The following is a 72089-nucleotide window of genomic DNA, read 5'->3' on the forward strand; positions in this document are numbered from 1 at the left end:
GTACGAGAGACTTACCCAGAGTCTTTAGCTCACTATCTTTCCCAGAGAAGAAATATCCCAAACATATCAGTCTTTGTCCTGCCCTGGGCAGTCCAGCACCGAAATGCTAGGCAATTCTCCTCTGAACAAGAGTACCAATAGAAACCCCAGACAAGTGTTTCAGTCTTTTTGGACCTCATCAGTAAGGTGGATCTGTGCCTCTCTAAGAATAGTGAGCAAGGGGTTCACGTCTGGATTCCCCTAGTAACTTAGGGTGAGACCTAAAGTTACCTAAATATGCAAATTAACAAGGGGGTCCTGGGAGTGTGCCTCTCTAAGAATAGTGAGCAAGGGGTCCACGTCTGGATTCCCCTAGTAACTTAGGGTGAGACCTAAAGTTACCTAAATATGCAAATGAACAAGGGGGTCTGGATTCCCCTAAATTACTAGTGGAATCCAGACGTGGACCCCTTGCTCACTATTCCTAGAGAGGCACAGATCCACCCTACTGATGAGGTCAAACCAGACCGAAACATATGTCTGGGGTTTCTGTTGGTACTCTTGTTCAGAGGAGAATTGCCTAGCATTTCGGTGCTGGACTGCCCCAGGGCAGGACAAGGACTGACATGTTTGGGATATTTCTTCTCTGTGAAAGATAGTCGGCGAAAGATTCTGGGTAAGTCTCTCGTAACCAGGACTAATGTCTGGCAGAGGGACTCCCACGACCCCCCCTTGTTAATTTGCATATTTAAGTAACTTTGGGTGTAACCCTAAATTACTAGGGGAATCCAGACGTGGACCCCTTGCTCACTATTCTTAGAGAGGCACAGATCCACCCTACTGATGAAGTCCAACCAGACTGAAACACGTGTCTGGGGTTTCTGTTGGTACTCTTGTTCAGAGGAATTGCCTAGCATTTCGGTGCTGGACTGCCCCAGGGCAGGACAAGGACTGATATGTTTGTGATATTTCTTCTCTGTGAAAGATAGTCAGCGAAAGATTCTGGGTAAGTCTCTCGTAACCAGGACTAATGTCTGGCAGAGGGACTCCCACGACCCCCCCTTGTTAATTTGCATATTTAAGTAACTTTGGGCCTCACCCTAAGTTACTAGGGGAATCCAGACGTGGACCCCTTGCTCACTATTCTTAGAGAGGCACAGATCCACCCTACCGATGAGGTCCAACCAGACCGAAACACGTGTCTGGGGTTTCTGTTGGTACTCTTGTTCAGATGAGAATTGCCTAGCATTTTGGTGCTGGACTGCCCCAGGGCAGGACACAGACTGATATGTTTGGGATATTTCTTCTCTGTGAAAGATAGTGAGCTAAAGACTCTGGGTAGGTCTCTCGTAACCGGGACTAATGTCTGGCAGAGGGACTCCCAGGACCCCCCTTGTTAATTTGCATATTTAAGTAATTTTGGGTCACACCCTAAGTTACTAGGGGAATCCAGACGTGGACCCCTTGCTCACTATTCTTAGAGAGGCACAGATCCACCCTACTGATGAGGTCCAACCAGACCGAAACATGTGTCTGGAGTTTATGTTGGTACTCTTGTTCAGAGGAGAATTTCCTAGCATTTCGGTGCTGACTGCCCCAGGGCAGGACAAGGACTGATATGTTTGGGATATTTCTTCTCTGTGAAAGATAGTGAGCTAAAGACTCTGGGTAAGTCTCTCGTAACCAGGACTAATGTCTGGCAGAGGGACTCCCACGACCCCCTTGTTTATTTGCATATTTAAGTAACTTTGTGTCTCACCCTAACTTATTAGTGGAATCCAGACATGGACCCCTTGTTCACTATTCTTAGAGAGGCACAGATCCACCCTACTGATGAGGTCCAACCAGACCGAAACATGTGTCTGGGGTTTCTGTTGGTACTCTTCTTCAGAGGAGAATCGCCTAGCATTTCAGTGCTGGACTGCCCCAGGGCAGGACAAGGACTGATATGTTTGGAATGTTTCTTCTCTGTGAAATATAGTGAGCTAAAGACTCTGGGTAAGTCTCTCGCAACCAGGACTAATGTCTGGCAGAGAGACTCCCAGGACCCCCCTTGTTAATTTGCATATTTAAGTAACTTTGGGTCTCACCCTAAGTTACTAGGGGAATCCAGACGTGGACCCCTTGCTCACTGTTCTTAGAGAGGCACAGAGCCACCCTACTGATAAGGTCCAACCAGACCGAAACACGTGGCTGGGTTTTCTGTTGGTACGCTTGTTCAGAGGAGAATTGCCTAGCATTTCGGTGCTGGACTGCCCCAGGGCAGGACAAGGACTGATATGTTTGGGATATTTCTACTCTGTGAAAGATAGTGAGCTAAAGACTCTGGGTAAGTCTCTCATAACCAGGACGAATGTCTGGCAGCGGGACTCCCAGGACCCCCCTTGTTAATCCACATGAGAGTGCGACACATGGAGGAAACCCCCGACAATGAACCCTCCCAACTAGGCCACATTGACACACTTCTCTTTGTGAGATGTGCATGATCCCCCCCAGGAAGCACGCACGTCATCACAAATGTCACGTGTGCACAACGCAACACCAATCAGGACGGACTCAATCCTGTCACGGGTCTCCACGTCTGCAGGTAGAGGAGTGCCGGATGATGTGGACCTCCCCCCTACCTGCGGACGGGCCTAGGACGGGGCATCCCTGCTCATGCATGGTGATACAGTCACAGTGTCAGGGACAGTGACATGCACAGGCCCCTGCGCGGTGACCTGTGCTGCCTCCTGCCCCTGCCCCTGGACTGCACCACTTGCACCAGTGGTACAACCCCCACCAGGCCCCATGTGCGGCTCTGAAGCAGCCTCCTCCTCCTCGGTACACACCACCAGCCTAGATGGCTCTGCACCATCTTCCGCCGTCGCCAGCCCCTGTGGGGGCTCACCCGCCCCTTCCGCTGCAGCCGTAGTGGCAGACGCGGCACCAGTCCCCTCACTCCCGGATGATGGAATTTCCTGGGAGGGTGACTGGGCCTTGCGTCGCTGGCCGGTGGAGGCATCCCTGCCACTTTCCTCCACAGCGCCCTCTTCACCCTCTTCTTCACTCGCTGCTCTGTAAAGGGAGACATTGAACACAAGCATCAGGGTACTATACAATAGTCCCCTAGACAGAAAGCAATAGCACATGAGAGGCATGTCAAACGTCACTTCCATCATGTCCCTCCACAACACATGAGTCAGTGCAGGCAACACACATGCAGGAACAGGCATGGCACATGCAACAAACATTTGCATCCATGTCCAAGGCACATAGAAACATCCAATGGTGGGCTGAATCTCACATGCATCATGGGACATGCTGAACACACGCATACACATCACCGAAGGGTCATGCAACTGGCCCCGTATACACCCAGGCTCAGTGGATATAAGGATGACTAGGCTGTATCAGTGAATCAACACACCATCACAGACATGTGTCATGCATCCATGGCGTTGACCAGTCACTCACACACTACTCAGACACATGGACATGTACACCATGCATGTCCATGACAGCAGCACCCATCTCTCACACCCCAAACATGTCCAAGTACAGACACAGGCCTTGGGTATGCATACATGTGTGCATTCCACATGCTGCTGCGCATGATGCATTGTAACACATACACCATCCATGTGGGTCACGCCTGACTGGACTCACATGCAGCACCATCATGTCCCTGCACACACACATCCATACAAGACCCATGTCACACATACAGCCAAGTAGCTAACTACCAGCGCACTGCAACATGCACTGTTTGAAACGGGAATGCATGGGCACTTACCGCTCGACTCCAGATGGGCCTGCATCCTGAGGATCTGATGATGAAGCACTGGGAAAATGGGCTCCAGGACCCTCATCTGCTGGGTGGTAAGGTGGACCCGGGCCTTCTTGAGGGTCCTGGACTTGTAGTCATCCCAGCGCTTCTGGACATGTTTGATGTCGGAGGGTGCATGTCCTTACAGATCCTCTTCTGTCCTTCCTCATCGGCGCGCAATGGTGTGAAGAGGGCATCATAATGCCCCAGGACTTGCTCCACCAGGATGCCAACTTCATTAGCACTGAAGTTGGCAGCCCTGTGCCTCCCTGCTGGGGGGTTGTCATTGGTGCCGGATGGTGTTACGTCAGACATGGCAACCCCTGTGGCAGGTGTGGGTGGGCAACTGGGTCCTGGGGCTGGGCTGTGAAGCAATGGGATACCAGTCGGGAGTCTTCTGTTCCAGCAGGGGTGGTCACAGCAACTGGACCCCTGCAGATGGCTGATGTGCAGGCACCAAATGGCAGGGCACGGTTGGCAGCAGACAGGCAAGCAGGCAGCAGCAGATGGCTTGTAGGAGGCTCCCCAGGGTTCTGGGGGGCAGGAAAATGGCCTTCTGGGCAGGAGCGTGGTCTTCCATGTGTTGTTGCATGGCCAGCTTTATGCAGAGTGAATTGGCACGTGAAAAACCAGTACGTCAGTGTGTAATTCGAGGAACGGGCCTTAGCGCGTAAGCGCATAAGTGACGTAACGCACGCAGGTGTTTCCTTCTGCACGTGTTAATGGTCTGCACGGGTCTACAGCGTGCTGTACGTGCTTTCAGTGGAGACCGACGCGTGTGTTTTTCCTACTTTGGGGTTCACAAACGATTACTTCACAGCGGTTACAGTGCATATGCGTATTTCTTTTCCACGCAGATGGTGAGTCGCGCACGCTATTGCATGCTATTATTTCCACTGCGGGTGCCCGTTTGTCAAGTACCCCATTTTTTGAGGTCATAGAAGCCTGCGTGTTAATTGCGTATGCTTTTTTTGTGTTCATGGGTGCCACAGCGTACTGCGTGAGTTTTCTTTACACGCACATGGCCTACAGGGGTTGCGTATTTGTTTTTCTTGTATTTTTGGGGTGCCTGAGCGTTGCGTGAATGTCATTTATCCCCAGGGTCCACAGACAGCCTTGCAGTAGCACAGAGGTGCGTCTACCATCACATACCCTGCCCCTTCACCCCAATTGACCAGGACAACTGTTCAGTGAGGCTCCCTTTGGCATTGTTACATCCGTGCCATGGTTGCGAGGCCACCAAAGGTTATGGGGGGCTCAGCTGGGTGTCCTGCCAGTGTTGGGAGTGGTCAGGCATGTGGACAGGGTGACCAGGGAGTATGTGGAGTCCATGGTGGCCAGGGTGGCCGTAGAGCGGGAAGAGGCAGGGTTGCACACAGGGGAAGGATGTCCAGCCACATGCTGGTGCAGCCATGCCACCACCCCCTGAGGCTCCAGGTGATGCTGCTGTTGCATCCGACCCTGGCACCCTTGCAACCCGACAGAAAGTAACATGGGCTGACACGGCCCACCGGTAGTGGTAGCTGCAGGTGCAGCTGTGGCGACCACCACACAGCCCGCCTCCTGCCAGGGTTACTCATACTGGCACCGTCTATGGTGTACCGCCATACTCATAATGACCACCTTTGTATGTGTGGGAGATTTTTGCCAAGTGAGTTCATCACTTCCCATGTCAGGTGTGAATGTCTCATGCCTGTTTACATTTCTGACGTTGCACTTAATGACAATTGTGTCATGTGTTGTGCATTTGGTTGGCTGTTCAGCTGTTGCATGCCATGGCATGTCATGGAGGACAGGGGTCATGGGTGTTGGGAGCGTTTGGGTGACATTCCAGTGATTTACATGGCCTGTTTTGCAGGGGTGTGGTGGGATATGCACCTTGCATGTGTTCCTTTTGGTCACAAAGGATTGGTTATGTGTAAGTAGCTAGGGATGCACACAATGTAGCACTTCCGTGGAAACATACTCAGGGTGGTAAGGCTGTGACAGTTGATTGTCTCTTTGTCATCATCTATTGTCACCTGGTATGTGCCAGGCCTGTGTGCACTCTGCAGGGGTGGGAGTTTAAGTGAAAAATGTGGCCACAAGCTGGGTCCGGGCTCACCATGTCCACTGGTACGCCCCGCCATGTTGCAACATTGTGCAGGACACATGCTGCCATAATGATCCTGCACACTACTGGGTGTGCACATAGTAGCTGCCCACCAGAGCGGTCAAGGGAACGGAAGCGTGACTTGGGCACTCCGAATGTGCGCTCCACTATGCCCCTGGTTGCAATACGGGCTGCGTTGTATCTTACCTGGGGTGGTGTGGTGGGGTTCCGTATTGGCGTCATCATGTGGTTGCTCAGAGGGTAGGCACTGTCCCCTCGGGAGGTGATGATAGTTGTCATTGGTTGGGTTTGTGTATTTGTCTGTGTGTGACATGCATGCATGTGCACAGACATTTGTACTCAGCAATGAGCCATGTGTCGCCATGCTTCCCTGCTTCCAGGATCCCGCTCAGGGCGGACATTCTGTATATGAAACTGTCATGGGTAGACCCAGGATAGTTTGCATAGACAGAGGTGATGATTCCATGGGCATTGCATACAACCTGTACGTTGATGGAATGCCAGTGCTTGCGGTTGCAGTAGATTTTCTCAGTGGCCCTAGGTGGAAGTAGGGCCACATGGGTGAAATCTATGGCACCAACACTTTGGGGAAGTGTGCCACCCTTTAAAAGTCCTGGACCACGGCCTGCCTTTCTGCAGGAGTTCTGGGCATGTATATGTGCCAGCGGACTGAGGGGCGCGCAGTGATGATTGCCTACACCTAGTGTAGGCAGCGTGACTGCGTAGGCTGTGAGACACCCCCCAACTATGGCAGTTGTCAGCTGAAATGACCCAGTGGCCAAAAAATGCAGGACATTGAGCACCTTTTCCAAGGGGCTCAGTGCTTGGGAGCACAGGGTGGGTGATGTGAGGTCATCCTCCCACTCAGTGACCAGGTCTAGGATGATACGACGTGGAAACCTATATCTGCCATAGACCTGGTCATCAGACATCCCAAAAAGGGTGGTCCTGCGGTATTTACGCCTGTGCGTGTCTTTTGGTGTGCGCGGGTTTCCCCTATTTGATTTGATGAATACGTGTAGTTTGCGAGCATGTAGGCGTTCCGTGTATTTCCCAGCAGTACTTCCCCAGTTACGCCCTCATTTTCACGTGTTGTTCCCCATTCTGCGTGTTCCGCCCCCTTTTTGGTGTGTGCGCTACACGTTGTGCGCTTTATCTGTGCATGTCGCGCATGACATTCGGGATGTCGCAGTGACATGTGCGCCTTTGTGCGCCACGCGCGGTTTTGACACACATCCCAGGAAAAACACGCGCAGGGCCTTCCATGAATCGCAAGCGTGCGCGTGCGCTAGCTTTTTCACGCTTGCGCCGGCTTGGGCCAGAAATATTGGCGCACATTTATTCCATGAATTACCCCCAAAGTCTCTTGTGGCCCAATAGACATGTGTGCCAAAATACTGAGTGCATAAAGAAGTGACTACTAAAGAGTGTGATGGAACTAGTAAGATAACTGGGCCAGTGTGCTAGGGTCAGTGTTTATTGCCAAATTGCAAACTGAGCAAGCAGGAAACATGGGGAAACATGCCAGCTTCCCCATTTCGCCAAATTATATGATCCTAGGCAACTCGCTTTCTCTCAAAGTGTCTTATTTTTGCTAATTTCATTACGTGCAATCACCTCCTTGAAGTTCTGTCTGATGAGCTATGTTGAATTCGCCTGATAACTTGCAACCTAGGAAAGCCATAGATATTAAGAAGTGTGTGGGTAGCTTAAAGGAGATACATTACCTTCTACTTACTCTTGACATTGCACAGTGTAACCCAGTTGCGAAGTGAAGTGTGAGACATATTCATCCTTGTATTAGAAAATCACAAAACTATTTTCCTAGGTTTGATGGTTGAACCAATAGTCTGTGTGATCTAAATTAATAATACTGCTTCCTTAACCCAAACCTGCAAAAACTCACATGCAATGCATAATAACCTACAATCAATCACATACACAAGCTCGAAACCCGCAACCCCACACTTACACTAGAGGGAACGAATAGAGGCAAATATGTGTGCCTCAATCTCATTTTTAGATTGGGGTATTGGGTATTGGGTGTCACTTGCAACACCTTTACTAGCCCAAACTATTGTACTCAAATACTGATTCAGGTATACATAAGGAGAAGGGTTTCAGACAAGGGGTACACACTTGATTGGCATTTGAGGAAGGACGCACAGTGTTGTTTGGTTATAGTCCCTCCCATTGCCTGCCCCTAGCCATGCTATTCCTTGTGGCTAATTCCACCCATTCGTGCCTATCAACTCCCTAAAGGAACTCTTAAAAGTTCCTTTGGTGTTGGTCATGTTGTGTGCAATGTGCTGACGTAAGGCACAGGGTGCCTTTAAGTTCACTGTTCTATGGACGCTCCTCGGATGGGATTTTTTCTGCGAAGGTGATGTGCAAACTCCAGCATGCACATCTAATCTGATAGCCAGTGTCAGATCTTTTAAGCAAGCTGCAGTGTCTCCGGCAACTGCATTTTTTATACGAGAAATCACTGTTCGTATTCTCCACCGAAATCCTTTCCCATCAGGAATTTAGAATCGCAGAGCTGCAGAGAAAAGCGTTTCTTGTACTATTCTTTGAAGCACAGCGTAGTTTTCGTCAAGCATGGAGGTAGCCATGGCTACCCCCCTACTGGGAATCGGGTCTGGGTTTCTGGGTTTCTTGAATGGGGAAATAACGGGCCATTCCGACCTTGGAGGGCCCAATATTTCCCCATTCAAGGAACCCGGACCCGGTACATCCCCATTCCCATTTGAGCCCCCATAGGTCTCAATGGGAGTGGGGAGGATGCTAACAACGGGCCCGTTAATGACGGGCCCGTTGTTAGCATCCTGGTCTGCTTGCAGGTGCCGCTAAGGACGCCTGGTTTACCAGACGTCCTTAGCGGGTCCCGCGAGCAGACCTCGTAATGAGGTGGTAGAGGGTTAATGGGGCTGGCAGCTCTACCGGCGCTGTTAACCCTCTACCGCCTTCCTTGTAATGAGGCCCACTGTCTGTATTGAAATCAAGGTGTATGGGGGTTGCAGGGAGTGTGGTGGAGAGGACGAGACAGTGCATTCCCTTGATGCAAAACTGGGCTCTCTTGCAAAAGTTTGTCTAAACGTTCACTTCCAGAGGTGTGATGTGGGGTCTGCCGGCTTCTTGGAGTGTGGCAGAGCCACAGCCAGCAGCACCACTGATGCGGCCGTGCAACCGGGCCAGCAGCTCGTGGTTGCTCTTCCAGGCCACCTTCCCGCCGCTTCAGCCATGTAATCCCACACTGATTGACACAGGTAACGAGGAGGGCTTGCATGGCCTGTTTCCAGCTTTGCTCTGTGGGACAGCATTTCTGTGAGGTGTCCTACGAGTCTATATTTTGTTAATGCCTGGCGAAGACACCCAAGAAAATCGCGCAAGTCTGGCACAGCTGCCATCAGTTGTGGAAAATGTCTGCTCACTGCCATGTGTTGCAGGAGGTGATGCGAGGTCCCAGCCCTTTTCATCAAGTGCCATGTGGGCTACAGTCCTCGTAGGCGAGTAATGGCGTGCCACCTTCAATAGTGTACTAAACGATGGCACGTGTCGGCCTAGTAACATAGCCCTGTAACAAATTATCCTCACTTCGGTGATCCTTCCGCTTCACTTTTCTATTTTCTACATCGATTATTGTCATCCGTTTTGTTATTTTTTTAATGGCTTGGGTAGATTACATTGTTTGGGACCTGAGCGCCCAACTCTGGCCCTTCATTGGTTAATTACCTTTCTCTACCAACGTTCCTGTCAAATCTAATAATGGGACATCACAGAGGACGGTGCACCATTTAACTCTGAGAAAAGACTGATTGGAAGCCAATTAATCTCTTATTTTCTCGACAATGCTGCCCTCCTAAAAGATAATTTCCACAGGAATGAATTGAAGTGATGGTTAATGAATTCCGCGATGTGTGCACGCTTTTCCTTTAGGAGAGCAGAGGCCGTGCCAGCTTCAGGGGCCAAGAACAGGGAAAGATAAGGCTTGTGACTGAACCTTGCTTTCTTTTGAAAGTCTATATTGAATTCTGGTCGTTTGGATTACATTTGTTGTGTTTCTGTCTGACACTCTTTTCATTCTCTTTTCTCGCCTCTTTATTTTTTATTTCCTCGCCCCAGCACTTTTGCCAACTGCTTTCTCCCATACTTCTCTTCTGCTATTTATTATTTTTTTATTTTACTTCTCTCACCTTTTATTTGCTCCCCTCTTCCACGTTTTCTAGAAGATTTGGTTTACATTGCATGTACCCCAGTTCTTTTTATAGCAGTTGTCTGTCACTTGTGTACATAGAAAGATCCAGAGGAGCCATTCCAAAACACGGAGAAAAAAACATCATTACAAGGTCTCAACTATTTGTTGTTATTATTAATAATAATGAAGGCTTTCTTCTCTGCTCTCAATAACCGTTGAGACGTTGGCACCTAAACTGCAGTATTTATCCTGGTGCTTGTATTGAGCCAAAATAGTAGTGGTAAAAAGACGGCACTGGACATTTGAATAAACATGCCATTTTCAGACGGATAAATAGGTGGAGAGCTCACGATATATGTTCTGACCTTGAAACGAAGGAAAGTGTTTATTATCGAAGTGAAGGAGTTTGATGCTTTCACCCACGCCTTAGCCAGGCAATGAGAAGCTTTATAATAAGCCCAAACCATTGCCATTGTCAATGCTTGTTATATGTGACTTTTCTCTGTTACCAAAACTTGTTTTTGATACTGAAGAATTTGAATGGGTTTGGATTATTGATGATAGCAATTCTTTGCTATGGTGAAGTCTCGTGAACATAACCTCTCTTCAATGTTTGTGAGGAAAACTGCTACACCAATCACCAGACACTTCATGATCCTAGTAAACCCTGGGGCTACCTTAGTGAGTTACAGCCTGGGGGACCCTGTGTTGGTCCTGTTTCTGGAGGAGAGGTGACGGTACCCTAAATCCCAGGGAATGTAGTTTGCAGGCTTGAAGTTTTGTTTTCACGAGACTTCACCATAGCAAAGAATTGCTTCCGAAACCCACAGGACACGGTTACCTCATCCACTTTACGTCCTGATGAAGGCCAACCACATGCAAAGTCCACCAAGCAGCTTTACATTTTTGGCCAAAACACAATAGCGTTGACGACTCCTCCACCAGTCCAGTGTTCACTCTCTACACTGGGTTCTTTACAATGAAAAATGTTTTGTTCTGTGTCCACATGTTATTTGCATAAGTTAAAGATGTCGATCAGCAAAAGAAAAACATGTTGCATGTTCACCAAAATCCAGCCCAATTTACTGGATTGTACACACTTGTATTGTGTACAAAATTGTAAATATTTAAGTGTCCTTAGGTGTTTTTCTTTCATATTGAAAAATATATGTATATTAAAAATCTCAGCGTCAGAAACCTTACTGACTTTGACAAAATTAAAAAATATTGTCTCATTGTGTAGGAATACACTGAAGAATGTGTGTGTGATCTCCCACCATGATTCCTGTGATAATTTAACAGTATATGCCCACCTGGGTTTATCAGGTCCTAGCCAAGTGCCCTTTTGTTATTTTAGTCTAAAGGAGGAGATCCAGTGTTGTTCTGAACAATATTTTGACATAAATAAGAGACAACAATGGTGGAAGTGTCCACCTTTACAGTGTTTTCTATTCCTCGGGTTATCAGATTCAAAGGGAGAGGTGAAATGCCTAGCACCCAAAATTCAGAAAGGCTAACCCATCCAGAGGTCAAAACTGTATTCCCTTGAAACCCAGTCCAAGAAGAACTATCCACATAAGAGTGCTGAAGAATTAGGAATAACACACACAAGTCGCAAAGGTATCCAGACTATTAAAAATGTATTAGATTGCATTGAGCCACCACCTCATCAAGGCCTCACTGGTACCACAATAAGGCTAGCTCCCCAGATTATGTCACATGTTAAAGATTCTGGACTATCTAGTGAATCCAGTTGCAAGGTATCCACACTATAAAGCCACATGAAAGCCACTAGACTAAGCTGCCATGTGAATATTACAATGCTGCTAATCCTTGCAGCGGTTTATGGGCTACTACAAAACAAAATGGCAGTCTCCACACAAGGCAACACCATCCTGCTCTGCAAGGAACACCAACCCGGTGGCCCCAAGCTCCCCCATCACTGCAACATGAAGTATAGGTTTCATGGCCAATTCCAAACCACTACACTACACAACATCTAAGAGACACAGAGTCCATAACACTGCACCAAATTATGCTTGCAGCTAGACTGCCACCGATAATTCACCAGGATTGGTCAGGTATTATGTACTTGCAGTTTGCACCACCAGATCAACTTAATTGTGATGTGATAAATCAAAGTCCTCTCAAATTCAATACAGGATCAACCCTTAACCCACGCATGGGTATCACACCAGGATCAGCAGCATATGCACAATGCTGTGCATTTCATCAGTGTTTTAAGAAGCAGCATGGAATACCATTTTGGAATATTGATCAGAACTGAACTGATAGAAAATGTTAATAAGTAACAAGAAGAAAATGATAACAGTGGGATGGAAAGATTAGCAAGTATGTGCTTTGGATATTTGCATTGCTGAATTTGTAATTAGTATTAGAATGTGCGATGTTTAACTGTATATGTTTTTTCATTCTAAAATAAGGAAACAAAATTCATTCCTACCAGCAAGTAGTAGGAGGGCAAACATTGGAATAGCCTCTTCAGTGGTTAAAGAAGAGAACTGGAACCACTCAAAAGGATTGATCCAACCACAATCCTGATCATGCAGCTGTTTCAAAAGTAAGCCTCTGTGAGTAAACTAAATGTTGCTTTGTGCCCTCATTTAATGGAGTAAATGCTAATATTTTCTGAATGAATATGTAAATGTTAGAGGACATCCATAGCCCATCTCCTGCCTCTTCTCTATCCTATTCCCACACCTACCGAATTGCAGTGAAGGCCTCCCATGAATTGAATGACCTCAGAATTTGAAAATATCTGTACTGGAGGGTGAGCACATGCTGGGAGTCAGGTTGGGGTGGACAGGAACATGGATGAGTGGGTGAATACGTGTTGGGATACTCTTCTGTTAATACCACTTTTAATCACCTTAGTTCATGACAACACTCGTTATGGTTCCTCAAACGTTTTATGTACCGACACATGGAGTGCTGTGCCATATGTCAGGTAGGCCCAATACGTCGTTTTCTGCTCATTTCTATTGCCTTGAAATGTCTTCTTGAAGTTGTCTACTAAAGTTACTCTGCATCGCATAAAATGCTCTGCGATCCTGTGGAGAGTGTGCACATCAAATCCTGTGTTTCATCAACATCTGACTGCTTCATTGATATTCATGCAGTGAGTCAAAAACGTATTTGACATTATGAGATCAAAGTTAATACATGCACGTTTCGTATTGCAATTTGCGACATTTAAACTCAGTAACTATATTTTAACCTAAAATATACATAGCAGAAAAGCCCACGTTCTAGCTCATTTAATAATACATTTAAACATTCCTCTTCTCAAACACGCATTGTTAATGAAATCACTAACTGCAGACAAATCATCTGCAAACTATATAAAAATTGCAGCATCGAACAAGGACCATTACCATACATTACGATATCTCAAATTAAGTACATTTTTACAGAGCCAACATTTTGTGGAGAAGTGTTGATACAAATGAAGCATGCATTGAGAAGTGATATGTGTAGTGTATCCACAACCACTGCATGGGGTAATACTCCTAAATGGATCTTGAAATACAGGATATGTTTTCGTTGGGGATATAATTCATCTAGGTAAGTTTCAAAGTCTAGATATCATTTTGATATCAGATACTGTCCAAAACATGGACTATCAGACTCATTCAAAAGATAATTGTCTAGCATTTTTGCAATTGGGACAGTATTCAAACCTATAGCAGCAGGGATAGTACAAAAAGGTCATGTATTCCATTATATAAGGCATGTTTCTTCACATGCACACCTCAAGGGAATAAACCACACCCAAGATCATCTAACATAACCCTAAACTCTTCCTTAAAGGGACACAAACTAGTAGATTACCAAAGCTGGATCCAATACAGTATGGTTCACTGGTTTATTGTTTGCTTTAGTGTTTGCTCTAAACAGACTTCAAGTTAATTTTGTACTGAGTGATTCAACAGCATCTTTCAATATTCCCAACACCATTATTTTCTATATGTCCTAATTTAGGGAACTCTCAGACACCCCAAATGTTAACCCCCATATATAGCTCACAAATGTGCTTTCCCCTTTTAGACATCCCTAGCAGAACACACTCCTCTATTTCCAATTGTCTAAGAAAAGGTGTACACTCAGTACACTTGTACACTTACCACAAAAAACCCTCTTGGGTGTGGGAACCTTTTGCGACCACATCAACATCCCCCCTTCGTTAATACTTTAACTAACAAATCATAATCATCTTCTTAGGTAACAATGCTACAATCATTCTCATCTTGGTCCCAAAATGGGCACACGCCACCACTGAGCAAACCCAACTCGTCCCTCACCATTTCTGTAATCTACCACTTGCCCCACACAATCATCACAACTTGGTGGAGGACACAAACCAGCTTCAGTCTAAGTACACATGTGCGATGAAATGGTAGTTATGCTAGCCTTGGACAGGAGCACGGTCATCATGGCAGCTGCTTTTGTTAACTGGGCAGAACAACATCGTAAGAGCAATTGACAGGAACAGAAAATAATACGAAAATAGACAAAAAAGGGTAACACAATCTTCAAAGCGAGGCTCACTGAAGAGGGCACAAAGAAAAAATAGACTCAAAACATGAATACTTCGTAACTCCTGCCTCATTTTCCATGGTTACTCTGAGTTTATGCAAGGCAGCAAGGTTTGATGTTAGGATACATTATGCAGCAAGTAATCCCAATCTTCTGACACACTCCTCCCTCCATTGCTGTCAGGAGGTTGGGAATGTAACAGTTCTGCAAACTCATAAGCCTCAGTGCCTGTAACTCTTCCTTGATGGCGCTAAACGCTGACTTGCATGTGTTGACAAATAATAAAATTTCATATCTGGTCAGCTGGAGCCACTTGGCATTCGCTGTGGCTTGGACGCTAGATGCCAGAAGAGAAGTGAAGAAGGTTGCAGTATGGATAAACAACCGATAATGATCAGGAATGTCCATTAAATCTGTTGATGAGGCTACTGATAAGTAATTTGAGCATCTGGTGCATTGCAATAGTTCCTGATTCTTGTTGTTGAACAAAGACACTTGTTTGTCCAAGTAAGATGAAGGAGACGCAAGGGGCACAGGGGACAAACGGGGCACAGATATAGCCTTGGTAATTGGATGGGGCAGGACAAGGTGCTCCTCAGGGATTAGGAGGACTGGCATGAGGAATGTAGAGAAACTGCACACACCTTGTCAGGCTGGAGACAAATGACTTGGTGCATTTGATCCACAAGTCAAAATATTGTCTAGAAAGGCAGCCATAACTCCAGTCAGATAAGCGATACGGAGCGTGTGACTGCAGTTCCCATTTGTGCCAACAGGCACTGTGCCATTGTCCTTAAAACAAAGAGAAAATGGGTAAGTGTCTGTATCTTAACAGGTCTTTCTGGCTAGGGAGAATTCTATGTTTAGGCTGAATTTCCTAACCTAGCGAGTCCCGCAGCAGCTTTGCTGGAGTTTTTTTCATCCTGCCAAGAGTGAGACTCTTTTCCTCCCACTCTTGGACATGAATGTGGTTAATTCCTTTGAATGTCAATGTGTTCGATGGGCTATGGGGTCTTTTACTCCATAGATCCTCATGTGTTTTGCTATGTGTGTTACACAGCACCCTCCGTGCCGTAACACTGGGGTGTTCTAGGTGACCCCCACCATAGAATCCATAACCTGGGCCTGACTACTGTCTCCCAGGGCATGTAAAGTCACCATTGGCTTTACTAGATCTAAATTTACTAACAGAACCCGTACAAACCATCCTATTGTGGACGTACTGGTAGGGGTAATTCGATTACCCCTGGTCTGTTGTTCGAGGGGGCACTGTCCCGTCCCCCCTCGTCGAGTTTTGGCTGGTGGCAGTGGAAACTACTTTTTATATTCGACCGCGAATATATTCCTATGGGATTCTTCCCATTGTCGGAGGCTAATACTTTTTCACATTAGTCTCTAACATACCACCGGTTTATTTATCTTAAATAAATCCACCAGTTGGTATTTTCTGCCAGAACTCGATTTTTAAAATCGCGTATGTGTTCGCCTCTGTAACTCCGAACCAAAGGTTGAGCCCTTTGTTCCACTTTTGGCGGGCTTCTACACAGAAGCCCCCCAAAGTGGTGCCATTCTGTCTGGGTACCACAGGGGGTGTGGGAGGGGGTTTAGGCACCCTGGACTGAGTTGCCTTGCCAACTCAAGTCGCACTCTGGTGTGATTGGCCCAAGTAGTGAGCCGCCCCGCTCACCACTTAGCGTGGTTTGATTGACAGCTAGGCTGAATGAATGGGGGTTTTCTGCATAAAAGCAGGGCTTTTGGGACTGGATCTTCAGAAGTCGCCACAGGACCTAAGAATCCGACGAGGGTAAAGCTGAGCAAACCTGCAACGACGACACCTCCGGTGGAGCCCTGCTGAACCGACTCACCACTTCCCAACGACAGAGGAGATCTCCCTGCTGGAGAGTCTTCTTCCCCTAACTGGTGGGAACAACCAGTCCCTTTGCTTTTCTTCGCTTCCAGGGCGTAGTGGTCGAATTGCCCGTGCTGAGCACCCCGGCAACCGGATAGCCAATAGCCCATACCACGACCAAAAGGTGGTGCCTTGTGACGGAGCACTCCACAGCTGGTCTCTTCCCTGGTGGTGCAACGATATTCAAGTTTCCTTTGACGACGAGACCATCTCATCTCTCGGCAAAGCCCCGACTTGCATCCACCACCAGGAACAACTGCCCCCGCCGGAGCTGTCTCTTCACTTACAAGGTACTGTGTCCGCCTGGCTTCCCTTGTGACGGTAAGAGTGAGGTGTCTTAATCCTTACCTTTCCATTGGGTCGCCTCCAGACCTTCTTAACTTTTTGTTCTAAACTGGTCCAACCTTTCTGTGACAATTTGCTATAAAGACTCGAAGTGCATTTCCACTGTGATACTTTTTGGGACATATCGCCTTGCCTCTCTCCGAGTGGGCCTGGCCTCTGAATTTTGTGATCTAAAGTAGACCCTGCCTTACTTGTCTCGCATTTGCTTCTTAAAAGTGTTGGTACCGAGTTGGTTTCATACCCTGCCTTTTCTCTCCCGTTCTAAAGAATATTAGAGTGCCATCTAGGTTAAAGCATTCACCTATGTCTGTAAATAAGTGGTGCCGTTGAACCTAGACTTGTCGAAATATTGTTAGGGGATTGATATACTTATAGTAATTGTGATTGAAGTTGTTTGCCATAATAGTGCTAGTGTGTTTTTCATAGATGTGTTTTTACAATAAATAATTATATATCTTTACACCGAAGCTCTGTTCCGTGTCTGCTTGTTCTACTGTGTAAATTGCCCTATCTTGTATACTCCACATACTGCCTAACTTTTCTTGGGAGAAGTCTGACTGCTCAGCCACAGCTACCAAGTGAATCTGTGTGGTACAGACTGCTGCCAAGTGGGTTTACTGCCAAACACCTGTAGTCCAAAATCTTTTGCAGTGGTCCCAGAGGGAACTGCACAGGTTTCCGCCTAACACTCCTTCAGCCAAAACTGATGCTGCAAGTAATTTTGCCACACAGTCCAACATTCTTGGTTTATTCGTGCAACCCCTTATTCTGAGAATCCCCTCATTCCTCCAGTTCTGCAACTCTTCATCCTTTGCTCCCATCGATTTTTAGAAAAAATAGCCACTTGTAGACTGAATTAGGCATTTTGGATACACTGTACGTTTTTCTGCTCTTTACGATCCGTAACTGAACAATCTTCATCAATAGGTATGATTGATGCCGTAACCGGTTGCCCTTTTATCTGCCCTCGGACCCTGCACAATGCTAGGTGCACTAGGCATAGTGCATCTGCTACCTCTACTTTGTTCAGGATGAACACCCTAGGGAAATGATGTATCCTGCTTCCTGCAGGTGGTACCCTGGGCCAGTGATGCACAAGGAGCAGGAACCAGGCTGACCCAGGTAAGTGGAAAAGGAAACATGCTTTATTACTTCTTATGTTGCATAGTACAGGTGGCAAGTGAGAGAGAAGATCACATACCTCCACCCTGGTTCCTTGCCCAGCTCCAAGTCTCCAATTGTAAGATGTGGAACTCTCAAGTGCCCCAACACTCTAAGATCCACACAACATTTCAAATAGGCCTCAGCACTCACACATGCAATCAACATGACATCCAGAATACTACACCATCGCCCCACTTAACAAACACAAGAAACGTAATACCCCACAATCATGCTAGGACTAGAACACAAGACACTACAACTCCTTCTACCCTGGCCTGTGACACCAGGGTCTTGGTGCCGCCACTACCAAGCACGAACTTTGCCACAAATGGACAAACAAAAACTAAACCACAGACCAAAACCCTCCTCATCTAAAACACCCTCCAGCAGGCCTGCCACTCCTGGCCTCTGGTCTGCCACACCTGAGTACTAACCACACATCCAAAGAGGAAAACGCACCTTCCAAAATTAGTGTAGCCCTGATACTGAAAACTTATAAAAATGGCCTAAACAACTGTCCTAAACATGCCAACTAAAATCTCATACACACAAACATTAACCCAGCAACCATGCCTCATCACTTCTCCCCTAAAGAAAATATGAAAAAGAATGAAAAATCTAGTATAAGTGACACATAAAACAAAGACCACAATATCACAACACGCAACTACAAAACTAAGAGGTGTGGCGCGAGAATATACATAGCAAAAGGGCTATCTCAAGATGTAAAAACAACAAACCACTACTGCGATGGAAAATAGTAGCGTAGTACAAACTCCAAAATTTGCAATACCCAAATCAGACACACAGCAAAAGATGGAAATACATCTGTGATGTGTTCTGAAAACTCCAATTTAAACATATTATAAGAACATTTTTAAAGAATTGAACTTAAAATTAAGCAACACCCATTGCCAGTGTACAGACTCAACATGATCCAAAATTGACCACCATTACACAACTTCACAACAATAAACCACCACTGGCCTACAATCTTTGTGCCCTGCAATAAGATTAAAAAACAAATAAAAAAACCTGCCGTGCAAAACTCCTCCCAACCGCACCGCCTGGCACAACTGAAACCAAAGTTAGGAGAGAAAAAAAACAGTGCTCCTAACATAAACTCTAATCTTAACATATAGGAAAATTGTCGTACGATAACCCACAATGCAGACTAATGCAAAACTGCATGGGAAAATAACTGCAACCTCTAAAATGGTCCCCATGCCCTAAGGTCAAACACTGTTACTTAACTCAAGGTTGAGTTAAATACTGGATCACTCCTCCTTGAGTGTCCAACCTCCTTAAAAAAAAACTATGGGGTTCCTACTGAAGGTTTTTGCAACATTTGTAAACACACCTGGCCAGTATGTGAGAACCTAACCCCATTGCATGCATGCAACTCGCAATACTATACTCCCATTATGCGCAAAATACTCCACTACAAACGTGTACACAACCACATGTCATCATCCACAAACGTGCAACTCCAAACACGTGCAACTCCACGCAGAGACACACCTACTACACACACATAAACTACCAGACAAATACACTAACTGCACTTACCCATAATTGCCTACACTCACATATGCAAACTACAGCCCACAGTCACACAACAACTTCAACATGTAAATTGCACACACAATTTTTCATTTTCAAAATTTGCATTCCCCAAATTTCCAATCCACAAAGTTTGCATTTCTCGAAATTTGTATTTCCCAAAGTGCAACTTCACATTTGGTATAGAATTGATCAATGATTCCCAAAACACATCACATAAACTCCAGAACCTCGTGGAATATACTTCAAAATTCTGTGGAATGTTCTTCATTCATCTACAATATGAAACCTCATTTTTAAAACAATGCTTGATGTGCTTCCAAAGGTCATTCACTAAGAAACCTCTTCACAATTAAACCTTTTTTTTCCTTGAATACTATTCCGAATATTCATGTGCAGTCCCAAAATTCTTCTGTAAAAACGTCTTCATAATAAATGTGCTTACTTGAATACTACTCCAAAAATTAATGTGCAGTCCGTATAATGCATTTTCTACACAACAGCACCCAAAAACCCACGTTACTAACATATAACTTCTTCCTTCCAAACTCCAAACAACCCACGCTGCAATCACACAATTTATGCATTGTTCTCCTTACATCGTTAAACTCAGTAATTTAGCCACCACCACCTCAAATCTCAATTCTCATAAAAAAGATTATCCCATAATAATAACAGCACAAATGCGAAGCTCTGACACTGGCAGTACTTAATACGCACTGTTCATTCCAACTGTACCGTTCAAATGTTTTTCTTCAACAAAGACTTCTGTGTATTCTCCTAATTGTAGTTGTCACTCATTCTCCTGAAACCTCTGCTTCGCCGACAATATACCTGGTTGGAATGCAGTACAAAGAAATTCTTATTCTCTAGAAACCTCCTCTTCGCTTAGATGGGCACTCCATAACCTCACAATACGCGGCTTGCCCATTCAATGCAGAGTGAATGTCGAAGATCCCACAAACTTCCTGAAACATCACAACGCAGACATAATGCCTTTGGGGCCTTTCCTCTAACATGGCCTCCCATGTTCAGTCACAGCTTCAGAGCTCCACGTACTGGAACAATGGTAACAGCATTTCATGTGTGTTCCAGCCAATGGCACGGCTGGAATGCAGGAAGCATGATGGGCACACGCCACCCACAGCCCCCAGGCGACCTTCAAAATGGCCCAAATTTCTCCTGGACATGTCCATGCTCACAGAACCACCACAACGCGGGTCAGGTTTTTAAATATTTCCTCATCTGTCCTCAAGCCTTCTCAGCTTCACTTCGAGCACCGCAGCTGTCCCTGAAAGTCTACCCTTTCATACAGCTCCCAACTCCCAGTGAGCGCGACACTCCTCCCGACTCATGGATGGGCTACAGGCTTCTCCTGCAGCATGTCTGATGCTTCAGCCTCTTATCTAGCAGGAGCACAACAGCACTCAAACATGACAGTTTCTCACTGGTGTCAGCTTTTCTCAGCCACACGGCCTCCAAACAGCAAGGCCCACATTTCCTCCAGTCCCATGGATGAGCTTCCATGGCTTGTCTGCAGGGGCGCCTCCAAGGGGTGGCCTGGGGGGGCCATGGCCACCCTTATAAAAATGCTGGCCCCCCCATCGGCCAGACGGCCACCCCATGAAAAAGCAAAAAAATACACTTTTTTTTCTTCCCCTCTGAACTGTGCATGGACAATAATCACATGTGCAGTTCAGTGTGAACACATTTTTTTGTTTGTTGCCGCAGCTCACCACCCGCGATGGACTGGATCAAGCCACGTATGATGGTGGCCCTACCCCCATTGATCGCACAATAAACACAGCCTGAGTGCACGCATTTCTGTTTTGGCTTGCACTTGCAGGCTTTGTTCACTTCCAGGCACTGAAAAGGAGACCTGGGCTGCGGCGCTGAGGGATCGAGTGGTTGTCCTAGGCAAGCACTTCAGAGTTGAGGTATGTGGCACCAGGGGTGGTGCCAGGCATGGGCGTGGGAGGGCTAAAGTCCCCCCCCCTTCTGCAGCTGCCTATTTGCCATGCACAGGCCTGCTCGCTTGACCTCAAGCCGGCGCTCTCCACACTGCTTTATTTTCTCCTCACAAAACTGATTGTGGGGGAGGGAGGAGGCGTTAAAATGTAACAAGCCCATTATTATTAAATAGAACAATTGTGGAGGTGAGACGCCCCTGGAAGAAGAGAGTACCTGCTGGCTGCGAGATGCATGCTGGCCACCTTAGCAGGATAATCGGTGTCTCTTTCAGTGAGGCCATTCTCCTTGTACCCATCGTGAAGAGTACACCCTTTGTCAAAAACGTGTTGCTGCGGTGCCTGCCAATTGAAAGAGCAGCTCTTTAAATTGTATCTGGCCTACGTGGCCAGACCATGTCGTATGCGAACCCTGCCACGTCGTCATTTGCCAATCGGCAAAGAGCAGTGCTGCCATCATTGCTGCCTATCCAAAAACAGGGCCCCTCCTGTCACAGCCGTCCCCTGGACTAGAGGCCCATGTTCGGTGACCTTTACTTTCTACCCCCAAATACCTTTGCCCTTCTACCTGCCCATTCGACAGGTGGGAGGCATTTCACTGCCCTACTCTCCACACAAGACACATGATTGCTGCCCACCTTCACCCCACCCTTGACCGAGGCCAGCACTGCACTGCCCTAATCTCCCTACACAATTCTGCTCTCCTCACACACGCAATTTCTTTATATTTACACCTCCTTACGCAATCCCGACCATTCTGTCACCACCCAGAACAAATGAGCTCCTAGGCCTGTTGTGCACAGCTAGATTTGGTCCCTCTATATAGGACTTCTAGAAACATTTAAATTAAATAACTATCAACTTTCCCACTAACAGATGTGACTCCCCTCATTCTTGTGTGCACTTCAGAATGCTGCATTAAAATAGAAACGAGCACCCCTCTCTAATGCTTCAGAGGATGACAGTGTCCATATTACTTGCCAATATGCTTCAATACACCAAGTCCTTCCCTTCCTTGACATAGTCCTTACAACTTGCGGCACTTTCACCTCTCGAGTCACCTTATGTAAGCAAATAGCTTTCAAATAATACTTTAGTTTAATTCAAATGCGGACTCCAAATAGCTCTCCTCCCACTCCCAGAATGCTCTCTTTGGCTAGAAAGCTCCTAAGCATGTGCACAGGCTGGCAGCATTACTTGGCAGGGTAGCAGGAGGATTGAGAGTGACAAGAAAGAGTAGGATTTGGAGTAACGCGAATCCCCTGTGGACACTATAGCACCTTCCTTGCCCCAGTTGTAGATATATGAGGCTATAGCAAGCACCATTAAACACACACACTGGAAATGCTGCAACACATTTGCTGAAGACCAGATCCTTAATGAGCAATGCTTTCTGAGCTAAAATGAAGTCCAACAAAGTCTACAACATGAAATGTGTAATGCTTAATGAATGTTAAGGGACACATGCTTACATTGTGGTCCTGCAGATTTTGGGCACTGATACACACCTCCTTTCTGCCCATAAAGCTGCAATGCCACCCGAGTAATGAAATTGGATCACATTAAGTAGTAGAACTTTTTGGTGTCCTTAGTCCAACACAATCATTTGCTTTGCCCATCTGCCTTTGATAGTAGTTGCATGTTTCCAGCTCCATTTCCCTGGAACAAAAGCTACTAACAGTGTGCCAACAGAGCGAAAAGGAGCAACCCTGTGTAAATAGATGGCCCTCCCTAGGTACAACATATGAGGCAGCCCATCAGGGCAGTTTTACAGACTGAAAGTAGGGAGAATATGCTTCAGTGATATATGAAAGGGCATTTACTTACGAACAAACCCAGAGTAGAAGTCATTTCAGATGAGGCTCAGAGGAAAAAAGTGCCCCCCAATTTCCCTAAGCAGTGAGTTGAAGTAATAGCCACTAAATAAATAGTGCATTAAATGACAAAAGCTGCAGGTGCACCTTTTGCAGAAGGGTCTAGTCGGGAGACTCACACTCTAAGTGCATGGCATGTTTTACTGCCATTTTTGGGCAATGGAAAGCCTACTTGAGTGTGTGTATGTGATGGTGGGGTTGGAGTGGGGATGGGTGGGGGAGAATACTACAGTGGGGCTGGCCTGGCAGGGTCTTACTGTGGCATGGAATGTTGTACTCGCATTAAGGTCAAAGGCAACATGAGTGTTCTTACATTGGGAGCACATGCTTCCTTATCTTGACTTGGGTCTTTATTATTTTACTGGTGTTTAAGGTCAAAGGCAACATACATATTGTTACATGGGGGAATATAACATGATGTGTGCAACATAAATGTTCTTATATGGGGGGATTTGAGTGATGATATGCTATTTATATAGCGCTTTCACCAAAGCGATTTTCAGAGAACATATTTACATCAAATGTATCACCCAGCCGAAGTTTGCACTCATTTAATGAGCTTTATTTATTTATTGCATTTATTGACATTGCGCAAACCCATACGTATCACGGCGGTGGTACAACTTGGTGAGCAGGGAAAACAGTACAGTACAGAGTAAGAGAGGTAACAAGTTGCAAAAGCAACATAATAGTACGAGGTCCATATAGGAGGGTAGAGATCACATTGAAGTATGAAAGACAGAGTTGGCCTTGCCTGGATTTGAACCTGCGAATCACACTCGGATTACAAAAGCATGCGCTCAGCCCGGTGAGCTATTTTACCGGCTTGCCAGCAAGAGCATGTTTTCTTTCTGTGGCATTGCAGTGTATTACTGGTGTTAAGGCCAAAGGCAACATACGTATTCTAACATTGGGGTGGGGGCATTTGTGCTGCCTGCAAGGCTATATGTTTTTTTACTGTGGCATGCCATTTTTAATTGTCGTTAGGGAGCAAATACAACATGATGAGTGTTATTATATGTGGAGTGGGGTATTTTTGTAGCCAGCAAGGATATATTTTCTTAATGTGGCATGGCTCTTTTTTCACTGGCATTAAGGCAAAGCCAACAGGAGTATGTTCTTACATGGGGATTCTGGCGCGTATTGGGAGAGCTAGCATAAACATGCTTTGTTATAGTATCGTTACTGGCATTATGGACAAAGCAAACATGATTATTGTCATATATGGAAATATTGGCATATATAGGTGCACCAGAAAGGACATGTGTGAGCACAATCAATATGAAAATGCTTTTTTACACTTGCAGAGTACTGGCATATAGCGGACAAAGGCATTATGAAAATGTGTTTGAAAATGCTCCGGTGCATTGTTGGTGGCTTGGAATCTAACATACTTTTCATGTCTTACCCTACAAAATCGATTGTAAACTGGGTGGTTTTTACCTAATTTATCACAAATTGTACTGTAAAATGCACTATATTTTAACACATTATTTGAAACCTTTTCTCAAGGGGACAAACCCGCTTTGATTGGTTCGCCCTCCCTCAATACTCTGTCACTCCTATGTATTTGGCTGGGGGCAGAACAAGTGCCCTTCCTTCTGCAGGCTCTTCTTAATGTGGGCCCTACTACATTAGCTCCAGGCCCCACTTGTTACAGAATAATGGCTACGCCTCTGGTGAGTTGGGGTGAAAGATGGATCTAATGGGCCAAAGGAAGGCGTGATATCTACTCAGCCTACTGGGCTTGCAAAGCGGATGTTAGGACGAGGGTGGTTCAGTAGCCCAATAGGTTTAATGTCCGGGCTCACTAACAGTTTTCAAAACTGCCATCCAGCCCCGCCAAAATGTTGAGGCTGGATCCGCCCCTGTTTGGCACCCTGTGTGCCACCCCAAGATTTCCTGTGGCCTCATCAGGCCACCCCTATGAAAAATTTCTGGAGGCGCCACTGCTTGTCTGGTGCCTGATTTCTGCATCAGTCTCCTCCTTTGGCACCAGCTGCACTGCTTGACCACCAGCTTACCAGAGAACGCTATTTGCAAGCTGGTACTGCTTCTCCATTGTTTGGCTCTCCCCCTGAAACACCAAGAGCTTTCCCTGTGGGATCTAGAAACCATTCTATCGGAACATATTCTTGAACTTAAGCAAATAACTGCATAGAATGTTATTACCCATATTGTTCATTTACAATTGTTCGAATTAACAATTGACCGAATTTAAAGGGACACAATTGACCTTTTCACAATTAACATATATATATATATATATATATATATATATATATATATATATATATATATATATATATATATCTCGCTTTGGTAATATATATTACATGGCCACAGTAGTGGCCATATAGTTATGGTTAAGTTGGTGTTTCCATAGGAAGAGCACTTTTTGGGTGGCTTATAACTTTGCTCCCCCTGGACGAATCCTCACCAAACTTTGCAAAAAAAAGTATTTGGCCCACCCTGAATTTTTTCTGCAAAGTTTGGTGAGGATTCGTCCAGGGGGGAAAAGTTATAGGGGGGGTCCCAAAACTTTTTTTTCCCCATAGACTGAATGGGAAAAAACTTTGTGCACGGCTACAGCCCAAACCGCTGGACGAATTTACACCAAATTTGCGGCAGGAGCGGCGGCCTGGTCCTGAAAGCGTGCTTTTGCAAATTTGGTCTAAATCCGTCCAGTAGTTTTTTTTAAAAATGACCAAAATGTAAGGCAAAAAAATTTGTGATATCTAAGATAGGGTCAAAGTTGTACTTTATTTATGTGCTAGACGCTTTTGTTGTGTTCGATTTGTCTGCGGACAACACGGCTGTTCTGGAATGTTCATAAATAAACAGAATGGATTCGGTGTCAACTTGAAAGTGTTCTAAGAACACTCGTGGGGTCTTGTAATGTTTGCAGGGGGTGTTCTGGAGACGTTGTCTGTATTGTTCGTTGGCAAGGTGAAAATGTTTTAAGAACAATTGCGGTGTCCTGAAATGTTCGTACATAAAGAAAATGGGGGTGTCCTGAGGACGCTGTTTGTATTGTCCTCTGGCAAGATGAATGTGTCCTAGGACCTTCCCCCTGTCCGCGGACATAAAAATGGTTGGAATGCTTGCATCTATGGGTGTGATATGCTGCGGTGGTTGTGGCCAGGGTATAGAATGTTGGGTGCATGGCCATTTGGCCATGCACCCAAGAGTGTATGCCCTGGCCACAACCACCGCAGCATATCACACCCATAGTGGCTTTTAACTTTGGGTCAAAAACAAATTTATAAGGAACAATGTTATAAGCTTGTATGGGTGTGATATGCTGCGATGGTTGTATTTATCTTGTTATACGTACTATTTGGTTTAGTAACGGGAGTCCATGTTTTTCTTGTTCATTTCTATAATAAAAGAAAATAGCATGTTAGTATTAGTATTTTATAATGACTTATTACATTGTACAATCAACATTTTCTTCTTTTTATTGACCCTCATATTTAGTAGATTACAAACCAGAGTACTGTGCAATTTGCAAAGTTTCTGTGTTTGTTGCTAAAATCATTGGGTCTGTGGGAGAAAAAAAATCCATGTTGGATTAAAAAAAAACCCTTTTTCTGTTATGCTACAGTTTATTTATTTGTTTGTTTTCCGCGTTTACTTGTTCTTTCTGCCTAATGCTTTATGCATTGGATTGTTTCAGTTTTTGTGAGCAGTAAGATATTAGGTATTTGTTTGGATATTGTAAAATTTTGGCCCAGTTAGATAACAGTAGGCGTATTCTAACTCTTTATGTTTTGATATAATTTCGTGGTATTGATTTATCTGTTTGCATATTTGTAAATTTTGGGACAGTTAGATACCAATTGGCGCATTCTAACTGTCTATTTTTTGCTCTATTTGAGTGGTATTAATTTATCTGATTAGTTGTAGAATCTTTGGGCAGTTAGGTTTTGAAATATTGTGACAGTTTATATTTTTTTACTACAAGTGTACTTAAGGTTTAAGTACAGTTCAGTTATCAAATTTTGGTTTTAAGAACATTAAATACGTGTTTGTAAGATTAGTTGGTAATCTCTGCTTTAGAGTAACGGTACTATCATTACATTGAAACCATCCACATTTTTTTTTTATATATGCAGTGTAGTGCCCTGAGTTGGTTGTGGCTCCTGCGTGGTAGATTATACCTATTGTTGTGAAGGTTTTCCTACCAAGTGATATTTGACCATGTGTGAATCGAGTCAGCTTGCAGTTGTTTTTCGTACCATCTGCATTGTAACGTAGAAGCATTAGTATTACGTATTTACTATGTGTTTGTATTAGTAATGTGGAGCGATTATCCGTATTGCAGGTAGAACATAATCTACCGTGGTTAGCATTTTGTACAAGTTGCTGAAATGGAACGGATTCACAATTAGGTATTGATATATAGACAAAGCGCTCATTGGGGATTTGTTCTTGTGTCACATTGTTGCAGAGAGTGCATGTATGTTTTCACATGTATGAAATCTGGAAGATTTCATTTATAGGTATGTTTTTGTTTTCCAGTACTAATAGCAAGTACATTAGAAATTCTTGTGGATCTTCCTGTGAGTTTATAGTGAATTTAACCATTCCAGCACAGTAGTCCAATTCTTGTCTTATTCCATGAACAGTATACGGGGTGTCAGGATTGTTTTTTGCGTTTCTATGAAGTACTAACATTTGCATACACAATGGGTCTCTAAAGTGTAAGTAAATGTTGTCAACAATTGCTGATATTTGAAATAGAATATTGATTGCTACATTTGCGTAGCAACTTACACCTATTTCATTTATAAGCTTAAATGGACCAGGTAGTTCTGTATCTGAGTGATTTTTTTTTAGTTTGTCTTCCTTCTTTGACGAAGTACTTGGTTTACTTTCTCTAATTGGTTCTTTTTTGCTTGTGGTACTTGATGAAGTTTTAGTTTCTTTTAGTCTCTTTGGAGGATTTGCAGTGACATCCTGTTGCATTTCTGTTTGATTTAGTTTTCTTTTAGAACATTTTCCTTTTTGTGGAACAGGATATGTTTGTAGATGGGGGGTGTATAGTGAACAAAGTCTATTGTATTCTAAAATGCAAGGAATATCAGCGTTTACTTTACTTGCATCTAAGTTTATTAGAAATAGACGGTCAATTGTACGTAGTGTGACAGTGCTACGTAGCTCATGCCTTCTTTAAAGACTGTGTTAGCAATGTCTATCATTGCTTTGTCTAGAGTAAGACCATGTGATTTATGAATATTTACTGCGTAGGCAAGAGTTAGAGAAAATTGTTCTCTGAGTACATACATGTCTTTGAAGAGAAGGAATCGAGCTGTTGAGCTTCCTATTATTTTTACTTCTGAAAGTTTGTCAAAGAGAATATTGACAAACAGAATTTTGTTGTCACGTGGGTATGTTTGAAAGCCAACAACTGTACCGAGTGCTCCATTAACTAGTCCTTGGTCCACGTCAAGGTTACGTTTAAGCATTACTCTGCAATTTAAGGATAATTTTAATATCTTTTCCAAGCCTGCTGTGTTTGAGATTGATTTTTCTAAACTATTTAGTCTTGCTGTGGCTTGGTCACACATGGGTAGTGTCATTCCATGTACATCTAGTTTGTCTGTGGCGCTAATTTCCATAATTGGTTGCATTTCTTTGCTTAACATTATTTCATTGAATTTGAAACAGCTTGCAAGAGTTGGCATTAAGGCCATACAATTGACATTTTTGTGGGCTAATTGTTCCATAACATCTGTAGCACATGCATTATCACCATAAAGTGCATGAATGTGCCGGGTTTTCAATATTGCTTCTGCTTGTCTAGAAAGTATACCAACTCTGATACTTTTTAAGATGTTGGCATAAGTGAGATCTGCAGATTGGCGCATGTTTTCTGTTCATTCTCTGTATTGGAAATGTTGCCAAAGGTTGACATTTCCAATGCTGCCAACAGTTTTACGGCAGAGTTTGTGTCCTAATGTTTTAAAAATAGGCTCACCTTTTACAGGTGTCAACTGAAGAAGATCTCCGAAAACAATGATGTGTTTTCCTGCAAAGAGCTCTTCATAGTTTGTTTTGAGTACTTCTTGTAATCTGAGGTGAATCAAAGCCAACATTAGGTTGGACACCATGCTCACTTCATCTATTAGTAGCATTGTAATTTGTTTCAATACTCTGCGTACTTCCATTGCAGCTTCTGCAGAAAGTTTGTAATAATCTAACTTGTTTTGGTGTTCTACTGGCAGGAGTAGTAATCGGTGTAAAGTGACACCACCTATGTTGTAGGCAGCTAAACCTGTGGGGGCAGTGACAACAGCTGACAGTTTGTTGTTTGTCAATTGTTGAAGGAACTTACTGATGATTTTGATTAGGAATGTTTTGCCAGAACCAGCTTCACCACTGACATACAATAGTATAGGTTTGTAATGTTGGCAGGTGCATTCTTTGTTTTCATGTTGCACACCATGTGCAATTTCTTTTGTTATTTCTTGAAAAATGCTACGTTGCTCTTTGTTTAGTTTTGATTGTAGTGTAGTTAAGTCTTCTTTATCTTCATAGTGACACATGGTGTTTTCTACTTCTATCATAGCTAATTCTGCCTCATTTGTTATTAGTGGTTCTCCCAGTGGTTCTTGGCTTCCTGTGACAGAAGGTTGACTACTGTCAGGAGTGTCCTTATCTAGTTGGGCCTGGAGTTCCTCTTCGTGTTGCTGTTCATTGTGCAACATTATTTTGTACGGTGCAAAGTTTACATCAGTTATACTGCTTTCATTGGCTTTGAAAGCGTCTTCATATGAGTCATAGGTATCTAGTATTTCTTCTTCTTTTCTTCATGGTTTGAAGAGTTGTAGCAGGCACATGTAATATATGTCTTTATGTTGAGGATTCTTTAATGACAATTTGATATGATTAATTAAATTTGGTTTGGTGAGTTTTACTAAACTGCCATCACAGTTTGTCACTTTGTATTTACGGTTTTGCTCATCAGGTTTTATATTATTTTTGTATGTGTAGTTTTGGGCTATGTGGTATAGACAAATGGTTTCCAAAGTGGTACTCCTGTTTTGGTAGTATGTGTCCAATAAATTGTTTTTTAAAATGTCTTGGCTGTTGGGATCATGTTTGGCTATTGTTTCTATATCTTCGTATGATTTTAGAACTCTTTTTCTAGATTTAGCTGGACCAAGTCTTAGCCATACTATATTTGAAGATTTACCATACAATGCAGTACCAGTTAATCGATCAGCTGCTTCATAGGATCCACATTCTCTATGGGACAGCATTTTTATGCCCAAGCTGTATAATTTCTGAGACACTGTTTTATCTGATGACAGGTCATTCCAGAGGTCTTGGAGCTCTGTCTTTTCTGATTTGGTTAAGTATGCTATGACATATCGTGCAACTGCAGTAGAATTGTCTGCAATGTACTGCACATCTATGTTTGCATTCCACAAGTGGGCAATGATTGCATTGTAATCAGTGATATATTTTTCTTCTTCTTTTCTTTTTATGCAATATGTATTTTTAGGTGACTTACCTTTAACACTATGTCTAACTGAAGACATGAGGTTGTTCACTTGACCTGTATTTGTAACTGGTCTAAGGAAACCAAATCGGCATTTGGTGTAGTATTTCCCTTTGTTTTTGTATTTGCGACGACAATATTTGCCACATTTGTGTCTTTGGAATTGTAAGATTTTTGCATGAAGATCACTATTTGTGGATTCTGACGGAATTTCACAAGTGACATATTTTTCAATAAACTGTAAAACAGTGGCATCACTGTCTTGACCAAATTTAGGAGCATCTTTAATCCATAAAAGCATGTGGACATGTGGCGCTCCTCTGGCTTCGTATTCTTTTCTCCAAAAGAAGTGTTGCACTTCTCCAAGGGGAGGAACAGTTTTATTACAAATAAAATGTAGCATAGCAATGAAGCGATGGTGAAAATATCTAGAAACATTAACAGGATCCTGAGAACAAAGTTCTCCAGCTGTTTGTATATCTATGTTTGTTTTGTTTTCGTTTGATATGCGTAGGAAAGCATGTAAATCTTCCCATGCATATTCTGCGCAGCTTAATGTAACAAACCAAGTGGGTGGGCCAAGGTTTCTGATCATACAACGTGCATCTCCATGGCGTCAAAACCAGTACTCTTTAGTACCTTGCATATTTGCTAATAGATTTGTAAGATTTGCCTGTAAAACCTCATCTTTTTGTTGAACTTTTTGTAATAATTGTGTGGCTGTCATATTTTGAAAGTGTGATCCTGATTTTAATATGTGTGAAACTCCGTAACATAAAGTTGCTAGTTCACTTTCAAAGAGTAGGTGGAATATGTATTCCACATTGTGTCGAAATCTGGGATCTTCAGAATACATTCGTAATGAGCGTATTCTGATGCTGATATTTGAACAGGTCTATCATTGTATCTACCTCCTTTGCCAGTAGGAAAGAGTAGAGGAAAAGCACGTGCTTCTATACTATTTTCCCATATGCTGATTGGTGATCCTTTTGTTTGACGCATTTGGTACGTTTCCAGTGCATCTTCTATGGTGTCATTAGAGTGCAATGGGTGAATTGTATAATGGTCTAAATTGTTTGTTATTGTAGCAGGATCTAGGAGCTCAAATTGACCAGTTTCTTGTGTCTCTTGAATTAATTCAGTTGTATCTTTCAAGTTTTCTTCGATATTAATTTCTTTGTAATAATCATTATTCTCTTTGAGATATTGCAGGGCTTCTCTAACTTTATGTAAATCTACCAGTTGTTGCCAAATTTTTTTGTCTTTTGTAGGTACTCCATTTACCAAGATAATTAAAGATTGTGTGCACATTTTCTTTTAGATCTAATGGTAAATACACTACTTTTCCACGAATACCTTTCACTAATTCAGAGGGAGGTAATTTTGCAGTTTTTGGTTGAAGGCGTATTATTGCTTGAAATGGATGAACTGTTTGAATTATGATGCTCTCATATAAATTAAGTTGTTGAAGGAGTTTTGGTAGTGGATGTAATTCCAAATTATTTGAGATAGCACGTGAAGGAGTTTGGTTGTTGTCAAGTTTGGTAGTGCAGTAACTGCAAAGTATTATGGGGTCAGTTATTTCGTATTTGTTTTCTGCTATAAGGTAGAGAGCTAATTCAAACCATTTAGAATCTTCATTGTCTTCTATTTTGTATGAAAGGTCTATAGTTTTTGTGTTACTTTTATAACACGTTCTGCGGCAACATACACACACATGGTTTGGTACTTCAGCTGAAGTGCTTTGAAATTTTAGTATTTCTTTTTTGTATGTGTGGAGTGAAAGGTTGCCATGTGCAGATTTGTTATGAAGTTGGTTGACAGTTAATTCATCTTGTAAGTGGGTTTCATTTCCAAAATATTTTTTCTGTATATACTCGATTTCTTCTAGTAGGTCTTTTGGTGTACCATGTACAAGAATGTTATTTAAATTGGCTAGAGCTAAAGCAGGACTTTTTGCATAATACAGTTTATAAACTAGATTTCTTATACTTGCATGATGTGTTGATATCCTTTTGATATCATGGAAGGTTGTTTTGCAAGTAGCTCCTGATATGCAGGCCAACGAATGTCCTTGCAGTCCTGTGTGCTTGCGTACTGGACAAGCATCCATACTTTGCAGTATTTTAATTTTGATTTTGTCTTTGCTTTTCACATATTGATTGAGGAATAGGCGTAAATATTTGAACATTTTTTTGGGAATGTTACACATTGATGTGCATGGCCATTAGATGTTCTGATTCAGTCGAATGGAGGGGTAAATCTATGTTTTCAGGGCATATTTTGTAAGGAGTACTTCTTGTTCCATTATGGTATTATTAACTTTTTCATAACCTCGACCACTGCAATGTATGGCAATTGTATTTGTTTGCTTTTGTTTGTACGCTTCTTCATTAAAGTATGGTTCTGTGCTTGTAGTGTGACTCCATTCACCTCCACAGATATTTAAGAAGTTATTTCTGTTCACATTTCGTTTATTGAGAAGTCTTTGTTGAAATGTAGTTATTAGTTTTGTTAGTGGTTTAATTCTGTTTAACACAACAATAAATAAGTTTCTTTTGAGAAGAATTGCACTGTCTATCAACGCTTCTAAGATTACATTCCTACTATAGGTTTGAAGTGTTGAACCTGGTTTCTCTCCTGTTTTTATCAGATTTTGAAGGACTTTGTGACGGAACATTTTGGCTAATATACTTTTCTTGGTATGCTTACTTTGTACTATATCAAGATTTATAGAAGACGTTTTATTTGTAGTGATAGTTGATTTTCTGTTAGTTTTTTGGGTCGTTTTACTTTGTGATAGAGGAGGCAAAGTTTTTGCACTAGAAACTTCTTCTGTTTCACAACATGACTGTATTATCTGTTGTGTTTCAATGTTTTTTACAAATTCTGATATAGATGGGTGTTTATGTTGGAGACTTTTCTTTTCATTTGCTCTACTTCTGCGTCCCTTTCTATGGAGTTGCTTTTTGGTGGGCATTCTTTAGCATCTGTTGAAAAAAATACAGAAGGTATGGGTTGGGGTTTTCTGCAATGCATGTGTGTTGTGTGCATGATTGTTTGAGTAAGATGATAAAGATGTATGTAATGGTGTGTGATTGTGAATTGGGAAGTTGAACTACTAGGGATGGGTATTCTTCAATTAATGTGTTACTAAACTGGGGTTCAGATGACAGAAAAAAGTAAGCCGGTGGTGTGGAGAAGAATAAATAATATAGGTAAAGCTATACAATTAAAACAGTTGTTTGTTCTACAACATCTACATTCTAGCGGCTGAGTTGGTTAATTTGTGTGCCGAAAAATAGGAATTTGAGGGCCATTCTGACAGGAGATCACTGTTTAAGACGGGGGGGATTTTTGGTCAGAATGGTGCAGGATCTCTATTTTTAGGCACAGAAATACCATGAATGCACCATACAGTGCGTGTGAGTTATAAAAAAAATATTATGGTAACAATCTACTTACTTTTTTTTCAAAAATGAGTAGTTTGCTTCGTAGTTGTTCTTTGTAAATCAAAATCGGCTGCTTCTATTCAGGAGAATGGGCTTCACTGCAATTGTAAAAGAAAGAAATTAGTATTTGGTTGCTATATAACACTGTTTTCATTTTAGACATAGATTTTTTAAAATTGAAATGCTCTGCGCCTTCCTGAAAACCATTAAAACTATATTATGACTAAGAGTAGGAAAGAAAATATCTTTACTATGGTTTGTGGAATTCATAATCTACCAACGTATACCACTATTCTTGTAACTAAGCTTTTCCACGTAATGGTGAGTCATTGTCATCATAGCTCTCAACCATGTGTGTCGCAAAGGCGGGTGAAATCACCTGATTTTGTTTTTGGCGGGTGTGACGCCCATTGGAATGAATGGGCGTGCAGGAGGCTTGGCGGGTGAGTCAGTCCTTTACAAGGCGGGTGACACCCGCCAAAAGCGTGTGAGTTGAGAGCTATGTGTCATAGCCTGTTTTTGCACATAACAGTGAGTGAATGTCATAGTCTGCTTGTCCTGTATAAATGTATGTAAGTACTTATATAAACGAAAAAAATTAAAACCAATTATGTGTTTGTACAAATATTATTGTTTGAGATGTGATCATAGAGTGTGTATGTTATTTTGTGTGATTATATGTTGTGTATATATTTTATTTCAAAAATGTTAGTTTAATAGTATTTGCATGTGTGTGTGTGTGTATGAAGAAATTAAACGATATAAAGGTTTGTAAGTGACATGTCATTTTAGGACAATGAAACAATGATCGTCCATTCATTTTTCAGATTATAGAAGGTAAAAGTCAGTTACAAAATGTGTTCATGTACTGTGTAGAAAATATGCATACCTGTACTTTCTGTTCATGTATATGGATATGGACCAAGCTGCAAGTAGAAATATTGGAGATTTGTACAGTATTTCTCGTAGATCGTGGTTGTCAATGGTATGAGACTTGTACTCCGAGAGATACACTGTACATTTGTAGTGCTGCTCTATGATGATGCAGTTACATGTAGAGTTATTGGATTTGATTGGTGGATGGTCATGTGATTGCTTAGCTACATCCAACGAGGGAATGGCACAGAGAGTGAAATCAAAATGGTAGAAGGGCTGTACATGTTACGATACGTTCGCTGACATGGCGGTAGTTCTAGGACACCGCGTATTACATCCAGGAAATTTGGGGAGGGGAGGTATGGAAATGAGATTGGATGAAGCAAGGGATTGGTCAGTAAAGTTTAGTGAGTGTGTTGTGCTAGGAGAGCACATCTCAGATATTGTTTTTGCAGAGAGAAGAACAGATAGCTATGGCTGAGTGTTTCAAAACAGATTGTATGGATTTTGGGAGACTCGTGGATTCATTGGTTGAAGGTGCATGCAGAAAGCTGTGGAGTATCTATAGATCTTGGATTCCCACAAGTGGAAGTGCACTGGCATGGAGTGCGTGGAATGAAGTGGTTGGACTTGCTACCTCTCTGTGCAACTTTGAAGATAGAGGAACATCCAGACATAATTGTAATTCATTGTGGAGGGAACAGTTTAGGACATGTGTCTGGAATTTCTTTGCAATTTGCAATGAAAGAAGGACTTCAGAAGATAATGGACATGTTTCCAAATTCTAAAATAATTTTTTCATGGATTGCGCAGAGACAAGTGTGGCTTCGTTCTTTCTCATGTGGTCCACAAATGGAGAAAGCAAGGCGTAATGTTAATAAGGCTATTTGTGCCTTCCTAAGAGATTTTGGCATGTCCTCTTTTAACAATGAAAATATTTTGTTTCGTAGAACATACATTTTTCGCAAAGATGGAGTCCATCTTACTTATGCTGGCAATCAGATTTTTCTGAGAAATGTACAAAATGCATTGCAACCTTTTTTAGAAATACAGCATTCGTTTTGAAGTACGTCTTACGTAGTTAAAATGTTTTATATTCAAACACCTCCCAAAGGCTCTTTTCAGAGCCACCACTTCCTGTTAGAAAAAAATGAATTGGTTTCAATAGGGTAGCAATGGAATTGTTTTTCTGTTTGCGGACCGTCCGCGGACTTTCACGAAATGGAAATGGCTATGCTTTATGTATCTTCACTTCTATTTTTTAACTGTGAAAGGCGGCTCTGAAAAGAGCCTTATTTTATTTTTATTTTTTTTGTTATTTTGGTATTTGTTTTGTTCTTTTTTATACACGACACACTAGGAGAGGAGGGAAAGGAGGGTAAAGGGAGAGGGACACCAACCAAAGGGATAAGAAAGGGCGAGCTGAGAGAGGAAGATGTAGAGTGGGTTTTATTTGGGTAGTGAGCAGGTCTTCTGGTGCTCTGAGACGATCGTCTCAAAAGCACTCCGAAGTCGCTCCCCCCTGCAGAATACTGTATCACAGTACACACATACAACTGTGACCCTCGAAAGGTAAGGGTCATCAGAATTCTGTATGGCCTGTGAGGCAGCTTGAGGAAGACGCTGTCCCACAGAGGTGTTCCTTATGGTGACAGGATCAGGAACGGAGGATGAAGTAGAGGCAATCAACATACTACGCTTCTTGCAAGGTACAACCTTGCGAATGGCCCCAGTGTGGAATGAGCACAGGTGTCGCTTCATGGTAGTGGTCCCAAAGCTATACGAACCATGCTTCCCGCGACTGAGTACCATTTTGCACTCATTACAGGTGACACGGTTCGCATGAGACTTAGGACCATTTCCATGAACGGTAAACAACCGCCACACCCAAGATTCACTCCGACGGTGGGTAGTAGGGATTTCCTCTACCTCATTCTAGTCATCCTCTTCTTCCTCCTCTGTATCCTCACTCCTGTTCCCCTCTTCAGGCCCTTGGGGAAATGATGGTGGTGGAGGGGGTGGGGGTGGTGCTGAGGCAGATGTAGCACCATGTGGTAATAGTCGACCCATGGATGTCATAGGCTTGGAGATGGAAATCTCAAAATCTGCAAAGTATGCAGCAAAATGCAGTGTGCTCTGTGGAATAGTCAGAAACACAATGAGAATGCGCTCTAGGGCGTGGTCTTATATCGGGGTGCTTATGCGCGGGTCGCGGACATGCGCGCAGTCTGCAAAACAGATCGAACATCAAAAAAGGTGCAAAAAGTCACAAAAACTATGTGGAAAGTTAGGATTAGTATGTGGGATTTGTGGTATGGTGATTTTTTAATGAGAAATATTGTGGATTACTTGGAAATGTACTTTTAAACTGGTCGGGGACACAAACAGTGTCCGCATTTAGAGCACGAGATGAGCGTGGGTGTGGTCACATGATTGTTTTGTGAGCATGTTTGCTAAGGTAGCGGTCGTCCGCAGGACACCCAATGTACGGACATTGTTTTGCGCATGCGTGTTGATGTTCTGCGGACAGTGTTCGGGTCCTGAACTAATTAAAAGTGCGTCACATGTAAAACGAACAATTACGGACAGCCGTTTGTTCTTAGCACAGTTTAATTTATTTGCTAACAATACGGACAGACATAGCGTTTCAAGCACACCTCCATTTTCGTTTATTTACGAACAATTCAGGACACCACGAGTGTTCTCAGAACAGTTTCTGCTTGCTATCGAACACTACGAATAGGCATAGTGTTCTTAAGGACACCTCCATTTTCGTTTATTTACGAACATTTCAGGACACTACGAGTGTTCTTAGAACATTTTCAACTTGCATGAGAACATTACGGACAGATGTAGTGTCCTCAGGACAGTTACATTTTCGTTTCTTTACGAACATTTCCGAACAACCGCGGTGTCCGTGGACACCTAAATTGGTTTTATCACAAGGAACTGAAAGTAATTACAACACAATATAAGAAAAGTAACTTTATTTCATATATATATATATATATATATACAATTATGACTGGGAAGGTGGGGCAGAAACGGAAACAAAAACAGGAGAATTAGGGATTTCTAGATAACTGGGATCAGGTGAAGAAGGGAAGGAAATCTCATCGAAACGCTTTGGTCCATAGACAGGGTTTGGGGTTAACTGCGTGGGATAGGGTGAGGGGGGACAAGTGCAGGCTGGACAATGGTGTGCTGTTGGGGGTTTCACATAATTTTCCACAAAGTTTTTCAAATCCATAAAATTTTGCATAAGGTCGTCCATTTTTTGATTAATCTGCTATAGAGTGATATCCTCTGATTGTTGTTGTGAGATGCTTGGAATTTTTGTATGGTCTGTAATAAAAAAAATGTATATGTTAAATGTATACAAAATAATATTTATTAATTGGTTTATATAGTAAAGTGTGTACCATTAGGTGGACTATTTTCTAACATTTCCTCTCGTGGGAAATGCTCCTCTAGCCAGTCGAGAGTACTACACATTTCTGTGAGAAAACAAAAAAGTAATATGTTTTTTTTTTCGAATATAGAAAGTTTATAAATATATGAGTAAAAAGAAGTGCACTTACTATGTCTGGTGAGATATGTAATCAGTAGTGTATACGTCTGGTCTTGCTGTTGGTTGTGGAGCGTCTGTGAGGTAATTGTGGTGGAAGCCACTTTATCTTCTTTTGGTATATTCCATTTTAAAACATATTGTATTTACATGAATGGTTAGTGTGTTACATATATGGGTAACATTTTTTAAGTATTACTACATATACTTTGTATGTGTGCTGCTTTGTGAATTTGTTAAATGTTCCTATGTTATGATATAACTATTACACATACCTCCCCAGAGTTTTTAGGTGGTGGTACTGTTGTCCAAACATGTCTGCGGACAGTCAAATTCAGTAGAAAGGGTTCAGTATGTTCCATATTATATGTACATAAAGTCAAAGTTATTATTGTTAAGTTGTGCTACTAAAAAACTATGAAATTCAGTAAAAAAACTTTGTTAAAGGGACGTTATGGTTAAGTTGCGCTACTAAAAACCTATGAAATTCAGTAAAAAAACTTTGTTAAAGGGACGTTATGGTTAAGTTGCGCTACTAAAAACCTATGAAATTCAGTGAAAAAACGTTGTTAAAGGGACGTTATGGTTCAAAGTAAAACCGAAAAACCCCTGAAATTCGGCAGTTATGGTAAGATAAGCAACCATAACTCGCGCCGCCACCGTGCACTGCTAACACTAACACCCAGGACATCAAAGATGACATCACAAATGTCATTGATGACATCACTGATGACATCACATGTGCATTTACCTTTCATGAAAAGTCTGTACAAGGGATTCTTAGTGTAATGTTAATAAAAAAAAGTGTCAAAGATTATTGGAATAAATATCAAGTGCTAATCAGTGCATTAAGCTATGCATTGATATAAATAGCATTCTATTATTAACTTCAATCCAGTATACTAAGGTACTCATGTAGAAACATAGGCATTGTGTGCAGCATACATGATGGAGGTGCAATATTCATAAGCTTGCCATGTTGAATATTGAAATGATAACTGTTTTCATATTAGAGTTTTGCGTACAGTGAAACTTGTGATAAGTAGGTAATAAAACCCACTTACTACATAATTGCATTATTATACACAAATCACAAAGAGACAACACCACATACAAATATGAATATATACAAGGGAATTGAAGTAGGAAAAAGAAACAGCAATAGTAGCAGAAAGTGTTCATAACTTAACTGATTACCTTTATGCAGAGAAATGATTGCTCTGTTTCAAAGCTGTTACTTACCCTATCTATATATATCACATGATGTGTCTGGACCCTAAGGAAAATAGTGTGAGTACAACATATAAAAATATGAGCATATATAGGGAAAGTACAGTAATAAAAAAACATCAAAAGTATCAGAAAGTGCTGATAAATCTACTGATAATTTTAATGCACAAAAAGGATTGCTGTCTTTCAAGGTTGTGACTTCTCCTATGTATATGTTTCATATGATATAACTGGACCATAAGGGAATTATTCTAAGAACATACTTGAAGGATAAGTCTACGAATATAGTAATTTACAATTTTTAGTTCCTGACTGTTACTGAAGAAAATCATGTGGCCTAGATATGTCAGGAAAGGAAAAAAAGGGAGAGCCAGCCACGTGATGTCATCAGTGATGTCATCAATAACATTTGTGATGTCATCTTTGATGTCCTGGGTGTTAGTGTTAGCAGTGCACGGTGGCGGCGCGAGTTATGGTTGCTTATCTTACCATAACTGCTGAATTTCAGGGGTTTTTTGGTTTTGCTTTGAACCATAACGTCCCTTTAACAACTTTTTTCAATGAATTTCATAGGTTTTTAGTAGCGTAACTTAACCATAACGTCACTTTAACAAAGTTTTTTTACTAATATATATATATATATATATATATATATATGGGGTTTTGGGCGGGTTTGGGTTGGGTGGGGGATTGCAGGGGGTTTCCCCCCACATATATGTCACAATTGACCTTCACAATTCGGTCAATTGTGAAAAGGTCAATTGTCATTCGAACAGTTGTAATATGAACAATTTGTATACAACCCATAGAATAATGTATGAATTTAACTCTCCAGGTTGCTCTGCCCCCCCACCCAACTCCCAATCCCATTGCAATGCCTTATTAGAACACTTCCACAACATTGCTCTCAACAGACACTGTGCCATCATCTCTAAATTAGAATTAATGCCACCACCCATTACCTGCCCATTCCCTATCCAATCTCCCTCCCGATACAAACCTTTACCTCTTTCTCTCCGATCTCACACCAGGAGTTCCTCTGGCTTCTAGCACAAAGCTGCCCATCAGGTTCCCCTGAAGACCACTGCCCTCCCACACTCCTCCAAACTCCTTAACAACTCCCTAATATCAGGAACCTTCCCAAAATCCTTAAAAACCTCCTACATCAAACCTCTCATCAAAAAACCTACACTATACCCACTCCTGCTGCAGAACTACCAGCGAATCTCCAACACCCGCTTCATGGCCAAACCCATGGACCACAGAGCATACAAGCAATTTGACAAATTCACTGAAGCCAATATCCTCCTTGTATTTGTATTTGTATTTTATTTATCTGTAGCGTGCTCCAGGCCCACAGGCATCAGGGTGTGAAAACTTAATGGACACAATTACAAAAATGGACACAGTTACAAAAATATACAATTGAAACGTGATCTTACGTCAAGCTGTAAGCAGTTACAAGTAAATACAAAAGTGCGTGGACAAGATCAAAGTGTTAAATATTTGTCGAACTTGAGCAAGTTATCATGAGGCAACATAGGTTAAACAAGGCATAATTTCAATGGGGTATTGGGCCAGAGAGCTATGGCTGGCGGCAGCTAACTCTGAAGCGATTACTGAAGTCAAAAGACAGGATCAGATTTGGGTGGAGAGCCATGATTTCGTTTGCTGTTTGAAGGAATTGAATGAGGGCTCAGATCTGATGGAGGTGGGGAGAGATTTCCAAAGCTTGGAAGCCAAGACAGGGAAGCTCACACCCCCAGCTTTATGAAGTTTAAATCTGGGCATAGATAGGCTGTGTGTCTGAGCAGTTCTTTGAGGTCGGGTGGATGTGTGGAGAGAAAGGCGGTTGGATGGGTAAGGGAGGGCCTTGTTAGTCAGGCATTTGTGAGTAAAGGCAAGAGTTTTCAAGGTAATTCTCTGCTTGACAGGGAGCCAGTGTAGATTAGTTCTGAATTTAGAGATATGTTGGTTTCTAGGAATGTTTAGTGCCGCTCTAATGGCATTGTTCTGAGTAATTTGCAATTTGTTGAGGTTAGTCTGGCTGATCCCCAGATAAAGGGCGTTGCAGTAGTCTATCTTAGACATGATGAGAGTTCTGGCTAAAGTGATTCTATTGGAGGTGGTCAGAAAAGGTCTGCAGGCTGCAATAAGTTTACAAGTATATGCCGACGCTGATCTGACTGCGTTAGTTTGTCTTGTCAGGGACAGAGTGTAGTCGAGGTAGATACCAACGATTTTGGTGTCCTTGGAGACCTTAATGACTTTGTCATCTATGATGAAAGACTGATAGGAGTGATCTAATTTATTAAGCCGTTGCGTGGAGCCCAGGATGAGGAGCGCCGTCTTGTTATCATTGAGGCAACGTTTGTGTTGGGCCATCCAAGCCTGGATGACCAGATATACACCATTCAATGCCTTAGTGTCAGCTGTGTAGTCACCAGTGATGGGGAAGAGTATCTGGGTGTCATAAGCATAATTTGTGTAAGAGACACCCAGATAATCAAGAACGTCAAAAAGTGGTTTAGTAAACACATTATAAAGTGTAGGTGACACGCAGGAGCCTTGAAGGACACTGCAATGAATCGGAGCGGGGTCAGCAGCTGCTGATGGAGAGAAGACCCTCATGGATCTGTTACTAAGAAAGGAACTGATCCAGGCAGTGGCTGAGTCGGAGAAGTAGGTGGCAGAACGGAGGTGCTGGCACAGGATTTGGTAATTAACCAAATGAAAGGCCGCAGACAAGTCTAGGAGTAATAGCAAAGCTAATTTTCCTTTGTCTTTCAAGACTTCGATTTGAGTTTTCAAATCTATCAACGCCGTTTCGGTCCAATGCCTGGGACGAAAGCCGGATTGTCTTAGACTGAGGAGATTGTTAGATTCCAGATAATCTTGGATCTGCAGGTAAGCAGCACGGTCTAGTATTTTGTGCATGAGAGGGACGGTGGTGATAGGTCTGTAGTTGGTTGGTGTACTCGGGTCTAAGGACATTTTTTTAAGCAGTGGGGTCACCCATGCGTCCTTAAGATTGTCTGGGACAATACCTGTTCTAAAGGAGGAGTTGATAAAGGTTGTGATGAAAGGGGCAAGGTCATGAGCGGATTCCTTAATAATATAGGCAGGGCAGGAATCACCTTGGCAGTTAGAAGGTTTGATTCTGTTGATGATGTCTTCCACTTCAGCAGTGGCGAGTGGAGAGAAGGCAAAAGGTTTGAGATTAGGTGGGACCATGGGGGCAGTCCTTAATTGGATGGTCTGATGATTTTCCAACTGTAGACAGTTTTGTTTGTCTTTGATTTTAGATTGGAGGGATGAGATTTTATTCATAATGCTGTCTGGATATTTGCACACCATTTGCTATCTTTAATATAGGTCTCAGGAGGTGTGGCGGGTGATTCAAGTTCCTTTAGGATCTTGAATAATTTGTTAGTATTAGAGTCTGCTTGCATGATACGATTGTTAAATGACTCCTTTTTAGCATGGAAGATGGCTTCTTTATAGTTAAAGGAGGCTAGGATAAGTCCATCCTTGTGAACATCCGAAGGATGACTTTTCCAACAAGTTTCAGCACAGCATTTAGCTTTGAGGAGCTCTCTTAGCTGAGGTGTAAACCAAGAGTTAAGATGCACGTGTGGTTTAGGCTTCCTGAGTTTAATAGGAGCGATGGAGTTTAGAGCTGAGAGCATTGTGTGGTTGTAAGTGTCCTCTAGAATTGTAGGATCATAGCAGGAGTGTGTAACCTTGTTAAAGGAGGGGAGTAAAAGAGGGAGTAATTTCTCCCTGGTATATCCCTTTTATTTCTAGTAGAGAGGGCCGGAGCCATCGTTGGCAGAGGACGTGGGGCTGCTTCAATATTAAAGATAATGATATAGTGGTCTGACCATAAGCAAGGTGCATTAGAGAGTACGCTCATGTTACAGTTAATATCAGCTAGCCAGTCAAGTGTCCTTCCTTTATTGTGGGTAGGTTCTCGGATGTGATGGGTGAAACCGAAGTCTGTTAAAGTATTGGCAAGGTCTATAGTGGTAGTGTCATTTGGGTCAAGGAGTCCCAGATTAAGGTCCCCTAGGAGAATGATTTCTGAGTTAGTTTTGTATTTATCTAGTAATAAAGTGGAAATGTCATCAGCAAAGGAAGATGCTGTGCCAGGTGGTCTATAAATAAGGTATAAGGTGGCGGTTTGGTTTGGCGTTAGTGGTAACTTGACCGAGAGTAGTTCAGCAGACTCAATGCTGACATTAGGTACAGCTCTTAAGCCAAGTGAGTTTTTATGAATGAAGGCAACTCCACCCCCTCTAGATTGAGCGGTATTGCGATCACAGCGCGTGATGCCGTAGTCTGGAGGTATGGCCAAGGATAGTGCAGGATCAGAAGCTGCATGTACCCATGCTTCAGATATAGCAATAAAGTTAAGGTCTTGGGTCGTGATAAGGTCAGCAATGTCAAGTGCATGGGCAAGGAGAGATCTGGCATTGATAAGGGCACCCTTCTGTGAAACATTGGCTACTGGGGCTGAGGTTTTGAGGTTAGTGTTAGGAATGTGAGTACACATTACATGAGTGCTGAGATTGGGAGAGGAGGGCTTAGGTGTAATGTGAGTGAGAATGTTGGTACGGCTATTCACGCGACATAATCTAGATCCTAGTCTCTTGTTTCTAGTGTGGGTAGAGCAAGGTTGATATGGAGTAGGTTTCTTTGCATGTTCCTACTAGAGAGCAGGGTTATTGAGGTACTGTTTGGTAGGGACAAAGTGATTATCATGCTCGTTAACAGGGCATCGCATGGTAAAGCAATGTGAATGCAGTAACTGATAGTGTGGAGGTAATGCAATAGTACTGTTAGTGGGCTGAGTCAGCAGTAAGGAGAGCGAAATAGGTTGGGGAGCGCAAATAAGATGTGCTAGTAATGCATACATGAGCAACCTAGCAGAGATGGACAAGAGTGAGAGCATTAGATGACAATGGTGTAGTTAGGTCCACGAGAGCATGATAGTCAATGGATGTGGTGTATTAGGAGAACTGGTGAACCATATGGATATGCGTGCAAGTGAGGATGAGAACTGCAGAAAGGGTAGGCCCATAAGGATCAAGGATGTAGTGGTGCTAGGGATAAACGGGTGCTTATCAGCTAAAGGAGCCCGTTTGGCACTGATACTGTCCACAAGGGTGCAGAAGGTGCAGTAGTACGCAATGACCAAGACACAGTGAGGCACCGACTAGTAAAAATTACTAAGTTGGCTGATAAGTCTCTAAGCAGGTAACAAAAAGTCAAATTAGGGCAGATAGGCAATTGAAGGTGCAATCAGGATATTTGCGGCAGAAGCTGTTGTCCCAGAACGGTGGTACAAATAATGCGAATCAAAAGCAAGTACAAACGAAGCAGTGGTACTGGTGCAACCAGCAGCATAAAGCCAATACATCAATGTGAGATGAGGCAGCCTACCAAGGAGGACACAGGACCATTTACAGTCCAAATCTCATACATGCATCTAGGTAAATAGCAAGAAGGTACACTCCTACGTGGTGATTAGCTGAGACAGGACCAGGGGGCAGGTGTGACTCAGAGGCTGCAATACTACTACTTGGGTGTGACACAACTAATGAAGCAGGTGTAGGTGACAGACCGCAAGGGCAATATTAACCCTGTGGGGCAAAACAATAATAGTGGGGTAGATACTGTGTTAAACAAATCATAGGCCTAGATTTCTGTAACAGAGGTCACAATTATGATGCAACAGGATACGGATGTAATGTGATGAGGAGGGGCACAGTGGTGATCACAAAGCTACAAAATAAAGGCGTGATGGAACTGGTACAAATAAACACGATGTAATTAATGAGCGCAGGCACCGTGGCGCACAGCAATATGAACAGGGTGACGGCCGGTCAATCAATCCTTGACCCTGCCCAATCTGGCTTCAGACCGCTCTGAGGAAAAGAGTCCTTCCTAGTGTCCATTTGGGATGACCGAAAAAGAACAGCGAACATGGAAGGATGCACTGCACTCACTCTCCATGACCTCTCTGCCACCTTCTACCACACCATCCTCCTAGACAGACTATACGCTTTAGGAATCAAAGACACTGCCCTCAATTGGATCGCAAATCATGCTTCTCGACTCTTTCATCTCTACATCCCGACGATTACCAAAAGAGGTCCCACAGGGAGCATCCTCATCTCCGCTCCTCTTCAACATCGATCTGAACACACTCCCCACACTCATCCGCTTCCACAATCTCACCTGCTACAACCATGCAGGCGATACCCAAATCATCTTTAAAATCCCCAAATTGCCAGGCTCCAACCGTCCAGATCTGTCATCATGCCTCTCGGATATTGACAACCAACTACGTCATCGTCAATCATGGGAATACAGAAATCATAGTCTGTGTGAAAACCTTCCCCAACCTATTCCCTGGTCTCACTCACTAGCCCTCACTCATCCCCCTTGGAAAACTCCACATCGGTGAAAAACTTTGTATGCACACTGGACATGGATTTATCCCTCTCACAACACATAAACTCTGTATCCAGAACCTGTTTCTTTCACCTGCACATCCTCAGGCGTATCTTCCCATAACTAACCGTTCCTCACCATTTCTCTGCCATATTCTCCATCATCCTCTCCCGCTCAGACTATGCAAACTGCCTTTATCGAGGCACACCAGCATTTCAGCTAAGGAAACTGGAAAGAATCCAAAACACTGCAGCCCACCGGCTCATTAGCCTCCCTCCCAGAGAACACATCAGTCATACATTAAGAGTTGGTTCCCTGTTGATCAACGCACTCCCTTTAAAGCCATGTGCATCACTCACTGTGCCATCCACAACATTGGCCCGGAATTCCTCCAAGGCAAACTCACCCGCTAGCACCCCTCAAGGGCACTCAGATCCAGCACAACATCTCTCCAAGTTGTCCCATATTACAACTGTACCAGACTGGGCGGATCCTCCTTCTCTGTCAAAGCGCAGATCATCTGGAGCGTTCTGCCTCTGCACATCCGCAACAATGAAAATGACTTGGCATTCAGAAAGGCCCACAAAACCTTGCTCATCCCTTCCTTCTCTTGAAACCTACTTGAACTCTATACTGCTGATACACGCACAGAAATGCTGTCCCAGACCAGACAGCACACCTATCCATCAAAACCTCCATGGATGCTGGCAGCATTCTCAGCGGCACACTGTGATAAGTTTGCCCCCCTCACGTCACCGACAGCCAATTGTATATCACTCCCCCCTACCTCTGGGTACCTCTCCCACTGCTCAGTCTCCCAATCTAGTGAGACCACAACTGGCGAGACAAGTCAATTGTGTTGGACGTAGAAAAACGGCATTGAAGATAAACTTCATCCTAGTTTAAGGTATGTATACTTTGCACCATGTCTGTGGACACAGGGTGCAGGCACATACACGCATCCATGCACTGTAGAACGCAGCCATGGCTTTGCAAATCTGGTCTAGAAGCTCACATAGCCGTCCATACGGAAATCCCTTATGTACCTCAACACCGCTGCCATTGGTACACAGCGACAACCTACGAACAATGTATGTCTAGCTGGGCACACATTGAGTCTCCTTCACTAGATCTCCATCCTAAACCAACAACAGCACTCACCACCGTGCCTTGCCTCCGGGCGGCTTACTGGAGCCCAGACAGCCCACCTAATTTATAACCTGGCAAAATGCACACACACATCTTGAAAAATGAACTCATAGAATCTCCCACACAGGGAATTCTGTCGCCAAGGGTGTTCCAAGCACAAAGCACATTGAGGCCATACAAATTGGAAAGGGTGCCATACAAATGATGAATAAAATACAATACATGTATCCCCATTATTAAAAAAATCATTATCAACAATTATTTTTCATTTGACAATACTTCTTTGAGTTCCATAAAACTAGATTCATCTGAACCTTCTAATTTTACATCTGCAAATTTAGACGTTTCTTTTCCTAAACAAACAAAAAGATTCAAGCTCCAGATCTTCATTCGTACCCGCTTTTAACACTAGAATGAGTGGTGGATCCCTAGGTCATACTTACATTTGTGCCTGCTCCTGTGCAGGTGGAGGGGTGCTGTTGTTGTTGAGAAGACATAACAAGTGACAATATAATCTTAACACTTTTTGATAAAACCCTGAGGTACTCCCTAAACTCCTCTCCTAGGACCTCTTTAGTCTTGTGTGCATCTGATGCCGAGCGTGCAGGTGAAACAGGTGTGTGTAGCTTACGCCCCATCACGATTTTGTGGGGGCTCAAATGATGGTCTTTTCTCGGCTGATTTGTCAAATAAAATAGTACAAGAGGAAGACAGTGGACCAAGACTTCCTCATCTCATTACACAGTTTTGCTAACAGGCCTTAAGGGCTTCATTGAGCCTCTCTGTGTTCCAGTTGGCCTGCAGATGGTAAACCAAGCACAAACTGTGCTTTATTCCCAAAAATGAAGTAATTTCTGCAACCAAGGCATTAAAAAAAGTGGTTTCCATTGTCAGATTTTAAGACCTCACAAATTCCCCACTGTGGAAATAACTCTCTCACCAGAAATCTTGCTGCTGACTTAGCATCATGATCTACACAGGGATGAACCTCAAGCCACTGGGAGAATGGACAAGCAATTACAATTAAATATTGATAGTTATTACACCTTTTGATATGCTGCTTCCTTTGTGCCTTGTCTGTATCATCGTTCTCATGAGCTATTGGACTAGTATGGTTAGTATGAGCCGTGCATTTAACTAAACCTATCTCTGCAGATTAAGTTAACGCTACAATTAGTCAGGATAGCAGTGCTGCATGCTGGACAAGGGACCCGTCACACTTCCTAAACCCTCTTTTTTGCCACCTCGATAACCCTGATTGTACAGTGGTGATGACTTTCGCAGAGTCAGAAAAGATAGTGACTGCCATGCCCTTAATAATTTCTGGCACCTCTATATGTACCACTAGCTCTGCCGCTTGCCTGGTGCCATGCGAAGGCAACCATTTTTTCAATCTGACCCGGTATTCCCCAGCCACAATGCCAACAACAGCTGCACCCCTATGCCTTCCACCCATGTCCTGGTTGATGGTTGAAGACCCATCAACAAAAAGTACCTCACCTCCCTCTAGGGCATCCTCTTTAACAGTCATTCTCTCTTCTTCTTCTCCCTCGTAAGTGGCACAATCATGAACAATGTCCTCAGGTTTGCACTGGTTTGGCTACCAATGTCACAGGATTGACTAGGTGACGCCACACGGGATGTATCAATGCATTTGATAAAGTTACTTCATACCCTGAAACTTTTTGAGTTGTTAACGTTGGCTATGACTTTGAATCACAAATGCTGCTGCAGCTAAAGCTTGCTCACAAGGGAATTGTACCTGCATCACTGGATATATGAGTCCACTGTAATACCCTAAAGGTCTGTGGCCTAACAGTGTCTGCTGGGTCAAGACCACTGTCATTGCCTGCCTTTTGAATGTGAAAACAAATAAAATGGCTTCTTGTTATTCAGTGTCGCCAAGCCCGGAGCATTGCTGATTGCAGCCTAGAGTTCCAGAAGCAAGTCCCCATTTCCTCAGACCACTTTATCAGAAAACTTGACATTCTGCGTTTCCTTAAGCCCCTGCTGTAAGTGCCTCACATCACTCGAGTAATCAAAAATCCATGATCTACAGTAGTCAGAGAGCCCCAAAAACTGTTGCATCTGTTTTACTGTGACTGGCTGAGGCATATTCTGAACTGCAGCGGCTCTCTCTGGCATTACCTTCCTTCCTGCAGGTGATATTGCTTGCCCCAAATATACTACCTCTGTCTAGCAGTACTGCAATCTATCTTTGATCACTTTGTACCCCTTCTCCATGAACAGGGTGAGGAGCGTTATTTAATCTCCTACACACGTCTCCTCTGAAGTGCTACAAACCAATAGATTGTCCACGTACTGAATTACGGTACTGGACACATGGAAATTCCCCAGATCCATTTGAACCACCCTGTTAACGACACTCAGAGATTTGCAGTACCCCTGGGGCAACCTTGTATGCTTGAATCTTTGTCCATGATACATAAGCACTGTGAAGTACTGAGAATCGGGTGTAAGGGAACAGAGAAACATGCATTTTTGAAATCAACCATCGTGAAGTGGGTCGACCCAGTAGGGATGTTACAGAGAATGGTGGGAGGATTCAGTACCACTGGTAATTCTGCCTTAACAGTGGACTTTTAGTCTTTTGATCGTTATATTACCACGACAGGGGCGTCAGCACTGGCGCATTGACTGTAACGTTCCGTTCAAGGTAAGGAAAGGTACGGGCCCATCTGTTTAGCCTTATTTTTACCCATTATGTGGATCACAGAGGTGTTGGAGGCACTGAAACTTGCCCGGGAACAGTTACAGGTTAGATGTGACTGCTTTCAGGCAAATAGGACTGCATTGATATCTAAACTCAGAACTCGGAGACGTACTGAGAGTATTGGCCAAGTTGCATCCACTCCCTCGAACATATCCACATATGTAAGGCCTATACCCCCCATTTGCAGCTACCAATATTACCTTGTGAATGGCTCCTCCAATAAACAAAATAGAGAAACTTCAGTATACAGATCCTGGGGAGCAAACTAGTAATATTGTGCCCCTGATTACTATAACCTCCTTTACTGCTCAAACTACTGTTAGCCAGATTTCTAACACCGCTGACTCCCATGTACGAGAGGCAGCTATCAAGGCCCCCGGATGTGAAGAGTCTGTAGTGTGTGATGCGGCCATGGCTGATAGCAATTTAGAAAAAAATAGTTTTTTACCTTTACTGGCTGGCAAACTTAAATGTTGCCTTTTAAATACCCACTCCCTAGTCAAACATGCCACACAAATTGCGGACATGATTCAAGAAATAAATGTGGACATTCTGTTCACTACTGAAACTTGGATGACCCAAACCACATACCAAGCTAAGACACTGGCCATGCCAGAGGGTTATTCAACCCTCCATGTGGATCGAACTGAAGGAAAGGGAGCGGGGGGGTTGATATTACCTTCAAAAATAATCTAAATATACACATCTCTAGCACACTGGATTTAGGGAATTGTGAATCTATTCATGTTAAACTTAATGTTAATCATGTCTCCACTATAAGTTTCTCACTATTGTACCACCCACCTAGATTAACTCAAAAATGTGGAGAACAACTCATGGCTAGCATTGGTAATTCCTCTAAAGATACCTCTGGGTTTGTTATACTTGTAGATTTTAACCTCTGGGACAACAGGACTTCCGATCCAGTGGCAAAGGATCTCAAATTCTCACTTGAATCTATTGATTTTAAGCAGTTAGTTGCAAATACCACTCATAATGCTGGCAATATACTTGAATGGATCATGGCTAAAAACCAGGAAATAACAATACGTCAATCTTAGACGGGTTCTGGTCTGATCATTACCTGGTCAACTTTATGTGCCACACCTCCTCCATACTGATGCCACGTCCAGAAACAAGTAAGCCTCTGGGGACTTGGCGGAATTGTATGGGAGTAACTAGTGAGGCATTCAAGGAGAAGGTGTTTCCCCTCCTGCCATCGTTACAACAACAATCGTCCCTTGGTGATTTTACACAGTCATTCAGAAAAGCAACTAATCAAGCTTTTGATGTGATGGCTCCACTCAAATTACAAAAAAACAAGAAATCCACTAACTTAAATGAATGGTTTTCTAGTGACATCTTAGATGCTAGAAGAACCAAGCACAAAGCTCAGCGTCTTTGGAGAAAAGTCCCATCAGCGATCTCAATTGCAAACTATAAACAGGCCGCAAAGGCCTATAAATTGCCCATATTCCAAGCAAAAGCAGAAAACTTCAACAACAGAATTTAACAAGCTAAGTCACAATCCAAAGAATTATTCTCAATCCTCCCAGAATTGAAAAATCTAACAGCTAGTTATCTAGCACAAGAGAGTAATTCTTGGCGTCAAGCAAAACATGATGGTTTCTCTGAAAAAGCAATAAACATCAAAAGGCTATCAAATCCCAGAACATCTTTGACACCGTGTCTACCACTGAGAGTGGATCTCTGGAATCGTTCACTTTTAATAAAGTGTCAGTGGCAGAGATACTGGAGGTCATTCAGAAACTAAGACTCTCCTCCTGTCAGGGGGATATCTTCCCCGCTAAACTATTTAAGGACTTTGCAGAGACACTAGCACCCTGGGTGGTTCAATTTGTGAACCAATCCTTTGAAGAGGCTTATGAACCAGTAGATCTAAAAGAAGCATGGATTACCTTACTTATTAAAAAGGAGAACCTGCATCCCTCATTTCCTGGTAATTTCAGGCCCATTAGGAATGTGCCATTTTTGCTCAAAATTATTGACAGGATTGCGTATCTTCAATATCAAAAGTTTGTAGAAGCAAATAACATACTGGCCAGTGAACAATCCGGCTTCATAGCAAAGCATACCACAGAGACTGCCTTCTTGGATCTTCAGGCCAATATCGCTAGTATTATCGAACAAGGTAACGCTGCCTTGCTTCTGTTGCTTGACCTCTCCTGGACATTCGATCTCATCGACCATGATCTACTGCCCGAGAGGCTGACAACAGTTGGCAGATGTTCCCCACTTGCAGCAAAGTGGTTCAAATCCTTCTTGGGTCCAAGGATGGACACTTTTCTTCCCTTAAATCCTTGCTGACTTGTGGCGTCCCGCAGGGTTCATGTTTATCCGCACTGCTTTTTAATATCTTTTCAAAACCTTTGTGTGACATGTTACAAACCCTGGGTGTCCAGTTTACTAATCATGCCGATGAGCCCCAGTTGGTCTTTGAACTGTCATTTATCTATGAAAAGGATGCGCAAAGAATTAATAAAGTGTTTGGTGCCATCGAAAAATGCATTGCGACTAACTCTTTCACACTTAATGAAGCTGAGACCGAACTCCTGATACTCTGCACTCCCCAGAAAATGAAAAACATGAACAACCAGTACAGAAAATGTTAAATCAATAACAGCTTTATCGAAGTTCTAGACCATGTTAAAACACTAGGAATCTTCATGGACTCGCACCTCTCGTTTAAGAGATAGGTGTCATATTTAAAATCAACGCATGCGTTCTATTCCAATCGAATAAGGCAAATATGACCCTACCTAACTGAGCAAAACCTCGCTCTGACTGCGGGAGCCATAATTAACTCAAAGTTAGACTATTGCAATAGTCTTTTGATGGGCACATCTAAGAGAAAAATCATAAAAATGCAAACCATACAAAATGGAGCAGTTAGGGCAGTCTTTGGACTGAGTCGATGTGAATAAATCTCAGCAGCCAGGAGAAAGCTTCATTGGCTTCCAATCTAACAAAGGATTCAATTCAAGGGTACCGTTATAGTCTACAAATGTTTAGCTGGTACCGCGCCAAACTATCTTATCAAAAAAATAAAGAAAGCTCCTTACAGAAGAGAATATTCAAATAATAATCACGACTTACATCAACCATGACAAAACCTTAAAAGAGTTGGTGGCACCAACTTGCGTTTTGGGCCCAAATGGTCTGGAACTCTATGCCCCCTCTGATCAAAAATTGGGTGTCTCTGACTGTTTTTAAGAAACAACTCAAGACACACTTGTTCGACGAAAGAGAAAACTAGAACCTTTTGAATGTCTCTTCCTTGCTCTAAACCACTGCATTACTAGCTTATATGTTGTCTGTTGTTTTGTCTCGGTGAGGGCTCTGAGGCCCATGGGCGATTTTGCACTATACATAAACCATAATAGATAGAAAAGATAGAAAGAACAATATTTTTGAGGGGCACAAATCCTGGACCATCGTCCAACTGGACCCCTTTGCTTTCTTCACAGGATATATGGGAATGTTACATGGGGATACCGAAGGTTATATTATGCCCTACATCATCAATGCCATAATGATCTTGTAAATCCCTTTGTCCACCTCACTAGACATGGGGTACTGATTCACCTGTGGTAATATCACACCGGGTTTCAATTTTATTTGCACTGCTCATACACTCTTTAGTAGCCACAAAACATCAGCTGGTCCATAAATGGTCTGGCACCTTTCCCAAATCCTCCTTCCAATATGGTGATGTATTTTTAATAATGAGCATTTTCTGTGGTGCTTCCCTTTCCTATATCACTATCTGGCAAGTCACCGCAATTTCAAAAACAATCTCTCCTGTGTCTTTGGTATCTTCGACCAATTACTCGTCGGACACATCCCTTAGCGCTAAGGTGGGACCGATAAACAGAACTGTGCCATTCTTTGCCTTGCTCATCTGTGCCTGAGAGAACAACCCTGTTCTTCTCTGCCTCTAATATAATAATCTGTATCTAACAATGGTGGATGGTGTTTCATCCTGTGACACACCAGTCTGAAATAAAAACTCTATCAGTACCCACCATGTCTGATTTCTGATCCTCGGGACCCAATTCAACAAAACTATCACCCCATAAAGAAACAATGTTGAAAGTACATAAAGACACCTGATTGTGTTGTCGCTACAATAGGCATGCAAATGTGCTGCTTCTCTTACCAGATACTAACCTGGAGTTGGACATACTATACCTTCCTCTGTGAAAGCAATCAACATCTCTAATTTGCTCAGGTGGTCTCTTCTGAAAAGATTTGCTGGGCTGTCTGTACAATACAACAAAGGGGCAGATGCATTATGAGTACCTACCTTAATACGGAGATCTTCAGTATAAGGAACCAACAGGATAGCCCCAGAGAATCCCTGTGTGTCCATCTTTCTGCCTGACAAGGGGTCCCCACTTTCCTTAATGCAATATTTGATAGCCCCTGTGTCGACCATTAATGAGAACATTTGATCACCTGCCTGCACAGCCATACAGCTACCTACACACCCACCATCATGCTACACCTGTCTTAACTGTATATGTATGTGACTATGCTTGTTTTACATTAGCCTAAAATGTTATGCTGTAGGATTATTGCTAGTGGGCACAATTCTGTATGCCCATATAATAACGGCCATCAGGCCATAACTTCTGTACTCTATATCTGCATGTGACTATGCCTGCTCCACGCTAGCTCGGCTAGTATTCTGTACCTGCAACAGTGCCTCAATGCCTACAAGTTGTATGAGTGCTTTACACATGAAATAAATAAATAAATAAATATGGGGTTCCTCTTCTGGATTGGTTGTAAAGGACAGGAATAGACACATCAGAGACTCCTGTAGGCGTTCCTATTCCTGGTAAATATTAGCACCAGGGAGTAAAAAAGGACTCCCTCCTAAAACACTTGATCCAGTACAGCAAGTATCCTTTACTTGGGGTAAAGGATTCTTATGTCATTCATGTCTGTACGTTGCCCCAGAAGGGTCTTGGAAAGGCGCAGTATGTCTTGTCATCACACATGGACTGTAATAACCTAATGAACAGACTTCCTTCCCTCACTGCAAGGGTGGGGAAGTGGATCTATGCATTAGAGAAACACACTGCCGGTGTCATGTTCTCCATAGGAGACATGAAGAGCTTATTCATGGCCCTAATGGGGAAGCAGTCAGATGAACTTTGGAGGAGATCGGGGTATCCTGGAGTTCACTTGGTGAACTCAAACATTTTATGTACCCACGCATGGAGTGCTGTCAGGTAGGCCCAATAAGTTGTTTTCTTCTTCATTTCTATTGTCTTGAAATGTCTTCTTGAAATTGCCTACTAAAGTTACAATGCATTGCATACCATGCTCTGCGATCCTGTGTACAGTGTGTACACCCAATTCTGTGTTTCATCAACATCTGACAGCTTCATTGATATTCATTCAGTGAGTCAAAAACTCATTTGACATTATGCCATCAAAGTTAATACATGCACGTTTTGTATTGAAATTAACAACATTTAAGCTCAGCAACTTAATATATATTATGACCTAAAATATACATAGCAGAAAAGCCCACGTTCTAGCTTAATAATACATTTAGACATTCCTCTTCTCAAACACGCATTGTAAATGAAATCACTAACTGCAGACAAATCATCTGCAAACTATGTTGAGTTGGAAAAAGTTCAGCATCAAACAAGGACCAATACCGTACATTGCGATATCTCAAATTATGTACTTTTTTACAGATCCAGCATTTTGTGGAGAAGTGTTGCTACAAAGGAAGCATGCATTGGGAATTGATACATATAATCTATCCACAACCACTGGATGGGGTAACATTCCTAAATGTATTTTGAAATACAGGATATGTTTTTGTTGGGGATACAATGAATCTAGGTAAGTCTCAAAACCTAGATAACATTTTGATATCAGATACTGTCCAACACATTGACTATCAGACTCATGCAAAAGATAATTGTCTAGCATTTTTGCAATTGGAATAGAATTCAAACCTATAGTAGTAGGGATAGAACAAAAAGATGATGTAATCCAATATATAAGGCATGTTTCTTCACATGCACACCCCAAGGGAATAAAACAAATCCAAGATCATCTAACATAACCCTTAACTCTTCCTTAAAGTGAGACAAACTGGTAGATGACCAAAGCTGGATCTAATACAGTACTGTTCACTGGTTCATTGTTTGCTTTAGTGTTTGTGCTAAACACACTCCAAGTAAATTTTGTACTGAGTGATTCAACAACATCTTTCAATATTCCCAACAAAATTATTCTCTGCATGTCCTAATTTAGGGAACTCCCAGACACCCCAAATGTTAACACCATATATAGCTCACATTCTGCTTTCCCCTTTTAGACCTCTCGAGCAGAACACATTCCTCTATTTCCAAATGTCTAAGAAAATGTGTACACTCAGTACACTTGTACACTGACCAACAAAAAACACTCTTGGTTGTGGGGACTTTATGTGACCACCCCAACATTTCCGCCTTAGTTAATACTTTAACTAACAAATCATAATCATCTTCTTGGGGAACAATGCAACAATCATTCTCATCTTGGTCCCAAAATAGGCCTACTCCACCGCTGAACAAACCCAACTCATCCCAAACCATTTGTGTAATCTACCCATTGCCTGACACAATCATCACAAATTGGTGGAGGACACAAAACAGCTTCAGTCTAAGTACACATGTGCGATGAAATGGTAGTTATGCTAGCCTTGGACAGGGCCACGGTCATCATGGCAGCTGCTTTCGGTACATGGGCAGAACAACATCGTAAGAGCAATTGACAGGAACAGAAAAGAATACCAAAACAGACAAAAAGGGTAACACAATCTTCATAGCGAGGCTCATCCAAGAGGGCACCAAAGAAAAAAGAGACTCAAAACATGAATCATTCGTAACTCCTGCCTCATTTTCCTTGATTACTCTGAGTTTATGCAAAGCAGCAATGGTTTATGTTAGGGTGCCATTATGCAGCAAGTACTTCCAATCTTCTGACACACTCCTCCCTCCATTGCTGTCAGGAGGTCGGGAATGTAACAGTTCTGCAAACTCATTAGCCCCCTTGCCCGTAACTCTTCCTTGATGGCACTAAAGGCTGACTTGCATGTGTTGACAAATAATAAAAGTTCATATCTGGTCACCTGGAGGCACTTGGCATTCGTCGCGGCTTGGACGCCAGGTGTCAGTAGAGAAGTGAAGAAGGTTGCAGTATGGCTAAACAGCCGGTACTGATCAGGAATGTCCATTAACCCCTTAACTGCCAAGGTTTTCCCCACCAATGAAAAAGGACTTTTTTTTGGTGATTTCGGTATGCTGCCATTGAATCCCTTGTAACATTTTTGTTACATGAGATATCTCAGCCAAATTTGGCCCCTTTTCTTCCCTAGTTTGCTGTATGGGGGTGAGAGTTAATAACCAAAAAGGGAGAACATTTTGAGTTTTTCAGAAAATGCCAATAAAATGATTTACAAAGAAACCTGTGGTTTTTTTCCCTGTAAGAGCTAGGAACAAATGTTTTGCTGTGCTGAATTTGCCATTTTCCAGGCATTCAGGAACAAACTGAGCGGAAACCAAAAAACGTTTTATATGGTTGCCATCCGTTTTGTGAGAGGTAGGCGATTCTGCCCTTTTTTTTCCAATATTACATGCGTGGACGGAATGGAGGAGGAGGGTAGAAAAGCTGAATGGGAAGACAGAAAGGCATAGATTTCTGAAAAGTAGACACAATTCCACGTGTAGGAAGGGGTGATTTGTGCAGGTCAGACAATAACTATGTAGGGAAAATGTCCATAGTTTGGGGGAAAATTGGAAAAATGTCTGAAAAAAAGGTATGTGGTGGAAATGGTTGGCCCGGTAAGGCAATGGCTTCTGTGAATTTTGAGAAAAGAAATGCACCGCTATATTCCCCCGACTCTTCTTAGGAAATCACAAATATTTGTAATAATTCACAAAACAAGCAGTACCACAAGCCAAAAACTGAGCCATGGTACACAGGATGTCTATGCTTACGGCCTGAACAAACGTAATTAGCATGTGTGAATAAGGAAGACAAATGTGGTGAGGAAGGGCAAGCATACATTTTCTGAAAGAGCACAGGCAGACCTTTTGAAAGGTAGGTGACTTGTGCAGATTACAAAAGTGTATAGTGCCTAAAGCTTCGACTAAATGTGGGTCACATTTGGTAAATGAAAGGGTTGTGTGACAAAGTGCAGCAGCAAATGTGTGAAAATTTTATGAAAACCAAGTGAACACAACAAATGTCCTACCTTCCAGCATTCCCACTGGTGCCCCGACAACAACGGAACCTCACAAGTGTGGGTGCACCTACCTGGGTACAAAGAGGAAAGGCTAAAACAATGGTAACCCCTAGTCTTTCAGTAGAGCAGATTTTGTGGGAATTTGCTCTTGTGGACAACCTACAGATTTGGGCCTGAGGTGTCACAGCCACCAAGGAAAACAGGAAACCCCATACATTTCCGAAAAGAAGACACGTGTGGGAATCCACAGGGGTCTGACTTGCATGAATCGGCTCAGAATTTATTTCATACAATCCTGGCAAAGTTCAAATTTGGGGAAAAAACTACATTTTCAGATATTTCCCATTGCCAACCCACCAAAACACGCTTGCAACAACACATATCATACCTTCCCCCGTTCCCACAGGTGTCCAAATGAAAACGGTACCTCACATGTGTGGGTGCACCTACCTGGGCGCAAAGGGAAAAGGCTAAACCACTGGAAACCCCAACTCTTTCTGCAGAGCAGATTTTGCTGTTGTAGACAACCTTCAGATTTGGGCTTGGGGTGATGCAGACACCAAGAAAAAAAGGGAAACGTCATGCATTTCCGGAAAGAAGAAACCTGTGGGAATACACAGAGGTCTGACTTGCGCGAATCGTCCAGAATATATTACCCTCAATCCATGGCAAAGTCCGAAAGTTGGCAAAAAACCCCACAATTTTCAGACATTTCCCCCTGGGAACCCACCGAAACATGCCGCCAACAACACATGTCCTACCTTCCTGGATTCCCACAGGAGTCCCGACAAAAACTGTACCTCACATGTGTCGGTGCACCTACCTTAGCGCAAAGGTAAAAGGCTAAACCACTGGTAACCCCAAATCTTTCGGCAGAACAGATTTTGTGGGATTTTGCTCTTGTGGAAAAACCTACTGATTTGGGCCTAGGGTGTCGAAGCTACCAAGGAAAACAGGGAACCCCATAAACTTTGGAAAATAAGACACCTGTGGGAATCCACAGAGGTCTGACTTGTGCGAAACTCTGACTTGTGCGAATCGTACCAGAATTTATTTCCCACAATCCCTGGCAAAGTCTGAAATTTGGAGAAAAAAACACACATTTCAGACATTTTCCCCTGCCAACCCACCAAAACACACAACCAACAACACATATCCTACCTTCTCGCATTCCCACAGGTGTCCCAACAAAAATGGTACCTTACATGGGTGGATGCACCTACCTTGGCTCAAAGGGAAAAGGCTAAACCACTGGTAACCCCAAGTCTTTCGTCAGAGCAGATTTTGAGGGATTTATCTCTTTTGGACAACCTATAGATTTGGGCCTAGGGTGTCAAAGCCACCATGGAAAACAGGGAACCCCATGCATTTCCAAATAGAAGACACCTGTATCTATCCACAGAGTTCCGACTTGCACAAACCGCCCCAGAATGTATTAACCATAATCACTGGCAAAGTACGAAATTTGGTGAAAAAAACACAATTCTCAGTCATTTCCCCCCGCCAACCCAACAAAACACGCGACCAACAACACATGTCCTACCTTCTTGCGTTTCCACAGGTGCCCTGACAAAACAGTACCTGACATGTGTGGGTGCACCTACCTGGGCGCAAAGGGAAAATGATAAACCATAGTCTTTCGGCAGAGCTGATTTTGAGGGATTTATCTCTTTTGGACAACCTATAGATTTGGGCCTAGGGTGTCAAAGCCACCATGGAAAACAGGGAACCCCATGCATTTCCAAATAGAAGACACCTGTATCTATCCACAGAGTTCTGACTTGCACAAACCGCCCCAGAATGTATTAACCATAATCACTGGCAAAGTACGAAATTTGGTGAAAAAAACACAATTCTCAGTCATTTCCCCCTGCCAACCCAACAAAACACGCGACCAACAACACATGTCCTACCTTCTTGCGTTTCCACAGGTGCCCTGACAAAACAGTACCTGACATGTGTGGGTGCACCTACCTGGGCGCAAAGGGAAAATGATAAACCATAGTCTTTCGGCAGAGCTGATTTTGCAGGATTTTGCTCTTGTGGAAAAACCTAAAGATTTGGGCCTAAAATGTCGAAGCTATCAAGGAAAACAGGGACCCCCTTGCATTTCGAAAATAAGACACCCATGGGAATCCACAGCGGTCTGACTAGCGCGATCCCCCTAGAGTGTATTACCCACAATCCCTGGCAAAGTCCAAAATCTGACAAAATAAACACAATTTTCAGACATTTCCCCCTGCCACCCACCAAAACACGCAGCCAACAGCACATATCCTACCTTCATGTGTTCCCACAGGTGTCCCAACAAAAACAGTACCTCACATGTGTGGATGCACCTACCTGGGCCCAAAGGGAAAAGGATAAACCACTGGTAACCCCAAGTATTTCGGCAGAGCAGATTTTGCAGGATTTTGCTCTTGTGGAAAAACCTAAAGGTTTGGGCCTAGGGTGTCGAAGCCACCAAGGAAAACAGCGACCCCCTTGCATTTCCAAAAATAAGAAACCCATGGGAATCCACAGAGGTCTAAGTTACACAAATCGCCCCATAATTTATTACCCACAATCCCTGACAAAAGTAAAAAATTTGGTAAAAAAACACAATTTTCACATATTTCCCCCTGCCAACCCACCAAAACATGCAGCCAACACATGTCCAAACTTCCCGCCTTACCACAGGTGTCCCGACAAAAACATACCTCACATGTGCGGGTGCACCTACCTGGGTGCAAAGGGAAAAGGCGAAAACACTTGGAAGCCCAAGTCTTTCGACAGAGCAGATTTTAAGGGATTTTGCTCTTGTAGACAACCTTCAGATTTGGGCCTAGGGTGTCGAAGCCACCAAGGAAAACAAGGAACCCCATACATTTCTGAATAGAAGACACCTGTGGGAATCCCAGAGGTCTGACATGCGCGAATCGACCCAGAATGTACTACCCGCAATCCCTGGCAAACTCCAAAATATGGTGAAAAAACAAACTTTTCAGGCATTTCCCCCTGCCAACCCACCGAAACATGCTTCCAACAACACATGTCCTACCTTCCCGCGTTCCACAGGTGCCTTGATGAAAACAGTACTTTACAAGTGTGGGTGCACCTACTTAGGTGCAAAGGTAAAAGGCTAAACCACTGGTAATCCCAAGTCTTTCAGCCTAGCAGATTTGGTGGGATTTTGCTCTTGTAGAAAAACCCACACATTTGATCCTAGGGTGTCGAAGCTACCAAGGAAAACAGATAACTCCATGCATTTCTGAAAAGGAGACACCCGTGGGAATCCATAGAGGTCTGACTTGTGCGAATCGTACCAGAATTTATTTCCCACAATCCCCGGCAAAGTCTGAAATTTGGTGAAAAAAACACAATTTTCAGACATTTCACCATGCCAATGCACCGAAACACGCAGCCAACAACACATATCCTACCTTCTTGCATTCCCACAGGTGTGCTGATGAAAACAGTACCTCACATGGGTGGATGCACCTACCTTGGCAGAAAAAGGGAAAAGGCTAAACCACTGGTAACGCCAAGTCTTTCGGCAGAGCAGATTTTGAGGGATTTTGCTCTTGTGGACAACCTACAGATTTGGGCCTAGGGTGTCGAAGCCACCAAGGAAAACAGGTAACCACATACATTTCCGAAAAGAAGACACGTGTGGGAATCCACAGGGGTCTGACTTGCATGAATCGGCTCAGAATTTATTTCATACAATCCTGGCAAAGTTCAAATTTGGGGAAAAAACTACATTTTCAGATATTTCCCATTGCCAACCCACCGAAACACGCTTGCAACAACACATATCGTACCTTCCCTCGTTCCCACAGGTGTCCAAATGAAAACGGTACCTCACATGTGTGGGTGCACCTACCTGGGCGCAAAGGGAAAAGGCTAAACCACTGGAAACCCCAACTCTTTCTGCAGAGCAGATTTTGCTGTTGTAGACAACCTTCAGATTTGGGCTTGGGGTGATGCAGACACCAAGAAAAAAAGGGAACGTCATGCATTTCCGGAAAGAAGAAACCTGTGGGAATACACAGAGGTCTGACTTGCGCGAATCGTCCAGAATATATTACCCACAATCCATGGCAAAGTCCGAAAGTTGGCAAAAAAACCCACAATTTTCAGACATTTCCCCCTGGGAACCCACCGAAACATGCCGCCAACAACACATGTCCTACCTTCCTGGATTCCCACAGGAGTCCCGACAAAAACTGTACCTCACATGTGTCGGTGCACCTACCTTAGCGCAAAGGTAAAAGGCTAAACCACTGGTAACCCCAAGTCTTTCGGCAGAACAGATTTTGTGGGATTTTGCTCTTGTGGAAAAACCTGCTGATTTGGGCCTAGGGTGTCGAAGCTACCAAGGAAAACAGGGAACCCCATAAACTTTGGAAAATAAGACACCTGTGGGAATCCACAGAGGTCTGACTTGTGCGAATCTCTGACTTGTGCGAATCGTACCAGAATTTATTTCCCACAATCCCTGGCAAAGTCTGAAATTTGGAGAAAAAAACACACATTTCAGACATTTTCCCCTGCCAACCCACCAAAACACACAACCAACAACACATATCCTACCTTCTCGCATTCCCACAGGTGTCCCAACAAAAATGGTACCTTACATGGGTGGATGCACCTACCTTGGCTCAAAGGGAAAAGGCTAAACCACTGGTAACCCCAAGTCTTTCGTCAGAGCAGATTTTGAGGGATTTATCTCTTTTGGACAACCTATAGATTTGGGCCTAGGGTGTCAAAGCCACCATGGAAAACAGGGAACCCCATGCATTTCCAAATAGAAGACACCTGTATCTATCCACAGAGTTCCGACTTGCACAAACCGCCCCAGAATGTATTAACCATAATCACTGGCAAAGTACGAAATTTGGTGAAAAAAACACAATTCTCAGTCATTTCCCCCTGCCAACCCAACAAAACACGCGACCAACAACACATGTCCTACCTTCTTGCGTTTCCACAGGTGCCCTGACAAAACAGTACCTGACATGTGTGGGTGCACCTACCTGGGCGCAAAGGGAAAATGATAAACCATAGTCTTTCAGCAGAGCTGATTTTGAGGGATTTATCTCTTTTGGACAACCTATAGATTTGGGCCTAGGGTGTCTAAGCCACCATGGAAAACAGGGAACCCCATGCATTTCCAAATAGAAGACACCTGTATCTATCCACAGAGTTCTGACTTGCACAAACCGCCCCAGAATGTATTAACCATAATCACTGGCAAAGTACGAAATTTGGTGAAAAAAACACAATTCTCAGTCATTTCCCCCTGCCAACCCAACAAAACACGCGACCAACAACACATGTCCTACCTTCTTGCGTTTCCACAGGTGCCCTGACAAAACAGTACCTGACATGTGTGGGTGCACCTACCTGGGCGCAAAGGGAAAATGATAAACCATAGTCTTTCGGCATAGCTGATTTTGCAGGATTTTGCTCTTGTGGAAAAACCTAAAGATTTGGGCCTAAAATGTCGAAGCTATCAAGGAAAACAGGGACCCCCTTGCATTTCGAAAATAAGACACCCATGGGAATCCACAGCGGTCTGACTAGCGCGATCCCCCTAGAGTGTATTACCCACAATCCCTGGCAAAGTCCAAAATCTGACAAAATAAACACAATTTTCAGACATTTCCCCCTGCCACCCACCAAAACACGCAGCCAACAGCACATATCCTACCTTCATGTGTTCCCACAGGTGTCCCAACAAAAACAGTACCTCACATGTGTGGATGCACCTACCTGGGCCCAAAGGGAAAAGGATAAACCACTGGTAACCCCAAGTATTTCGGCAGAGCAGATTTTGCAGGATTTTGCTCTTGTGGAAAAACCTAAAGGTTTGGGCCTAGGGTGTCGAAGCCACCAAGGAAAACAGCGACCCCCTTGCATTTCCAAAAATAAGAAACCCATGGGAATCCACAGAGGTCTGAGTTACACAAATCGCCCCATAATTTATTACCCACAATCCCTGACAAAAGTAAAAAATTTGGTAAAAAAACACAATTTTCACATATTTCCCCCTGCCAACCCACCAAAACATGCAGCCAACAACACATGTCCAAACTTCCCGCCTTACCACAGGTGTCCCGACAAAAACATACCTCACATGTGCGGGTGCACCTACCTGGGTGCAAAGGGAAAAGGCGAAAACACTTGGAAGCCCAAGTCTTTCGACAGAGCAGATTTTAAGGGATTTTGCTCTTGTAGACAACCTTCAGATTTGGGCCTAGGGTGTCGAAGCCACCAAGGAAAACAAGGAACCCCATACATTTCTGAATAGAAGACACCTGTGGGAATCCCAGAGGTCTGACATGCGCGAATCGACCCAGAATGTACTACCCGCAATCCCTGGCAAACTCCAAAATATGGTGAAAAAAACAAACTTTTCAGACATTTCCCCCTGCCAACCCACCGAAACATGCTTCCAACAACACATGTCCTACCTTCCCGCGTTCCACAGGTGCCTTGATGAAAACAGTACTTTACAAGTGTGGGTGCACCTACGTAGGTGCAAAGGTAAAAGGCTAAACCACTGGTAATCCCAAGTCTTTCAGCCTAGCAGATTTGGTGGGATTTTGCTCTTGTAGAAAAACCCACACATTTGATCCTAGGGTGTCGAAGCTACCAAGGAAAACAGATAACTCCATGCATTTCTGAAAAGGAGACACCCGTGGGAATCCATAGAGGTCTGACTTGTGCGAATCGTACCAGAATTTATTTCCCACAATCCCCGGCAAAGTCTGAAATTTGGCGAAAAAAACACAATTTTCAGACATTTCACCATGCCAATGCACCGAAACACGCAGCCAACAACACATATCCTACCTTCTCGCATTCCCACAGGTGTGCTGATGAAAACAGTACCTCACATGGGTGGATGCACCTACCTTGGCAGAAAAAGGGAAAAGGCTAAACCACTGGTAACGCCAAGTCTTTCGGCAGAGCAGATTTTGAGGGATTTTGCTCTTGTGGACAACCTACAGATTTGGGCCTAGGGTGTCGAAGCCACCAAGGAAAACAGGTAACCACATGCATTTCTGAAAAGGAGACACTGGTGGGAATCCACAGAGGTCTGACTTCCACAAATCGATCCAGAATCTATTACCCGCAATCCCTGGCAAAGTCCAAAATATGGTGAAAAAGACAAACTTTTCAGACATTTCCCCCTGCCAACCCACCGAAACACGCTGCCAACAACACATGTCCTACCTTCCCACACTCCCGCGGATATCTTGACGAAAATGGTACCTCACAAGTGAGGGTGCACCTACCTGGGTGCAGAGGTAAAAGGCTAAACCACTGGTAACCCCCAAGGCTTTCGGCAGAGCAGATTTTGCGGGATTTTGCTCTTGTGGAAAAACCTACAGATTTGGGCCTAGGGTGTCGAAGCCACCAAAGAAAACAGGGAACCCCATGCATTTCTGAAAAGAAGACACCCGTGGGCATCCACAGAGTTCTGACTTGCACAAATCGCCCCAGAATGTCTTACCCAGAATCACTGGCGAAGTCCTACATTTGGCAAAAAAAACAGATATTTCCCCCTGCCAACTTACTGAAACACACTTTCATGATATGATATGATATGGCATTTATAACACGCCTATACACAAGTGTTTCAAGGCACGACGAGGCAAGGGAGGGGGAACAAAGGGAAGATAAACACCGTTCTTACTAGGCCAGGTGTCATTCAGATCATGCAAGTGCATGGGAAGGGGAAAGGGAAAAGTGTGTGGGGGAAGGGGGAGGGGAAAGTGCAGTACATGGAACAGTACAATAAATAAGATAAATAAAAAATGGCCGGCTGGTGGCAAGTGCAAGGTAAGTGCAGATATAAGTGCTGGTAGGGGGACTGTAGGGATACAGAAAACAGTTCCCCGGGTGCAGGGGTTGCCAGGGAGGCAGTGCAGGTGTGCAACTGGCGGGACCTGGACACGATGTCAGAAAGGGTGGCCAAGTAACCAGTGCAGTTTAAGCCAGGAATTCAGCAGGGGAGAGGGGGAGAGAAAGCAGAAGCAAAGAGGAAGGTTTTGAGGTGTTTCCGGAACTGGAGATGGTTCTCAAGTTTCAGGGAGGGAGGAAGGCTGTTCCAGAGCGAGGCCCCTGCCGAAGAGAGAGATCTACCACCAAATAGTTGCTTGGAGAAGCGACTGATCCTGAGGGATTTGGAGGCGGATGAGCGAAGAGCTCGAGAAGGAAGATATTTAGCAAGAGAGAGTTGAAGGTATTGCGGCCCCAGGCCCCAGAAGGCCTTGTGGAAAATGCAGATGGTTTTGAACTTAATCCTCTCAGTCACTGGGAGCCAGCGCAGAGATTTCAGTCCTGGAGAGATACGATCCCTGGGCTTGAGGCCAAGGACATGTCTCGCAGTCCTTTACTGGATAAGTTGCAGAGGGCGGAGAGTAGAGGCAGGCATATTTAGATAGAGGCTGTTACAATAGTCCAACCTAGAGAGAACCAGGGCTCTGGAGACAGTGAGCTTCTAGGGGAAGGATTGGAAAGGAAGAATACCTCTGAGGAGGTGCAGCTGGTAGAGTGACTTCTTAGAGATGTCAGAGATGTGAGGAGAGAAGGAAAGTGTGGAGTCAAAGATGACCCCAAGTTTTTTAGCCTTGCAGGTGGGAGCAAGAAGAGGGCCAAGAGAGGCCGGCCAGAGAGCTGCAGGGAAGGAGGGAGTGAGTGTGCCGATGAGTAGAATCACAGTCTTACTGCCATTAAGGCATAGGTCATTGGTGGCACCCCACCCTGGTAGCAGACAGACAGAAAGAAGTCAGCCATGCCAGAGCCTGACCAGTGATACCCAGGTTATCATGGATACGGTTGAGCAGGATGGCATGGTTGACAGTCTCAAAGGCAGTAGAGAAATCAAGCAAGATGAGGACGCAAGGGGTGTTAGAGTCAAGGTTGGAGAGCAGGTCTTCACGGATGTTCAGGAGAGCAGTTTCCATGCTCTGGCAGCTCTGAAGCCAGACTGATGGTTATGAAGGGAACCAACAGATTCAGTGTGAAGATTAAGCTGGGAGGTGGCCAGTTTCTCCAGGAGCTTGCCCAGAAAGGTATTAATGGAGATTGGGCGATAGTTAGCCGGACAGAAGGGGTCAGCAGATGGTTTCTTAAGAAGAGGGTGTACAAGGGAGTGCTTCAGGGGGGATGGGAAGACTCCAGTGGCGAAGGAGTGATTGCAGAAATCTGCCATTGCAGGAACCAGGGAGTCGATGTGGTCCTTGATAGTTTTGGAGGAACAGGGGTGAACCTGTTTTGATGAGACTTTCATAGATTGAACTTGTCTAGAAACCTCATCAGTGGAGAACAGGGGAAAGGCAGAGATGTAGGGAGGAGAGGTGGTTGCAGTGCAGGCTCTTGGCGCTTATGGCACAGATGGAAGTTAGTTCGCCATTAGGCCGTGCCTTCACATTCCCCCTTCGTTCCTCTATTGCTGGTCTAGTCTTTTTCCATCAAGGCTGCCGCTGGGAGGGTCCTAGCTGCTCCTCTCCCGGCAGTCGGCATGTTGCAACCGCTTGCTTTGTTGCTCTGTGCGGCTACACGCTAGTTTTCCTCTCGGTTCTTTTTTTTCGGAACCCTCTCTCTGTCCATTGTCTCTGGTGAACAATCATCCTTTCTGTGTTTCTTTTCCTGTTTCCCTTTCTCTACCGTCTTCCGTTCTCGTACGGATAGCTTTCTATTTTCATTTCTTTCCTTCCGGGCTCGCCCTGTTCCTCTTTTGCTCACACGGATTCTTCTGTGCTCCCTATTCTATCTCTTTCTTCACCCGTCTTCTGTAATGGTCTTTCTTACCGCAGCACTCCTCCTCCTGCCTACCTGCTTATTTGAGCCAGCATGCTGCCCTGGAAGTCCTGGCTCTTTCTCTCGCGGTCAGCCGATATAAACTACCTGCATCTACTTTTCTTCATACCTCAGCCTCCCTCCTGATCAGCAGAGTGAACTGCCACGTATCTTTCCGCTGTCTTTGTGGTATCAAGGAATTTTTGTTCCTGAGTTTGATTCAGTCTACCCGGTATCCTGCCTTTTGTCCCAGGAATCAAGACTCATTTTCATTGGATTCAACTTAAACACGACAAGACTCGACTTTATTGTTTTTTTTATGCCAACTGGGCCTTGTCCCCATACTTAGTCCTTCTTCAGGAAAAGGGCCACATGGCTGCCAATTTGCAGGCAGTCACTGTGGCTTCCTCTCGAGGTAGGAACACACACCTCAAGAAGGAGAAGGACTACAAATCCAGACAGTGTTTGACTTCAAGCAGCCCCGACACTAGTGACACAGGTGAGGAGGAAGTGACGAGTTATGGTTTGAGAGAGGAGGGACAAGGATCTATCAGTTTGCAACACCAACAAATCTCTACAACCATGGCTATGGCTGAGCAAGTCCAGGAGTTCTCGGCACCGTCTAGGGAATGTCCCAGGAACTACAAGCCCTTAAGAACAAGATTGCGGTTTTAAGGCAGTTAGTGACCGCACACGACCATCAGCACACTGAGCTGCCACCTATGGTTCTGCCCTCAGGAAAGTTTGATGGTACTCCTAAGAAGGTTAAGGAGTTTCTGGATGCTTGTCATGTTCATTTCATGTTCACACCTGCCACCTATACCACTGACCACACACGGGCGGGATTCACGATTTCCAATATGACAGGCAACGCCTTGGCATGGGCTATGCCACTTGTTACCAGCGCTAATCAAATCCTTCATGATTTTGGTGGTTTTACTACAATACTTAAACAGACTTTTGAACACCCCGAAATATCTTTTTCCGCTTGTGAAGAGTTGTTGGATGTCCATCAGGGGTCCATGGACATGCTATCATATATAACGACCTTCAAAAGTCTTGCTTCTTAAGCAGGGTGGCCAGAACAGGCTCAATATGCCATCTTCTGTCGCAGTGTCAGAAACGAGATCAAGGATATGCTAGCCCGCTCGCCCAGGCCTCCCACATTCCCAGACCTCCTGTCCATCGTTCTCCAGATTGAATTCAGATTACAAGAAAAACACAATGAAAAGAAAAGACACTGAGGAAGCTTTGCCTATAGTGGACCACCATCTCTTCCCGCCTCCTCACCTTCGTTGTCTTGGGCGGAACCTATGCAGATCAGAACAGCCTGCTCACCACTTACCCAAGAAGAAAGAAGAAGACACAGAGAGAAGGGTTTGTGTGCATATTGTGGTTCTGATAAGCACATACTATGCGACTGCCCTGAAGTACCTCCTCGCCGTCCAGGAAAAGGGCGCCCTCGGTCCTAGGAGGGACAAGTTTCCAAGGGTATAATTCTAGTTCTTGTCCCTATTTATCCATATCGGTGTCGTCCACTGACATCCAAGAGGACACTCGCCTCATGGTTGTCACAGTTCAGCTATTGGTTTATCAAAGACACATTGAAACCCTAGCCCTCCTGGATTGTGGGGCCGCTGGCAACTTTAGAGACACTGGCCCTCATTACGACCCTGGCGGAAAGTGACTGACCTGACCGCCATAGAGTAAATAGCGTTTCCGCCATTGCACGACGGAGCAAAGTGCGGCTAATTCCGACCCATCGGGCACGAGCACTACGCCATGGCGGAAGTGCAAAGTCCGCGATGGCGGAAATGTCCCCAAAATGCCCCTCACAGCCGTTGTACGGCGCCCTAGGTGCAATTCCGCCACCCATTTTAGCGGTCACCGTAATGAGCGGCAATCGGAAAGTACGGTGACCGTAAATATAGGGAAACGGAAGTAAAAACATGGTCCCGGAACGGGAAACAGCACGCCGTACACCTATAAAATCAGAATTCCCACACAACCATTAAAAATACTACCCTGAGACACATCCCAACCCGTCATCCACCCTAGTGAAAGCAATACAAATGGGAAAAGTAGCGAAAAAAGCATGCGACCGCAAGTGGCAGGTCCACTTCTCCCGTGAGGAACTCACCGTGCTCACAGAGACCCTCCAGGAGAATGCTGCCGTCGTCTTCTCGACGCAAATGACCAGGACGGCACTTGCGAACAAGAAGGCCATATGGGCCCTGGTGGCACAGCGGGTAAGTGCGGTGGGGACCGCACCCCGCAACCCACAGCAATGCAGAAAGCGATGGGACGACTTGCGGATACGCGTCCGGAGCATACTTTCTGCCAACCGAAACATTGCCACAGCTACCGGGGGAGGATCGGAATCACCCATCAAGTTGACCCCCTGGGAAGAAATCTGTGCCTCCACCATTGGAATGGAGAGTATAGAGGGAGTCGGAGGGATGGAGAAAGGAGTGCAGACATCCGAAGAATCCGGTAGGTGGGCCAAATAAAACAATGCTAAATCCACAATGTCCAATCATGTGAAGTACCATGTGTCCACATAGTGCAACAGTAACACATGTCCAGGAGAACGTCCACATACATTGGCCTGATAGCGCACTTTAAAACTCACATTAAATACATAAATAATTAAAAATCCTAAAACCACCCTCTACACGTGCAGCAGGCACACCCTAACTGCAGGCTGCAAAACAACTGCATCCTCAATCCACACAAAAATGAAACCACCTCCAAGGCCCTGACCCAAATCACCCTCAGGTACCACCCCAATGCATGTGATAGATTGCCATTCCAATTTCAACAGACCCATTAATAACGCTCGCCCTCCTTTACTCCACCACAGGGTCCGATTCAAACGACGAGCTCCAGGACACCCCTACCAGCACACCTGCAAAGAGGGCCAAGACCAACGGCCAAAGACCCTCCACCTCAGCTGCACGCATCAAGACACGGCAGCAGCACAAATCAAGTGGCAGCACACAGGAGGGAACTTCAACAGGCACCCCAGCAGCCAGCATGCCCACAACAGCACCACCACAGGTCCCCCCAATGGATGCCACAGAAGGCACTGCTTCTGGTGGCAGCAGCACCATAGGTGACACTGCATTAATGGCAGCATGCTCCGACACAGAAAACGGGGATGTCGAAGTAAGATCCATCCATGACCTGTCTCAATCCCCCTGTTTGTTTCATCCCGTACACCATGAGGATACCACGCAAGGGCACCCACAAGACGACGACTGGCCATCCCCCACAAGCCCTGTGGCAAGGCAACATGAGGTGACCAGCCCCTCTGTGACACCACCGCAAATGGCCATGGCACAGCAGAGGCAACAGTCCCTCGACCAGGTGATCGTGCAACAGCAGCAACTGGCCACGCTCCTCAAGGACCATGCTGATGAATGTGGGGGTACTAAGGCAGCCATAGAAACATCAACTGAGACACTTAGGGCAGAAATGGAGAGAAGCACCGAGAGCCTGAGAGTACAAATGGAGAGAAGCACCGAGAGCCTGAGAGTACAAATGGAGAGAAGCACC

Source organism: Ambystoma mexicanum, chromosome 2q, assembly GCF_040938575.1.
Source record: "Ambystoma mexicanum isolate Mex_15411 chromosome 2q, UKY_AmexF1_1, whole genome shotgun sequence".
In the NCBI taxonomy this organism is placed as follows: Eukaryota; Metazoa; Chordata; class Amphibia; order Caudata; family Ambystomatidae; genus Ambystoma; species Ambystoma mexicanum.